Genomic DNA, 67336 nt, shown 5'->3' with positions numbered 1-67336 from the left:
CAGTTGTATTTGTTTTGAGAAAAAAAGCTTCCTTGATTTGATGGTTTCTGCCTACGCCAAGCCCTTTGAGTGTGCTTTCTGAATGAAGGGTGATGTCAATAAATGCGCCTTGCTCATAATGTATAAAAGGCAAGATATACCAACACCCCTACAGATTTGATCTCTTTACTTATTTTTGCCGGCGCTTTAACCCAAAGCTACAGTTGGAGATACATGACCTTCATGGGCAAGTAGGGGTTATGTATCACGGATGCCGGCAGGTAAACTGCAGTCTTTGTGTTTTCCGAGCCCAGAACCTTTCTGTGAGTCAACCCCCTTCGCCACTAGACCCGCCCGCCCCCTCACGCAGAGCTGTTAGATTAAATTCAGAAGCCGTTGAGTTCTTCCCGTGCTGTTCACCCCTAGAGTGCACAGAGTCAGTCGGACATGATGGACCCCGTAGGAGGGATGGTTAGGGCTAATTGACCGGCCCCTGATCTGGGGCCGCTAACAGCTTCCAGTGTAAGCAGCTAATGGCTCCTCATTTGGCCCCTTGGCCCCTACCGCTCAGGTGTCGGGATACACACAGATAATCACACACAACAAACACGGCCACACACTTATAGACACACAAACACAAAATTATCAACACATGCACGCACAAACATAAGCGCGTGTGCACACACACACACACACACACACTCAGGCATACACATATGCACACATACAGACATATGCACGCACACACACACAGACACGCTAACATACATCCTCACATACACACACATATCCACACCTGCTCACATACACACACATATGCATACAGCCACGCACACACACACAAACGAACACACACACACACACACTCAAATACAAACACTCATAAACACAAAGACACGCTCAAAAACAAACACACACAGGAATGTCCATGCCATTGATATAATTGTGGGTCTTTGACTAAACCAGATTTTCTTCAACTGGATTTAAATAACATTTAAATAAAATGAAACGTCATAAATAAAACAAGAAGTTACGTACATCGACCTGTAAATCCTTAGTAACTTTATTACCAGCTCTGAGTTGCTGTGCCAAGAGGTTTCTAATGGTGAGTGAATAAGTCTTCATTTGCGTGGGTTGGTGGGTTAGTTGGCATAAAGGGCAAGATGCATCTCTAGTAATATTTAACCAATGGTTTAACCAGAAAGCACGAGTTTGTGTGACCAGTTTATGTAACACCCAGACATATCCCCCCAGAGTCCTGATTCTCTATTGTCATCATGTATACATAACAACTTCTTCTTCTTCTTTTTCTTCTTCACCATCATCTCCTCATTTTCTTTCCCCTTCAACCTAATTGTGGTGATTTAACATTTTTGATCCTCATCCTAATTCGGTGAATTCATTAATATTTCACTAAATCACTGCATCACTCCATATATGTCCCTCTTCCTGCATCGCCTTCCAGTGTTACTCGTTGAGTTCTCCCTCCTCCTCCTCCTCCTCCTCCACCCTCTACTCGGTGAGTAGTGCTACCTGGAGGATGTCTCCAGCCGGTACACGTCGTCGGCCAGTGTGCGCCCGTGACTGATGACACATCCACCGCCAACAATACATCTCGCGCACTAAACGCTCACTAAACGCTCCAGCAAGGAGTTCCACACCGGGGGGGGGGGGGGGGGGGGGACATGAGGTGACGTATGCAGGGAATGTAACGCCTGATAAGGGATGGCACGGTGAGGAGAGGGGACGGGGGAGGATAAAGGATAAAGACGGAGAGCTGGTCACAGATGTCCATGTCCCTAACACTCCTGTCAGCCATGTTCTGTCACCCCCCTGTCGGGAGGATTCGTTTTTATCTGAAGGACATTGCAGAGAGAAGATAGCGCTATAGTGTTGAGCTGTCCTCATCGTCTTTCTGTTCAATTGGCCGAACGGATAACTAAGTGAATTATTTGAGCTTTCTTCTGTTGATTTGTTTCAATCGTTTCATTTGAACCAGTATCTATTCTTTTTATGAACACAGTTGGTCATCCACACGTGTCTAAACTTTGCCAATTATTGATTGACGGACTAAAACCATCTTTGTGAGTCACTCTTGAAACAATTAAGCCCACTTGGTGACCAGTTAGCAGACAACTGTTTCTGTTTGTGACAAATCTTTTTCATATTGGAGATAATTTAGTCTGATAGATAGATGTTTTATGCATTATGGGTATGTTTGAATGAAAGAGAAGACAGCACAAATCCCTCATACTGTCACGTCAAACATGATATCACGTCTGATGTCATATTGGGTATGACCCTACAAACCTAGAAAGCTCCCAGGTAGGGTTAGGGTTAGGTATGGTCAATTGAAATGTGTTTTGGTGTGCCTGTTTTTTGTGGCATTCTTCATTGGTTTTGGGACGTCATGGCTTCATGCTGTCAACATTAACATAGGTCCTTACCTCCTCCTCTTCCTTCCATTTATCTTATCCCCTGGTATCTTGGCTGTTTATCATCTTTCAGCACAATGTATCAAATTATTTTGCAAAAAAAACATTGAATTCCTGTGTCACAATTCATTTTAAAATCTCTTCTCTATGGACCATTATGCCAATTATTATTATTAACATTATTATATGATTCTTATTGTGATTATGCCTATATCTTTTACAACTATAGATTTAATTCAACCTTTAATTAGACAGGTTAAGAGGTCACGGCTCATTGAGGCTTATCTCTTTACCAAGAGACCAGATGAGCAGCAGTACACACATATAAAACCGCACACACAATACAGCCGAATAACATTACAGTAGACACACACAATGACGCACAGGGAAGTGAGACCGGGGTCGGCTTAGCTCAGGAGGTAGAGCAGTTGTCTTGTAACCGAAAGGTTCGATCCCCTGCTCCTCCTAGCTGAGTATTGACGTGTCCCTGAGCAAGACCCTAACTGCTCCTGACGAGCTGGCTGTCGCCTTGCATGGTTGACTCTGCCGTCGGTGTGTCAATGTGTGTATATTAACCGATGTGAGTCGCTTTGGATAGAAGCGTCTGCTAAACGCCCTAATTGTAATTGTAATCCAAGAGCCATGCTTCTGGATGTGTCTCAGCCTCCTCCAATAACCTTGGCCTGGATACACAGGGCTGCTACCTGACAGTGATACAGCGATGCTACGCTACAGGGCCTTAGGTCTGTGCAGGGAAGGGCCCCACACAAGGCTCTCCGGGGACAGACTCTATCTGGAAACAGAGCAGTTATGCACAGCGAGTGCACTTGTGCGTCCTGTGCAGTGGTCGACCAAAGGGTATTTTAAACTGTGTGCAAGTAAACGAAAAAAAGAAAATGTGTATAAAACACATTACGTCACACCTCCATTCAACTCAACAGCGAATGGAGTCGTAGGCCTTGCATTGCTTTGTCTACCGTCGTCTGACTTGTTTGAATGGATGGACCATCACCCATGTCATCAGCACACCTATTATAGATGATATGGTCCCAATATATAAAGGTTATTATATAGTATTTCAGGTATGACATCAGAATGAAGTTATTGCCTTTTCTCTTTTTACAAACTCTTACAAAATTAATCCAGCAGAAAATGTGTAAGCAGACATTTAATTGTTTTATGCTCCAGCGGTAGGAATCCTAAAGCAAAAGCTCATCCCAAACATTACCACGGTTGACGATAAGCAGTTCTCCATTCCAACGTAAACCAGGCCTCGACGGTATTATCGTCCGTCGGAATTCCATCTCTGCGTCGTATGCCGGGAAGACGGCAGGAACCAGAACCGGAACCCCTTATTTGGTCATCAACGGAGGGGGGAGGGACCCTGCGTGTTGCCCTGGGAGGCACCCAGGGGTCCAGACCTCACTCAGCCTCGCTAACTGAGGTTCCCACGCCGTGGTGTTGGGGGGGTCATGTCTTCCTGCGGCCCTGTGGAAACGCATCGGAGGGAGCGCGTTCTAAATGTAACCCTCTCCAGTCGCCACCTTCACCTGATAAGACCCTTTTTACTCATTCAGGGACACGGCCGCATATATTTAGCCTGAGGTAATGCTATTTTTAACAGGGGACACTGAAATAGACCCCTGCAAGTATGGGAGCATGAGGCACTTGTGTCATCCTCGAGGCATTGCGAGGAAAGTCCTAGGAAATGTATTTAGTGTCATTATAAGTAAGAGTGCTATGTTATTAGTAATACTTATGGAAGAAACTTAGCACTGTCCACCCTATGTTGGGGGAATTAAACAGTATTTGGATCATTTGTTAAATATCATTTCCCATCTATGGAATGAAATCCTTCATACTCTCAACATGACATCACTCGGTTGTTAAATGTCATGAACATAATGCATGACCCTACGCGCACGCACACACGCATACACACACACACACCCACATGCACACACGCAGTACGATAACACAACTTTTATGTCTTCGTTGTTTAGTAGTTATCAATAAGCGCAAGGAATAGGGTATACATTACCACTATTTCCGTCAAATTATAGTGATCAGGCTCTAGCCTGAGACAAGGCCGTAGAGTTGGTCTTCTTCCAATCCTTCATCATGTGTTTCCATCTCGCTAAGGCCCTTTGAACCCGGGTCAATTCCACTGGTCAGCTTATAATGTAAATTAATCCATAACAATTTAAAGAATCATGTGAGCAATTCCCGTCTTTAAGGCACAAAGCACCTCATGTTTCATATGATTTCAAATCCTGATGATTCATATTTTCTTTGACAGGGTAGGACTATTATCAAAAGAAGCCCGCAACCAAACAAAATCCTACGCCTCAGCACACACCTCTAATTATGCCTCTGAGCCGTAATGATGGCAGAAATTGAAACGGCCATTTAGTGTGTCATTAAAACCTCTTTAGTGCCCGCCTCCCCCTCCCCCACACCTCCCGTTGAGCCCTGACGGATATCAATGGCGGGACCGCGGGCCAACGACACCCCGTCGTCCCCGGCGACACCGCCTCTAACGTCACACAGCTAATCTCTCAAGTTATTATTGTTTTGAGCAGGCTTTGACGGCAGGCTCCGAACAAAAGCAAAACAACATTTCTTTTTTTCTCTTTTGTTTCAACGTTTCTTTAAAGAAAGCTGTAATGCGCTCGTCATTCACACTGTTTTTCGGGCGGCAGGGGGCAGACATTCGGGGCAACTAAACGCCAGCGACAGCATAGCAACGCTTTTGGCGGCTTGTTGTTGCCACATTGTATCAGGTATGAGGTTTCTTACCTGATACAGCTAGGCCTTGCAATATGGTCATTATGCCCTGTATTCCTCAAACCGTGTAACAACAAAAAGGCTGGTCTCTACTTCTGCTTGCTGCAGTGGATTGAAGGTATACTCCCGGCTTGTGTTTGGGGTACTATGCTCACCCTCTAATGCCTTATTGTTCATTGGGGGTACACTTTATACGAGTGACCTGTTGGTGTATTTACACAAATAAGGAGTAGTGTGACAACAAATATGTAATAACGTTATCGAACCGCATGTAATGACACAGTCATCATCGTAAAGGCTCAGTTATGGTACTACGTTGACGCAACGTAATGACCACGCAGACAATTCAAGGCAGTCGTGAACCTGTTTTGGTTCTGACGCAAGGTTAAAATTTTGGGAAGCGCACGTCAGGCCCTTGCGGTGGACGCAAGGAGGGACCGCAAGGACGTAATGGGTCCGTAAACCCCCTTCCGTTAAGTCGACATTGAACCATAACTAAGCCTTAAGAGTGAGGGGATGAGTTTAGGAGTGGGTGAGTTGGCCATGAGGGTAGGGTGAGGCTGTTCCATCGCTAATGAATGCTCATGAATTCGTCCACATTCCTCATTTTTTGTCCTCCCTCCACTGGCTTCCAATAACTGCCCCGCCAGATCTTCCGGTGCTACTGCAGACAGATTTGAGTACACCCTGCATGGTTTAGCACCTTTCTACCTGAAGGGCCGAATCATTCCCTAGTGTCCCTTAGTTCTCGGCCCTGTCAGTCTTCAGAAGCTGGCCTTCTTTAAATTACCGAAAGTGAAAAAATAACTCAACAGGGAGCAGAGTGTTCTCTTGTCGAGCTCCCTCTCTGTGGAAGAGTCTGCCACCTTTAACCAGGGGAGCGGACTCTGCTGGGTAACTCAAACCCAACCTTAAAACAAACCTCTCTACTCTCTTATTATGCTCCGTCAGCTCTCAGTACAGTAACTGTGATTAAGGGCTCTACAATGTGTTAATCGATACCTCATTATCTGACCGTAGTCTTATTGAATAGAAGCTATATTAGCGGGAGTACAAGCAAATGTTGTAGCACTAGTATGAGAGAAGCAACATGCTACATTGTACTTCTCCTCTACAAGTATATAGATCATCCAAACTGCACAGAGAATCATAGGTGCAGAGCTCCCCTCCATGGACACCCTGTACACAATTCTCTGTAGGAACAATATAAAATCACCCCAGTCACACCCTGATCAGATGGAGACGCTCCGGGCGGGCGGTGGTTTCTCAGCATCCGACCGGAGCTTCTCCATCTGAACAGGGTGTGGCTGGGGTGATGTGTGTCCTGCAGAATGGATTTTTATATTTATATTGTATATTATATTTCATAGAGTATTACAGCAAAGAGGAGGCGGTTTCATAACAGTTTTTACCCAGCAGCCATCAGACTGCTGGCAGAGGACATTCAAGCTGGATGGACAAACCATACCCCGTCTCAGACTCTGACCTATTGAGACGCGCACATGCAAACGCACATACACGCACACACACAGACATACACACACACCTATCTCACCTTCTCACACATTGTCTTTTATTGCACTTTTTGCACTACATATTTATCGTATTAGTATTTTTATTAGAATGTGGACCATTTTACTCTGTCTATTTTAATATGTGTCTAATATTATCTTCTATTTTTATTTTAAACTGAATATAGATATGAGATCAGGTGGAGATTCAGGAAGACACGAGTGTAGGAGAGGGAGGAAGATAGAGGAGAGTGACACAGAGGGAGAAAGGGAGACAGAGGGAAATAGGTGAGCCAGAGGAAGAGAGATAGAGGGAATGAGAGGCAGAGAGAGGGAGAGAGAGTGACAAGGCAATGGAGGAGGGACCGACGGAGGGAGAGAGACATGGGAAAGAGAACGAGACAGGAAGTAAGAAATAGATAGAGAAAGAGACTTAATATATTAATATATATCCTCTGTAATATCCTGCATCCATACGTAATTAACTGTATTTATTTATGTATTATATTATCCACCACCCCCAGTTCTCATGGCAATCTCTTAACTTTGTACATCTGACTACTTTTACTGAAAAACGAATGTAATATATTCATATAACATGGACAGCTAGCAGTTTGTGGAGGTGATCTACCGTAGTGCTCATTACAACAATATAGCTAATGGAGCTATGTATTTCTTCTGCTGTTCCTCCATTTCAGAATAAGTCAGAGCTTTTCATCCTGTGCAATTCTGACAATGGTCTTCCTTATTGTTGTTTATTCCCAACAGTACCATTTTTATTAAAGTGTTGGATGAGAGGGTAGCTATGATCCTACGTCCTACATTGTCATGTCTATTAAAGTGTTTCATGAGAGAATATTCTTATCCTATATCCAGCATGTTTATTGAGCTGTCTTCTCCATGAAACATATGGTATTACTCCATGATAACGAGGATATCCCCTGCATCATCCAATCATTTATCAAATACTTTTATTGTGAAGATGCTAATTTGATCCAGAGATTCATCTCGGATGCCCAGTCAAGCGTTGTGCAGGAGGGGGTGTTTCTATTAGCTTGGGGTCAAAGGTGACCGCTGCGTGACGTAGGCGGGGGGGACTTTAATTGTGGTAAATAACACAAGTCCCAGGTCATGTGACCAGGCCCTCTGTTAAATGCCACCCCTCATCATGTGGTTAAACTGGCGGGCCATTGAGAACATCAAGTACCATCATCCCCGGCTCTGCCGAGGAGCGCAGCTTGTTGGTTTGAAGGGAAGTAAACACACTCTGAGTCGATGCTGTGTCTGAGGCTGACATTTCAGGGGTAGGGGATGGCTACGAGGGGGAAGCCCTCGTAGCCAAGATGACCGGGGCTGGAAAGCTACAATACACATGTCTTTACTTCGAAAAGAAAAAAATCACTGAAATTCATACACAATGCACCCTGACACAAACAAACACACACAAAAAGACACAACCTGGTTAATACACTTAAGCATGTGTGATGCATGCACACACACACACACGCGCACACACAGACACGCGCGCACGCGTGCACACACACGCACACACACGCACACACGCACACACACACACACACACACACACACACACACACACACACACACACACACACACACACACACACACACACACACACACACACGCTCACAAACCTATGCATGACTCTGCATGCATTGGCTGCATCCAGAAACTGGCTATAGGCGGTTAGTCAGGAGTGTGTGTTGAAAGGGTCTTGCTTGAAGACCACTTCCTGATGTTCTGATATGAGAGTGACAGCAGCCCAGCTCCAGGAATCTGAGGAATGTTCTCTGTCTCCCTCTTGTCTGTCCGACCCCCCCTGACCCCCCTAGACGTCACCGACTGCCTGATAACATATTGTTCATATTCGTCATCTCCGGCTCTGAATGTGGAGCTGTTGGTTCATGCAAGAGTGGGAAAAATATATGGAAACGCATGATGATTTATTTTGTGGCTATGTAAATTATTATTATTTGGAGTGTGTGTGTGTGTGTGTGTGTGTGTGTGTGTGTGTGTGTGTGTGTGTGTGTGTGTGTGTGTGTGTGTGTGTGTGTGTGTGTGTGTGTGTGTCTGTTTGTGTGTATGTGCCAAATCGATAGTCTGATTACAGTACATGGTTAAGGAAACATCATCACGTACGCGGGGTGAACTTTACATTTATCTGTAGAATTCAAATGATTTGCCCCATCACTCTCTGATAAACAGAGTGTTTCAAACCAATGACCCCACCCCAACTAACGGGCAACACAACATCCTAAGCTAAGGGATGTACTCTATAATTAATTCAATTAAAAGTGGGTGGGATTAAATCTTAAATGAATTATACTGGCATAGATGACTCACAGGCAATAAGTTTGCAAGAGTGATGCATCTTATATTCTTACGTCCATAGAATGAAATTGAATGCAATTGTATGTATGTATGCATTTAAGTATATCAATGAAATAATACATCTTGTGAAATAAAACAATACATAATGTGACATTGAAAGTAATAGATAATACACAAAAACAAAAACATATATATAGAAATATAATCAATATTTTCATCATGGATTTTATTTACCAATAGATTTACCCAATGACTGATGATGAAATACAGAATACATATCAGTTAGCTGATAATGAAACCTCACAATCATATATATATATATAAATACTAGTATATATACAATTTATTGAAAGTAACAATAAAGAAAAGACTACAGCTAATATTTGTAAGATTAAATGTTCCTGTAAATATGTAATGAAATGATTAAATAAATATGATTTATTTTTTGTAATGTATAGATAGCTACTTTTCTACTTGACATAAGGACAAACTGCTAAATCTGAAGGGAATATGTGTTACTCAATTCTATATGGTGTCGATATCATGGGAATATCAAATTTGTATTGAATACTGTAAGTAAGTAAATCGAATAGATATTTAATTTCAATGCAGTTCAATCATTGTGTCTTATTTGGTGCTATATAAACCAGTCAGAGAAGTTGTTCTGTTTAAATTATCTGAGAATTTCATTTAGGAAACTGTACACAAAAAAACTAACATAGAGAACGACACTGGAAGTGACCGCCTTGAAATCATTGCTTGACAACCACATCGCGTAATCAGTGAACAACAATAAACAGGGATCTAGCGCCATCTTCTGGCCGCGTTCAGCACCTGCAGTCACAGGTGTGGAATGGAGCCAGGCAGCAGGTCGGGCTTGTCCCTCCCACGGGCCCTGGCCTCGCTCAGTGCCGGGCTCTCGTCTCCCCCCTGGAGCCCGCCAACCATGGAGCCCAGGGTGTTGTAGCTGGCTCCTCTGCCCCCGCTGCCGCAGTGCTCCACCTGGGCCGAGACGCAGAGGCCAGGCCCGTCCTGGGGCGGCTGTGGGGGGGTGTGGGGGGTGGTGGAGGAGAGGACGGACTTGGGGCTGGAGGGGTTCTCACTCGGGCTGTTGACCGTCACCGCAGACTGGGGGTAGGAGGAGGAGGGGGTCCAGGGGTTGGATCGTGAGTGGGAGGGGGTAAGAAGAGGCACGTTGGACATGGTTGGTTGAGCGGCGCTTTCAAATTTATGTTTGTTTGTTGGCATATCCTTCAGTTGTAGTTAACTTTGGATTAATTGAAAAAGACTAAAAATATAAAACTAAACAAAATAGAAATGTACATGAATTGTACAACGGTGAATTCCACATCGATTCAACGTGAGCTGTTATTATGAGTTCTGTTATTGTGTTAGTGTAAGTGTGTGTCAGTGTTATCACACCTACATTGGCCACAGAGCCCCGGCTGTTAGCGACTGGTTTCTTCTTGCGGGCCAGGTTGGGGTTCCAGTGGCAGACCAGGCTGTCGTTCTGCACGCTGTAGTTCTTGTGACCCACCAGCCAGTAGGTGTTCATCTTACCTTTCCCCTGAACGGAGCAGGCGTGAGTTAAGGGGAGGCTAACGATTGTTTGAATGAAGCAAGACACAGTCTATCACGTAAACATGTAGAGCAGAGTATGGCTCATCGACCGGATCGTAGCCTGAAGGCTAATGAATTGCTGTGAGCACGTTCGAGTCCTTTTTCAAAATGCACTTTCAATATGCGCTTCAAAATTGCACCCCTGGTCGGGCCCGGTGAGGCCGCTTAAACCAGCCCTCGTCCACACACCCTACCACACCACAGTGCCATACAAGCTAAGCTGAGTATCATGGTTGTGTGTCGAGTGAAGTCTCAAGTAAGGTGAACAACGGGAACCTTTTCGTCGTCAGCCCTGAAAGCCGACACGACCCGCACCAGAACGGAGGTGTTACGTGAAGCGTCTAGGGGGAGCGGGGAAGCCGCCGGGAGCCCCCTCACCTTGACCTCGATCTCCCCTCGGAGCTGCAGCTCGTAGGCGTTGTCCTTCATCAGGGCCAGGTAGGTGGCGGAGCTGGCGTGGATCTTCTGGGCTGGTGATCAGGAGCCACACAAAACACACGGCATGTTATCCTCTGTCATTTCCATTGTATTCTACACATTTGTTTTCTTGTAGGTTATGTTTTTCCTCAGACATTTCCCATCTCCTCCCTGGAGCTTAATCATTCAGGACAATGGTTGGAACCAGTCCAAATAAACTTTTCGAATGGGCAGTTTTATATGTTATAATACAATAGAGTTTACCTGAATGGATAAATACAGATGTTTTTATGTTTTTTTTTTACAGTGTGTGTGTGTGTGTGTGTGTGTGTGTGTGTGTGTGTGTGTGTGTGTGTGTGTGTGTGTGTGTGTGTGTGTGTGTGTGTGTGTGTGTGTGTGTGTGTGTTCACACATACGCAGGCTGGTGGACTCCATCCTCGAGGCTGTGTTGACCGTATCACCGAACAGACAGTAGCGTGGCATCTTGTAGCCCACGATACCTGCCACGCATGGACCTGAACACGCACACACACACACACACACACACACACACACACACACACACACACACACACACACACACACACACACACACACACACACACACACACACACACACACACACACACACACACACACACACACACACACACACACACACACACACAAACAGTGAACAAACACAGAGAGGCCAGCATTTATCTAATTAAATAGAGAGAGAAACTGAGAGAAGGAGAGAGAGATGCTCTCTTACACTGTGTGTGGGTGTTTGTGGGTGCGTGTGTGTGTGTGTGTGTGTGTGTGTGTGTGTGTGTGTGTGTGTGTGTGTGTGTGTATGTGTGTGTAATTGTCACACATAAACACGTATTTGCGGAGATTGTCATATCGATTCTCATTATGAAAGACCCCTCCTTCAACATAGAAAGACCATTTACAATACATCCTTACATCCTTCAAGTATGAAATACTATCAGGCAGAAGATTGGATGTGGGTTTTATTAATCATCAAATCATCAAGTTTTGTTCGTTATCAAAATACCAGAAAAGAGCCTGTATTTAGCTCCTAAACAATGAGTCATTTATGTTCATTATCAACATATATATATGTAATAATAACACATTGAGCCATCAAAGAAATGTAGAATATCTATTAGGGCTTGGTAAGGGTGGCAGAAGAGTGTAGCGGCTACGATGCGGTGTTACCCAGTCCAAGGCACTGGGTTCTCCAACGTCCTCTGCCTTCCTGTAGCCGTCTTTGAGCATGTCACCTGACCCCTCCCTGCTCCTAAGCCCCACGTATCTATCACTGAGTCAGAATGAAGCAGATGTTGGATGAATGAATAGTAGTGATGACGGCAGGGAGTAGCTCACCTGTGTGGATCCCGGCGCGGAGCTGCAGTCTCTGGTTGGGCATGTGAGGGATGGTGACCTGCCGGACCGCAGCCAGCAGGTCTAGAGACATCTTGGCTATCTCATCCGCATGCTTGTCTCCGTTCCTCTCCGGCAGCCCGCTGACCACCATGTAGGCGTCTCCGATGGTCTCCACCTTAGGTCGACCAAACAGTACCGACCGTAGAATTATCACCTCATTACAGCGTCATCCAACTCACCGTTATCCCCTGAGGTGAACCACAGCAATATCCACAATGTCATAAACAACTTAGGTGAACCGCATTAACATCCTCCATATCCTTATCACCTGAGGTTCACCACCACATTATCATCATCCTGATGGTCTCCACTTGGGGTCGACCACAACATTGTCCTACTGATCATCCCCAGGTCGACGCTGTACCTTGTAGACGTCGTAGGAGTTGATGCGCGTGTCGAAGCACATGTACAGGCTGTTGAGCATCTCCACCACCTGCAGGGGGTTGCAGGACGCCGAGATGGTGGTGAAGCCCACGATGTCGGAGAAGAAAATGGTAACCTGTAAAAAGACAAAGACGTAGACCACAAAATACATAGAGCGCCAATGAGACGGACCAAGACAGTCTGGTTAAAATAGCATTACTCATCAGTATTCTGATTGAACCAACATTAACAAATGGTCTGTTTCCACTAGTATCCCTTCGTTAGTAGTGGTATACCGTAAGTAAACGCTAACTAGTAAGCATTTTCTTTATAAAATCATAATTGCATTCTTACTTCTAAGCATTGAAATATATATTTTTACAGACTAAATATCAAAATATAATTGATAAATCTGTCAAGGAACCTTGACAACCTTGACAATGACATTGCATTTGTGTAACTACTGGTGCCTCTGAGGCCAGTACAAGCCACCGCAGCATCTCCTATGTCTTTGGAAACAGAGGGTTGGCTTATTTGGTTCAGTCGCAATCGGTATCTCGCTGTTAAATGCCAAATGCCAGCTTTAAACAAACGTGAAAAAACTGCCTATTGCAAATTGCACTATTCAGCATTTTCTGTCCTCCTTCTGAAACATGTTAGCCCACACTTCGTTTGCTGAAGCGGTTACTGCTTTGGGTTTTCTTGCAAGAACTCCAAATATGTTACATCTGTGTATCCAGAAAAAAATATCAGGGTGAAATGTGGTCACAAAGAGAGCTTGGAACAGCTGCTTGAAACCCCTTCAATGAGCAAACGCAATTTTCACCCATATATCCTGTTTTATCTCCTGATGAATATGGAATAGGATAATTACGGGCAATTACACAGACAATGGCAACAAAGCTAGCAAATAAGGATCGGGCTAATTCAGTATGTTGCCCAGATCTTGCAAGATAAGCTTTTCACTTCAACATTAACAAGCATTTTTTACATGGAAATGTTTAGATCCAGACAACATTGTTATATTTTTCTCAAGGTGAAATCCCACACCTGGGGATCACTTCAAACTGTCTGCGGTCGCAATCCCTTCATTCTACCCATCCTTCCATTCAATGTGTGTGTTTGTGTGTGTGTGTGTGTGTGTGTGTGTGTGTGTGTGTGTGTGTGTGTGTGTGTGTGTGTGTGTGTGTGTGTGTGTGTGTGTGTGTGTGTGTGTGTGTGTGTGTGTGTGTGTGTGTGTGTGTGTGTGTGTGTGTCTGTGTCTTTGTCGCTTTGTGTTTATCTTTTGTTCATTTCACATGATGCTGGTTCACTCACAGTCTTCAAAAACTAGAAATGCTGAAATTAAAACTGAATTCACAAATCGAAATGTTTTTTTTTCATCTACCCCATCATACCAAAGCCTTACCATCATCAAGCAAAGCTTCCTAACCAAGGATGTCATCAACACCATTTCATTTCCCCCCACCACACATCCGAGTTTGACTGTAGGCTACAAGTCTACAACGGCGTGATGGCGCTTGACTCCCAGCCGTAATGTCCCGGGTTCGAACACCCTATGTCTGCAGTCTAAGGCCCAATCCCATTTCTACCCCTTAGGGGTAGAAATGGAGGAGATGTAGGCATCCTTGAGAAAGATGCCCTAAACCCTCCCCCCCCCCCCCCCCCCTCCATCCATCCCCACCCCACAAACCCACCCGCTCATTAATGCATCGACCATGGTGTGGGAGTGTGTGGGGGTAATGACTTGTTTGAGCAGCCTCACCTGACCCGAGTCTGATTGGACTCTCTGTGGGCTGGGTGGGGCTGCACACCTGTTGCCCATTGAGCCATCCATGTGCAACATGTTAAAACCAGCCATCATCTCACACACACACACTCCCACACATTGTGTGGACCCAGCCAGCGCCCACACATGAGTTCTACCCAGCAAGCACGCACATTGTCGTAGCTCTCCGCCTCCACGTGCTTCTGCTGGCGGAGCTGCTTGGCCACCGACTTGGGCAGCATCTGGTGGAGCAGGTCCTCGGCCAGCTGCCGCTGGCGCCGCAGGTCCTCCGTCTTCTCCCGCAGGCTGCGCGCGTAGTTCTGGATCCACTCGGTCATCTGCTTGAAGGACACCAGCGCCACGGGGTAGATGAGGCAGGCCATGGCCAGCAAGCACACCCGCATGCTCAGCCCCGAGAACAGCTCGCGGGACGCCCGGCGCAAGGCCGGCACCGACCCCTCCAGGAGGCACTCCTGGGCGTCCCTCAGGGCGTGCAGCCCCGCGGCGGGGGGGAGCAGGGGGGGGGAGGCGGGATCGCCGCTGGGGGGTCCGGACGTCTCCCAGGGGTCCTCGAGGAGGTCCGTCAGGTTGGGCCTGAGGTCGACGTTCTGGAGCCAGCAGTCGCTCAGCGTCTCGGACATGACCCTGGCGAAACCAAGGCGGCTGAGTGTGGTGGTCCACTTGCGGCGGAAGCCCCCCGTCCGGGTGTCGGCGGGCGGGAGGTGGACCGCCTGGTCGGTGAGCTCTATGATCGCCTGCAGGAGCCTGGAGGAGAGCACGTCTCTCCAGGCCGAGTATCGTTTGGCCATGAGTACGCTCTGCTCGGCCGTGCCCCACATGTCGAGGAGTCTGGCGATCACCAGGGAAAAGGCCAAGGTGCCGTTTCCCTGCATGTTGTCCTCCTTCCATGTGGAGTTCCGGAGCTCTTGCACGTCGTTATAAACGTCTGTACAAAAAGGCGCTAGTTCCTCATCGCAGGGAAGACCGTGGCTGTCAGTGAGACCGGGCGCGTCATGATCGCAGAGTCCGTCAAACACGGGTACGATAACTTCAGAGAAGGTCATTGCTTCCCACGTGTCGTTGCTTAGGTTTTGCGTCCAAAGACTTCTCATCGTTTGGAGTTTAGCCACGAGTTGCAGTATAGCCATCGTCCTGCACGAGGTAAGTTCATCGTAGGCTGCTTCTGTGGCGCGCAACAGATCAAAGCTGGAGTTGAGGTCCACGGAGACGGCTCCTAGCAGGGCAGCGAAGGAGAGAAGGCAGGCTGCCAGGATGCGACGGACCGAGCGACTGCTGCCACCACCGGTGATTATGGAGCACCTGCGATGGGATAGATACACGGTTTACAATTACTAAGGATACTTAGTAGCCGCCCTATAAAACAGTATAATTTGATATTTATACAAAAAACAAGCTTGCATATTTGTTTTTATTATTACTGTAGGGCTATAGCCCTTTTATGACTAGTATTAATGGATTTGGAACTGAACTCAAAATAAATACACTTTTTGCCTCGATGAGATAACACCGTTTACCTATATGGCCTATATATAAAATGTATGTAACCTCTTTTGCTATTTTAAAATACATAAAAACGTCTTATTTTTTAATGTTTTGACTGTTTTTAGATCATATAAACACACCTGCAGAGTTCACACTCGCCTTCGCCCTCCGTCCCTGGGCCGACTCGCCGCCTCTTGGTCCGCCTGCTCTGGATCTTGGAGAGCGTTCCTTTTAAAGAGGCCGAGGACAAAGTCCCAGATGCGAAACATTCTTTTTTCATGAACTTCAACGATGACATGGGCCTGTTGATCTACAGGGCAGGTTCAGGTCTCGTGTCGGGGCTCCCGGGTACGAGCAGCACCGATCAACATGTATTCCCATTAGAGAGCAGCGGTCCTGACCAGATGCGCGCACCGGAGCGGGTTTGGCTCGATGTGGTTCCTTTCGGCTGGGGGTGGTGGGTTGTGTCAGGGAGGCGTGTTTCAGGGCTGTATTGTTTTGAAGACAATAGTAGCGCAGGCCTTTTATCTCATATGGAAAAAATGTATGGAGCCAATTTCATTATGCTTGTCGCTGTTATATTGTAATATTGTTTATTTGTCTACGTTCATAAGTAGTTTTTTTAACCGATCATTTTAATGAGGATATTTAGAGATGTATTTTTTTGAGATATGAATGTTGTAGGCTGGCAGAAGGCCCTGACCAGGCCCACTTATATGTGTTCCTCTGGCACGGATCGGGTCCACGTGCGCACTCAACCACACATCATGCCTGCAATTGCGAACTTAACACAAAAAACAATCATTAATTTCTAAAATTGTTATGATTCATAATGAACACTATATGTAATACAGGTCATAATTATAGCTATAGCTATTAATAGCTAGTTTCGATTTGTGCATCAATCTCAGTGTTTTACTACGCGTAAAAGTCAGGGGTGTTCATTATTATAAGAGTTGCTATTCTATCAATGATTCACTTTATTTTAGGGGATACAAACGATGTCCGACATTTTCTTTTCCTGATTTTGCCACTTCCAGCAGCAATTAATCAGACAGCTTCAGAGAAGAAACAGATGTAGCCTCACTACTCTTAGTTAGTGTTTGGCACAAAGCGAATGTGGTTGGGTTAGGTGTTGGATAACATCTGAGGAGTATCGACGCCAGGAGTAGGCTACATCACATTCAAAATCAGATCTTTATTGCTTCAACACCACTGCATATGATCAGATTCAGATTTCGACACACGAAAATGCAGAAACATCAGAAAAGGCCTAGCATTAATTAAATATTTACACATTTTAACGGAACATTTCAATGTTCATTAACTTGGTGTAGTTGGAAAACGTACTTTAGTATCACATTATGCTATATCAGAGCAGTGTGGTCTGACTGCAGATATGATCAAAATAAATTACATAAGGCACATTCAGTAGTAAAAAACAAAGGAATAGATTTAAGCCCTTAATAGCCTACAAAAGAAACAATGTGAATGTGGTGAAATCTGTAAGCAAACATAAATCATAAAACCACTCAAAAACTCAATCCAGGAAAGGTGAATATTGATGTGAAAAGTTAACATGGAAACCTCAACAAAAACACTACACACACTTAATGAGACACACATGCAAGCACAAACATTCAACCCCCACAAAATAAGGGTTGTCAATTTAACTTTTCCCAAATCAACCTGGCTACATGAGCTTCATATAGACAGAATTTAAATTACTATGGATTTTGGACGAGACATTCACAAAGAGAGGGCAGTTACCTACCCGGACCCTTTCTAGGTATTGTGGCCTTTCATATCAACACATGATACAATAAACAACAGTTAATATTTTAACTGTCCAACTGAACGGATGACCGTGCAAATGTTTAAAGAACATTCCCAGAAAAAGTTAACATTTTTAAAACGAATTCTTCATGTTCACTGGCTACCCACCTACACCAGTCCCAACAATTTTTCCATTACCATTACAACAATCAAGTAATTATGAAACCATTCACTGGTTTTGTTTTAATATAGGCCATGCACCACCGCCCCTTGGATATCAAAGTATTGATTCTGAACGTCCTCTGCCTCCATATTGACTGAAGCCCACTAGTAACACTCACTATCCCGATGGTGGCCAGCGTCCTTCACACGGATGGGTCGTCCTGCGGAAACCAATAGAATCACGTGAACACCGGCACGCCAACGCCCATTTTGATGCCACAAAATGGCCAATTGCTCTGCAGGCTTTGTTACTCCCGCCGCCCCCCCCTCCGAATTCCCCCAACAAGGGCCAGAGGAGAGCATATCAATCATCGCTGCTTTAAAGGATCCATGACCCACAGCTTGACCAGCAACCACCGATCTAAAATGTATTCCCAGAGATACAGCGTTGGCGGGGAGGCCATCTGCAGTACCTGGGGACCCACGAGCTAGGGTCTCCGGCTAAGCGGCAACCTCCTCATTAATGCTGGCGTCCTGGTGAGGGAGGGAGGGAGGGAGGGAGGGAGGGAGGGAGGGAGGGAGGGCGGAGGGTCAGTACAAGCCACTCATGCAAGGCAAAGCAACGTGGCCGGACTCCCACGCCGTTTACAGTTGTTATTGGAAGCAGAAGAAGAAGCATGCAGAGACATTGAAGAACGGGCCTTCTCCGACCGTGAGCTGGTTATGTGCGTGGGTAAGCATAGCAACAGATCTGTTCAGGGCAGTGGTTCCCAACCTTGTGGGTCGGGACTCGCCACAGGGTCGCCTGATAGATATATTTCATGTAGTAATAATAATTTCATTAGGCTATAAGAGATGTTATAAACGTCACGTATACAAACAGTGTGATGCAATGCCATGGTACGTTCACAGTGACAATGCTACCTCGTTTGAAATTTAAACAGCCTAAAAACTTGGTCAAAGCGCAAAAAAAAAAAGGTTGAGAACCACAGGTTTGGGGGAAGAAGGAGAGAAGCAAAGCTGTGTGTTGTGTCAGTTTAATCAGGAGTGAATAGAAAACACCAGCCAAACAAGGACAAGAAAATAGCACAGAAAAAACATTGCAGATGAAGGGTAGCAGATAGTCCTTTCAAAAACATTTAAGATTGTTCCCCCAAATTATGTGTTTTACACAGACATTTAGAGGAAATGCATGACTTTACATTGACAAAAAAATAAGTATTTGTTTAATTTGTTTTCTTTGTGTCACCATCAACAGACAAAAAGGTATTTTCAATTCAAGCTGCTCGCTAAAAGAAATTTATGAAATAAATAGAAAGAAATAGCACACAAATATTGGACAAACTGCTTTACAATTGAAGGCACCAGGAAATGTTTAAATAAAACTTAAACTTGGCCCGCCTAGTTCTAGGAAAGGGTTATTTAGGTATGCATTAGTTTGAAATGCATCAAGAAAAACGCTACATATACATTAAAGTTTGATTCATTTTGATCAGCTGTGTCAACACAAATTCGAGGGAAAAATGGTTTCCACTGTATGCAAATCTTACACGAAGGACGGTCAACTCCTGGTACTTTCAATGCAAACTAAGAAATATGTTCGCAGAGACGAATACACATCTTAAAAGATAGTGGTTTCAGTGATCTCTTACTGTAGCCTCTTTTGCACACAGAATCCCTCCATCCTCTCGACTGAGGGGGGGGACGAGAAAATGACGAGGGTGGGGGCAGTGGAGTTGCGCCAAACTCGAAACCAACCAAACAAAACAGCAGGGGAACGTCCACAGATGGGGAGAACCCGATAGCAGGAGAGAGCCCACACCGTGATCAAGGGGAAAACAGGAGCACCAGCAGGACTGGTAGAGGGGGGAAATAGAAAAGTCTTGGCCACCACAAGCAGGACATAGGAGGCGATCGAGCGGCCGGCAGGGCTTCCCCAGCAGAGGGCGCTGTGTGGCTGTGTGTTTGCGGGCCTATACCTTGCTCCGGAACAGGGGCTTGGCGCCCGGGCCGCAGTACTCGTTGTAGATGAGCTTGAAGAGGAAGAGGTGGAAGAGGGTGATGAGCGACGCCACGCTGAACCAGAAGAGGAAGGGCAGCCCCGGGTAGCGGTTGGCCATGTGCTCCTCGTGGGCCAGGATGGCCTTGAGGTGCAGCGTCTGCCGCAGGTCCTGCAGGTGCCGGAGGTCCGTGGAGATGTAGAGCAGCGGCGTGATGGGCTGCGTCACCATCACGGGGAACACGTGCCCCTTGACCTCCGAGGTCAGCTCCACGGGCTCGTTCAGGCAGCCCGCCTCGCAGGCGTACAGCTTCACCGGCTTCTCCTGGGGCTTCACCGACACGTGCAGGAAGGGCTTGCCCACGGCGTCCAGCAGCACCGCCAGGTTGATCAGGTCCTGGTTGTAGTGGATGCCCCGCAGCGCGTAGCTGTTGTGCAGCACGTCGGGGTCCGCCTGGAACTGCAGGTGGTTCTCGGTGAACTGCAGGCCGCCGAAGCTCAGCACCATGCCCTGCATGACGCCGTGGGCGCCCGCCGCCACCAGCACCTTGCAGCCGCGCTTCTGCAGCGTGAGGGTCCACAGCGTGGCCAGCTGCAGGATCTGCGCCGCGCTGCCCAGGTGCTCGGGCCACAGGTTCTCGGCGTGCATGGTGGCGTGCCCGCTGAAGCAGTGGTCGGCGTAGTTGAGGCTGGACTCCAGGGCGGCGCGCTCCTCCTCCGGCAGACGCCGGTCCAGCAGGGGCGCGGCCGTGCTGGAGAGGATGTAGAAGAGGGTGGTGTTGACCGTTCGGCTCGAGGGGGTGTGGGCGTCCGTGATCTTCCTCATCTCCACCCCTGGAGGAGGAACAGAGGGGATATGGTTATGTCAACATCGGACCAGGAGGCCTGTTGAGCCTTTAGCAAAGAAACAAGAGCGCAGTTTGCACCACCGTATTACCAGGCAATGGTCGAGTTCAATTGAGACTAGACAAATGGGATTTCTGAAAATCATTATAATAGAAAATAGAATCGCTTTATTTCTATACAATGGATTCCCTCACAGCTCAAATCCACACAAAGCAATAATTACCACAATATTTCCACAGTTTATGGTGATAAAAACAACATAATATCTATTATGTTTATGTTTATCTTTTTATTATGTTTATTATGATATTGTCGGAGAGTGGTTTCCCTACTGACCGGAGATGAAGAGCTCCAGCCAGGCCTGCCGGTGGTCCAGGACCAGCTTGTCCACGTCGGCCCGGAGCAGCTCCGCCAGCTCCTTCCGGGCCCCGTCCCGCAGCCGGCCGAAGGTCTCCTCCGCCTTGGACGCCTCCACAGGCTCCGAGGTCCACACCACCGACAGCACGCTCTCCCGGGCGTCCGACTTCGCCGCCACCTGGATGCGGCCGGACAGGTTTGTGGTCGCCACGACGACCAGCACCACCTGGTTCTTCTGGACCGGCACGCGTCCCGACGAGATGATCACCTCCTTGTCCTCCATCTTCTCCACGGAGGAGGAGAACCGGCTGCCGAAGGGGGGCGGCTCCACCGCCACCTCCAGCGTGGCACTACGCTCAGACGGGTTGCTGACGTGGATGCGCTGCAGGTAGACGTTGGGCCGGCTGCGGTGGGCGATGAACTCCTCCCGGACGGTGAGGCAGTCCCGGGCCAACTGCGAGGTGGCGGGCAGGAGGCAGCGAACCGAGAGGACCGAGCCCTTCCGGAACCATAGCATGGTGGCCCGCGCCTCTGCCCGCTTCCCCGGCAGGCTGACGGCTACCACCGGGGAGTACTCCGTCTGGTGGACAGGAGCCGAGCCAGGCAGGGGGGAAGAGGCCACCCACAGTTTGTTAGAGTCAATGTCGACCAGAATGTGGCCGTTACCTGATACGAAGGGTGTGTCCACACTCTCCTGAGCGGTGCTGTAGATCCCCTCTCCTCGCTCGACCAGCGACTTCCACCTGTGGATCTCGTTCTGTAGGCACTGGCCCGCCACTCCGCCGGACTTAACCGAACTACTGAAAAACCTCAAGCCGCGGTCTTCGCCCAGGTACCAGTAGAAGATCAGAAACAGCAAAAGTCCTATGAGGAGTCGTCTTGCCCAGCTGCTCGACAGCAAGCCCGGCAGACCCTTTAACCTTTGCTGGAGCCACATTGTGCGTTAGAAGGTTTGACTCCTCGGAACTTCCTCACTTTGCAATCGGTTTGCAAATACCGTCCTTACAATACGTTGCGCCTACACTTCTACACCGACTATGCAAATCGCTAACGAAGCTTTGATATCAAACGTGAACCATGCTAACCGTGATAGGCTGCCACCTGCGGTAATAATGAGCACGTAGTCATGGTCTAATGCAAGCTGTGCATTCAGCAAACCTGTCAGACAGGCTTTGTTATGTAAAGGTTAGCTTACGTTAGCTGGCAAAGTGAAGTAGCTCCCGATTAAACTTGCGACTTTTTTCTTACATCGTGACTTCCTTAACTCGCTGTCAATGTCGATCCCATTCATGAACAGGTCACCCTATGCTCGAACCTCCACGAATATACATGTTTCGTTGCTGAAATATAGTTTTTTTTCTTCCCGGGACATGAACTGTTTGCAAACATCCAATATTTCGTCGACACTTCTGGTTAGACTGCCGTAAAGGGGGTTGGGGTCGACATGGCAACGACCGTAAATGCCGTAAAATACTTTTACGGCAGCGTTATGTATCTTGCTCATGTGCTTTATATAGACCTTCTTTAATAGGTCCATGATATAGACGCACGGTCACGCTGTGGTACATGTCATCCTGTACAGTTTATGAAGGTCGAATGATTTTGTTTAATAGCTCTAGTTATTAGGGCAGACCTTTATAAAAACAGAGTCATATTTATCGAATCACCAAACGTTCTCTTGAATCGGGGTTATTTTATTAACCGTCATTAGCGGTCATTATTAAAATAATTTCACTGTTCCCTGTACAAGTTTCACATTTGGTGTGTGTGTGTGTGTGTGTGTGTGTGTGTGTGTGTGTGTGTGTGTGTGTGTGTGTGTGTGTGTGTGTGTGTGTGTGTGTGTGTGTGTGTGTGTGTGTGTGTGTGCGTGCGCTTGCGCTTGCGCGAGAGAGGGAGCGAGACACTCTTCTTGCCGTACGTGACCTTTAATAGGTCCATGTACGAGAGAGAGAGAGAGAGAGAGAGAGAGAGAGAGAGAGAGAGAGAGAGAGAGAGAGAGAGAGAGAGAGAGAGAGAGAGAGAGAGAGAGAGAGAGAGAGAGAGAGAGAGAGAGAGAGAGAGAGAGAGAGAGAGAGAGAGAGAGAGAGAGAGAGAGAGAGAGAGAGAGAGAGAGAGAGAGAGAGGGGGAGAGAGAGAAGGGGGAGCGACGAGAGAAGGGGGAGCGAGAGGAAACGGGGCTGGGTCTGTGGGACGGGGGGAACATTGGTTCAACACGCAACTTCTGAGTCGTACACATCTCTTCTCCCCACAGACGCGGACACTACTGTCTACAACAGGCTAATATCCATTACACCAACTAGTGGGACAATATCGGTCTCGATTACAATGAAAATAGTATTCCTCTTGGCGTTTAGTGCATTTTTCAGCTTTGCCCAATTGCCTCTGACAAGCTCCGAAGAGCAGAAAACTCCAGAAGGTATGCGTAACATATCTTGTACTACAGATGTCATATAACTAGATGCATTTTTTTTGTACCGCTGTATTAGACGTGTGCGGACTTGTGCTTAATTCAGTAGTAGATAGAGTAGAGTTAGGTTCTGTCGGGAAGGTTCACTGTCCAGTCGAGAAGGTTCCTCCGAGTCCGAACACGCCGCTGACGTGGACGGTATTGCCTGTCCCAATGCTGTATTCAACAAGTTGGTGGATAGCGGTGGTCGGATGATATCACAGCCGTAATAACTTAAACGGAGAATTATGCAAAAGCAAGTCGGCTTCGGAGAACTGATACTGTTCGCATGAAATCGGATTAAATGTATTATGCAGCCTACCCATGTAAACTATTTCATGAAGTGATTTGGCAGTAGCAATTTTGTCCAGGCATTCATGCTCCTCGTTTAGTTCACCATTCTCAAACCATGACTTTGACTACGTTGAATCCAAATAAAATTGAACTTAGTCAGTTCAAATGTGCTCATATGGTTGACTTTCAATTAATAATTATTTCGAACCAACGTTTGTGTTTATACCCTTTAAATAATGATAGTCGTTTAGAGTTAGCTGCCTTATTTATGTTCTTACCATATTCAAAACAACTTCAAACGAAATGCATTGTCTATTCGTCCACACAATTTAACAGCTATTACTTATTGACCTATTGCACGTTGATGAGTCTCTGATAGGGGAAGAAAAGATTATCCTAATTCAGCACAAAACCGTTGTCTTTCTTTCCCTTTACTATCTCACACACTGCTCGTCTTCCTACAGACCTCCTAGTATTGACAGTTGCCACCGCAGAGACAGATGGCTTCAGCCGTTTCCTGAGGTCTGCAAAGCTCTTCAACTACACTGTCAAGGTAGGGGCAAATACCTGCAAGTAGATTGACGTTGATCTGAAAGCTTAATTCCTCCTCTAATCGCTCTGGCCACAGGGCAAAATAAAAAGTCTGATGATAAACCACTGATGAAAATCTGCTAGTCCTTCAGGCCAAGGTTTAAAGTCAACCTGAAGAAAAGTGGTGGTGTTAAGTTGTCTTCTGTGCTCCATGGGGATAAAAGGTGCTGGGGCGCGGGGAGAAATGGCAAGGGGGGGACTACATGGCCCCCGGAGGAGGCCAGAGGATACGCCTCCTCAAGACGGCTCTGGAGGAGATGAAGGAGGAGCAGGAGAAGACCATCCTATTCATAGACAGGTAGGTCACCTCGTTTTCCTGGTGCTGCAGGATGGATCATTATATGGTTATTTAGCCGCAGAGAAACCTTTTAGATACACGTCATTAATATGCAGGTAGGAGTGGGACACCTTCTAAATGAAGCTGCAGTCATTGGTGTTTGAACCCAGCACATTTTGGCCGGGAGTCAAACTCTAACCACTATACTGTCCTTCTCATCCAGTGGAAGCAGTGGAAAATACTATTTACACACTACAAAATAGATGCCTCTCTCCCAAAAGACACTGAGCATGAACAAAGACGTTACTGACACTGAACGCAGAGCTAGTAGGGGTTAGAGCATGTTGCTTAAGAATGCTTACGGGAAGTCTGTAGACATTTGTGTTCAAACCCGGGACTAGTCGACTCGAGGTCATCCCCCCTAGCCACTAGACTAGACTATCCTGCCCACCTGCTTGTTTCTCTGTCGCTACTGATTCATGCTTATTATGATCAGGGAATAGATAACTGAAAAACGTCTCTCCCTTTTACTGCCATTGCCTATGAGTGAAGCCAGCCAGTGCTGGCTAAACACTCCACTCATTAACTGTGGCTCCTCATAATATGCAGCCACCTTCTCTCCTCTCATATTGTGATTGGCTTGCCACGGCCGAGCCCTGCAGTGGCTCTGTGCAGTGTCCCGTAGTCATCGCTGCTCCTCGTTTCCCCTCAGCTATGATGTGGTGTTTGCCTCTGGGCCCAAGGAGCTGCTGAAGAAGTTCCAGCAGAGCGGGCACAGGGTGGTCTTCTCCTCAGAGACCCTCATCTGGCCCGACAGACACCTGGAGGACAAGTACCCGCATGTCCGCGAGGGAAACCGCTTCCTGGGGGCGGGAGGTAGGTCCACTGGTGGGGGTGGGGACGGAGGTGGTGGTGGTGGAGGTGGTGGTGGTGGTGGCGTTCGGAGGTAGGTCCACTGGTGGGGATGGGGACGGAGGTGGTGGTGGTGGGGTTCGGAGGTAGGTCCACTGGTGGGGATGGGGACGGAGGTGGTGGTGGTGGGGTTCGGAGGTAGGTCCACTGGTGGGGATGGGGACGGAGGTGGTGGTGGTGGGGTTCGGAGGTAGGTCCACTGGTGGGGGTTGAAGTGGTGCCGGTGATGGGGTTGATGATGGTTTGGTTGGGGATGGTGGTGGTGGGGTCGGTAGGTAGGTCCGTTGGTGGTGGTGGTGGTGGTGGTGGTGGTGGTGGTGGTGGTGGTGGTCATATAGAAATATACTGGGACATTACAAGAATCTGAACCAGAATAGCATCAAGTATTTGTGTTACACCAATGATTGTGCTTTATCTTATGCTTGATGTTCAGTGCACGTTATAAATGTGCTGTACATTGTCTTTTAATGCACCAACCCCTTTGTTGGTCAGTGTGTGTTTGTCAGTAGGTTTACCTTTCAGTTTGTTTTGGTCAATGTGTTTGTGTGTGTCAGTGTTTGTAAGCATAGAGGGATAAAAATAATGTGGAATTTTTAATGATATGCTGCATGTTCCCTTGAAGGAGTTTATAGTGTATTTTTATAGGCTGAAAATAGCAGGCTTTCTGCTGTGCAGGAAGACGGCACTGAAGGCACAGAGACCTGCTTTTCATTACCTGACAGGGTCCAGCTTAATAAATATCAGATTGTTTTAGTTTTTCTTATTACATAATAAGCGGATGACGATGAGGATGATGAGTAATCTGTTAATGTGGTTTGAATAAGGTTATCTCTGTTCACACCGTCACTATGTCATGTGCATGTCCAGATCAAGAAAAAAAAAGAAAGAAAGGTTTTTGAACATACATTGTGTTCAGTAATTCCCATTAAAGATGGCCAGTGTAACCTCTGGTTTGGCTACTGTTATCTGTCCAAGGTAGAGGAATGTGTTGCCATGGTAGCTTGTTCAACTATTTGATATCGGCTGCTGCCGATTTTGTCTGTGACTTTACAAAGCAGCATTACAATGTCTCTTGTCCCTTCTCTGTCCTCAGGCTTCATTGGCTACCTCCCTAATGTCAAGACGATGGTCGCTGATTGGACAGGAGAAGACCACGACAGTGACCAGTTGTTCTTCACTAACATCTATATCAACCCAGAAAAAAGGGTATGCATACTTATTAGACTTATTAATATGGTTATAACCAACTGTATAAATATTAAAAACTGTTTTTGTGATTTGTCCATGTGTAAGTATCTCACAACATTGTTTTACCTTCCCCATTTCAGAAATCCATAAATATCACACTGGACAGCAGATGCAGATTGTTCCAAAACCTCAATGGAGCCCTTGGTAAGTGCCTTTACACACAGAAGCCAGAAACACACGTTATCACACGCAAAAAGATCTGCTTTGACTGTTATTTTCCACTTACAATAGAACTTGGCTGCATCGCTAATGAATGCAAAACACTATTTACTAACAGTGTTGCAACCTCATCTAAAATATATTGACCGGAACACTTACTGCTTACAACTATGAGCATCAATAGCATCTGACTGCAGTTTAAAAAGCTCAAGGCAAGACATTCGCTTTCAGAATCACAGCTAACATATTTACATAGAGGTTAACATTTGCAGCTGACATATTTACTTAGTCTTAAGCAATTAAAGCTAACGTGTGAGAAACAAATAAAGTTTGTTACAATGTAATTAATACTAGCCCGAAGCCACCTTGCTGTAATTGTTCTGCTGAGATAGGCTACTTTCCCTGGCTGGGTAAACCCATGTTGTTATCTATTATTTATTACCCAGGTGGTAGGGAACAGTTAATAGCTGTTGTGTAGAGATGAAGGGATACTCCCCCCCCCCCTGCCACTTCCTTCAAAGGATTGCCATTGGTTGGTTGCCCCCAAGCCGAGATATGGAGGCAAACATTGCAGGATCATATTTTGAAAAAAGAAAAAGTGTGAAGAACACAGGGGTGATTGTCATTTTTAATGAGCACTGCAAGTTTAGACATGATCATCCTCCGAGAGCCCTTTCGCTCCGTCTCTCTCTTTGCATCTTGTCTTACTCCCCTTCACTCTGTTTGTTTTACTGCTTCCCCCCCCTTGCAGTCCTGTGCCGCCTTGGTCAGGAATGTATAGTTTGCAAGAGAAAGAGAGTGAGAGAGAGAGTGACCGAAGGATCTCTTTTATACAGAGATCCCGCAACATTTTACTGTACAGAAGACCCAGCCTTATGCCGGATTTGCTTTCTACTCAGAACCAAATAGAGCTGGCGTATTGCCCCCCCCCCCCCCCCCATTCCATGTTCGTACCTTTCACACAGAAGGCGAGGAGGAATAATGTTCCCGGCTTGAACAGACTGTAAAATAATCTAGGCAGTTACAAGGTAAAAGAGGGGGGGCTGGAGACTGAGAGACAAACTGAGAGAAGGAGGGAGAGAGAAGGAGGGAGAGAGAAGGAGGGAGCGAGAAGGAGGGAGAGAGAAAAGGAGGGAGCGAGTGGGACAGTTAGGGGGGGGGCACTGAGGTACAAGAAGAAAGAGGGGGACATAGAGCCAGAGAGACGTGCTGATAAGGAGGGAGAGAGGGAGAGGAGGGGGGAACAGAAAGAGGGAGACGGATATGTGCTTGAGGTCACGTAGCCCGATGAATGAACAAAAAAGGGGGAGGAGTTACGGGAGGACGGTGGGGAGGAAGCAGGAAGGCTGGCCAACTACCCATTTTCCATGCCTCCCCCAGATGTGCTTGAGAGAGCCCAGCTTTGCTGCAAAGAACAGCTGTATTGTGTGAGGGGGCGTCGCTTAAACCTAAAGGAACACTCTGCTGGAGACTTCTTTGGACTTTAATACACAGGATTACCATGAGTTTCTTTGTCTTTAACATAGCTTGTCACTTTTAGTTTTCCAGTACTACATTACACCAGCATAGATGGTTTTAGGTATAAAAATGAAAAAAATTAGATGAAGTGAATAACGGCAGTTTTGAGTTTGATATTAACTTTATGTTTTGGATTATTAATTAATATAAAGTATGTGTGTATGTGTGTTTTTTTTGTGTATGTGTGTGTGCTCGTGTTTGTGTGTGCTTGCTGTTGCACGTGTTTGCGTGTGTGCTTGGCTGTCGCGTGCATGTGTATGTAGATGAGGTGGTGCTGAAGTTTGAGGACAGCCGGGTACGGGCCAGGAATGTGCTGTATGACACACTTCCGGTCATCGTCCATGGCAACGGCCCCACCAAGGTAGCCCGCAAAGAAAGACATTATAGTAGAGTTAGGAATTAACCAGTAGAAACGTATGAAATTGTATGAATACCACAATGACCTAAATAGTAAAAGGGATGGATTTGGTTAAAAACAAACTACTTTGACTGAACTAAACTAAACTTTAACTTTGGTCTAGAACTTTGTACCATTGTAAAGCTTAATGGTATTTACATGTTTTCAATGTATCTTATTAACAGCCATCGAAGAGCTTTGAATCTTTCATAGCAATTGAATCAGTCCTATTCCCATTCAAAAGTCTATTGGTTTTGATCCCAAAGGTTGGATAAAAGCATCTGCTAAACAGTGTCATTGTGTCCCCAGTTGCAGGTCAACTACCTTGGCAACTACATTCCCAAGGTGTGGACCTTTGAAACCGGCTGCACTGAATGTCACCAGAACCTCAGACCTCTCACTGGGATCCAGGTGAGCCGTCCGCCCCCCCTCCCTCTCTGAACCACGTGTGACGCGCACTCTCACTTTCTTAGCGAGTGCACAGCATGCTCAACAGCTGCCACCAGCCTCATTACCCACGTAACTACAGGTGAGGTCATACTTAATGAGCCCCTCTCTGAGGTCATAGCGTTGTAAATAGCCAGCCTGACCCACCCTAGATAGTGTCCTCAAATGAGAGCATCACTTAGTGACGCTCTCTGGAAAGATGCGCGGATGGAAAGTCTCCTGGATGTTTCTATCCGTGCTGTCCTTGTTCCGCTTGTGTTTGAACAGGACCGTGTTTATTACACGACCCATCGTCACGGCACCTTTCACGACTTTGCTTAGATGCCAGCTGCATCTTCTTGTATAGTAACTGTTCAACAACGAAATGGAAAATTAAACCAACACAGATTGAGGTTTATGAGATGTAAAGTGGACCTGCTTAAATGGCAGAACCTAAATGGCAACCACAAATTGATGTAGAACATTGCTTTGTTTGTCTCTGGTTGTGTTTGTTTCTCCAGGAGAGTGAATTTCCTCAGGTGACGATCGGGGTCTTCATTCAGCAGCCCACCCCCTTCCTCACCGTCTTTTTTGAACGCCTACTGAATCTTCAGTACCCCAAGAACAGACTGAAACTCTTCATATACAACCAGGTGAGGGTTGATTGCCTGAGTTAACTCCACTGAAGCGATGCTAATGCTTTATGACATTTACAAGATGTTTAGTAGCATAATGAGATCTTTGCTGACGTGGAAAATAATACGCTGTTCAAAGTTAGTATTTTGCTGTGCAGTGTGAGTGATCGAGGTACACTACACTAAACTACTCTTCACTACATTACTCCTCACTACACTACACTACATTACACTAGACTCCACCTCACTGCACTACTCTGCACTCCACCTCACTACACGACACTACACTACACTACACCTCACTACACCTCTCTACACCTCACTACACCACACTTGACTACACAATGCTACACTACACTGCACTACACTGTACACTACACTACACAAAAAGTATTGCATATCAAATCAAACTTGAGATAGCCATCAGTGTGATACCATCGGTCCCCCCTATCCTCCGCCATCATCCTTCTCGTTCGTATGACACTGGGTGTGATGGCATTGCACTGCATGGTTGGATGATCGCAACAGTGGCTCGGGTGGGAATCAACCACACCAGGAATGGGACCACTTCCCTTCTTGATCAAACGTGTGCTAGCTTGCGCTGTTTACATTCACCGTGGGCCAGGAATGTGCCAGCTAATAGCGAAGCTACTCGGGGCCTGGGATTTACACTACACTGATGATAGTGAGTAGCCGCTAAGTTCAGGATATTTTCTGCAAAATGGTGAACTAAAATGAGAAATTATTCATAATAAAGTGACTTGGGTTACGTGGAGAAAGGCTGGCCAGTCAATGAGCATCCATACAGCTTGTCGGTTATCTAAAAACAAACCTACTGTTCCCAGATGCTGTTGTGTTGTAGTGGTAGTGTAATTATCCCTAATGAAGGTATCCTTACCGGGTGTATACAACTCAAATATAAACCGGTCACTGGGGACAGCCTGGCTGGTGGTTAGTCTGTGGGTGTGGGTGTAGCTGGTATAGCTGACCTGGGTTAGAGGGGGCAGGTTAGGCAGACAGCTGGGGGGGGGGGGGGGGGGGGTTAAAGGGACAGCCTGGTGCCAAGCAGCAGACAGGCCCAGAGGAATGCAGGGTCACAGACCGTTTTATTCTTAGGACCTATTTTAGGCTAGCTTCAGGATACCTGGTTGAGTGGGGCATACAAAGTCTTTATAAAGTTTATATTGATGCATTAAAACCTTATTTCGAAATCCAAAAATGGAAAGTGGCGGAGTTAGGCGTTGTTTCCTGTTTCAATACGGAATTGGAGAGAGGAGATTTTAGGGGAATTGACCAATTAGGCAATTTCAGATCCCTGTTATTGGTCAAAATAAATATGAAACGAAAGAAAGTGAAACGCTGCTTTCAACCTGTTTTGGACTTGTCTGCATTTATACTAAAGTCGTATTTGTGACGTATTTGAGACCCAATAGACAGCCCTCAGTATGTGATCTCACAGAGAACTATGGAGACTATGGAACTGTTGGTCAAGCAAGCTGAGATAATTATTCACAAGGGTTGAGGATATTATACATAACCCAGCCAAGTAAGCTATTTAATTTGGGCATTTGTGTAAGCCATTTAGTTTTGCACATCGAGACCACAATCCCTTCACAGGTCCTACCATATGCACATGTGATAGTATTAAGTCACTGAGGTCACGCAGATGTTTCTGAGACCCTTAATACACACAGCAGCAAGACCTTTCGAGATGAGGTCAAACTGTGAGTTGACGGGTTAAAGGGCAGAGCTGGGTTTTTATGCATTAAAAAACACAGCTCTGTGGTACAACACTTGGTAAAGCACATCACACACAGCACTTCTCAGAGCTTAGAGCCTGGTTTGTTTTAATGGTCTACATTTTGCCCACACAGCAGTTCCTACTTCCTCTAGCTTTTCATCGTAAATTTAGAATTTGCTAAGGTTCATAAAATAAATCATAAAATCAATCGTTAAATTAATTTTAATTTAGGGCATTCAACAGACGCTCTTATCCAAAGACACACATTCACCCACCAACGGTGGGTTCAACCATGCAAGGCAGCAGGTTATTAATATACATTTAAATTATACTATCATCGTTTTAGCAGAGGATTTCATCCAAAGACACGCACAGTGCATTCACATGCATGTCATGAAGCCTTTAGCAGGATGACCTCACCCTATTCCTGGTAGAGGGATAGGGCATCTTGCCGGAGTCCTCCTACAGGTTGGACTGCTTAACAAAGGCTAACATAACAGGCATGATAACAAACATGACCTCTTCCTCCCCCAGGAGAGCCACCACAAGAAGCAGGTGGACTCCTTCCTGGAGAGCCATGGCGGTCTGTACCAGGACGTCAAGGTGGTGGGCCCAGAGGGAGCCGACACAGACAGCATCTCCTCACGCAACCTTGGCCTGTGAGTGGGGTTTATATATTTTTTATCATTTCTGGCCGTTTCGTGCCTTTGGATGGCACAGTGGAGACAGACAGCAGAGTGGGGCTGAAGAAGACAGGATACGACATGTAGCAAAGGACTGAAGGTAGGAATCAAACTTGTGGTTATGTGGTAGGCGCACTTGTGGGAAGAGCCACTGAAGCCTCCTATCCTCCAGGCTTCTTTTAAAGTCAGGGCGGACTTCGGCAGGACACACTAATGACCGGTCTTGACGATCAGTCTTGGGTCTGTCCACACTAGGCGCCTGGGGCCATGCAGTGGTCCACACATGAAGACTGTACTCTCAGGTTCTCCGTGAAAAGTCGCCAAATATAATGTATATTTGTTTAGCTTGGAATGCACTGCAAAGATGTCAGGTATATTCTTCAAAAGTCAAAGTAAAAACAGATAAATAGTATAAACTACAAATGGAATTTGGATTTATCGACGCGTCTATCCCCTCAATGACTTGTTGCTATTTTTTCAGTTGTACAGCCGTTTAATCTATTTAAAATTACAAGGAAGAAAATCATGGGTTTATGTCTGATTGTCAACATTTAAATCCACATATCTGAGTCATCAGCTCCAAGGAACGGGGCATTTGTTTCTTTCAAATGGCGGTTGACACCGTATCGCCCATTTTAGTCTCAATCCCCCCCTCATTATGCGAGCCCGATAAAATCAAACCCGTTTGAAAACAACATTGCCCTTCCAACTCTACTGGGGCGCAGCCCCCCCACACTACCCAGCATTAAGATGACGCCAGCCCCCTCTCCCCTAATAATAACACCCTGTGCATTACCATTACCTACTATACTGAAGTGTGGTCAAGTGGTAAGGGCTGCTCTGGTGCTGTTGCTTTGGTCTGAGATCACAACTCCCCACTCTTTTGAATAATGCAGATGTAAATGAACCCTGATCACCCTAAATATACACTCATGCTAGTCTGAGTTACACACTGGGTGTGTAAGTGGATGACTTGGCCCGGTTTAGTTTTAAGGCTCAAGGGACATCTGAGTGCCTCTTGCAATTAAGCTGATGTCTGATTGAATGTATGCCAAATCAATGTGGCTTGAAAGGGTTTTTCGTGACTCGTCTGTATTCTGTCCTTATTTCAGAGATTTGTGTCGACAAGACAAACAGTGTAAATATTTCTTCAGCGTGGACAGCGAGGTGGTCCTGAAGAACAAGGACACGCTCAAAATACTCATCGAGCGAAACCTGTGAGTATATACCAACATATATATATATATATATGTATATATATATATATATCCCCATGGCATGAAAATTTCACTTTATGAGAGGGCCAATGAGACAATAAGCTACGACCGTGAGAGCGCCATGTGTTTGTGTGTGTGTGTGTGTGTGTGTGTGAATACACACAAACACGTGTGTGTGTGTGTACGCACCCGAAGTGTTCTAGAATATTTACAGAACATGGCCAAAAGCTGTGTGCGCCTCACCATTGCGATACATCCACTGAAACACGAGCGTTCAATTCTGCACAAAGGCTATCGCCTTCATGTATCGCATAAGGGGCCCATTAGCCACTATATAAAAGCATCCATAAAGTAGCATGCCATGGGACCTTTAACATCTTTCAATCATATTTCTTAATTTTGTTCTGAAGGAAGGTATTTGTGTCAAATGCAAGTTTGAGTAAATTGTTCTTACTGGAACTAATAAAAAAAATAAAATCTATTATGTATATATTTATACAGCATTCCACAAGAAATCAGGACTAAATTGTAAGGGTCCTTTAGCACTGAATACAATTTTATCCCACACAAATGTTTAACACAATTAGCAAGAATTTAAATATGTTATTTTTAATTTACTAATATATAAATTTTTTACTTACTTCAGATACTAACTTGAAATGGCATTTCATTTTTCCCATTGGGAACATGGAAGAGGAAGTATTGAGGTGATGCCACCGACCCTCCATGCTGCTGCTTCCTGTCCCTGAGCTCTGCTGGCTGTTGTCTCTCCCCAGGCCCATCGTGGCTCCCATGATCACTAGGCCCGGGCGGCTGTGGAGCAACTTCTGGGGCGCGCTCAGCGCTGACGGCTTCTACGCCCGCTCCGAGGACTACGTCGACATCGTCCAGGGACGCCGGGTGTAGGTTCATCCTTTTGACATCCTAGCTGAGGGAACTGTGTATATTTGTGTTATCCCGAAGGTATACAGCGTTTTACTGTACTGTGTAAAGACTGCGTGTTTACTAAGTAAAGTAAACAGGTAAGCTAAATGTACCGGTCGCCGTGAAGCACCGTTTGTGAAGTGCGAGGACAGTCCCCTTAAGTTATGGCCCGAGCAGTCATGGTCACGGTTTGGCCCAAACATTGGTGAGGATAAACGCAGTTCGTGCACTCTGTTTGCAACGCTTAAAGGTGTCATATTATACCACCTGGTGTGTGAGTGTGATTAGCCGTTACAAGCCCTTTTGAAAATCAACCTTTTCTGACATATCAAGTGGGCCTTTCCACCTAGACGTATGACGGATAGATGAGCAACGTTTGCTACAGTCCACTGGGTAGGCTGGTAGACTGATCCTTCCACACATCTAGGTGGACACGCCTACTTGTGGTGTCAGAAGAGGCTTTATAATAGCTAATTACACACACACACCTGGTGGTATTATATGTAGCCCTTAAGATCTCAGAGGTGAACGGCATGCAAAAAATTACCTTACGAGACGTGATGTCGTCAGTTTTGTTCGGCGCTGGCTCGCACAGTTCACGCAATGCGACTATACATGTTGTTTAAGTTGTGTATCGTTCGCGTATGGTGAATATTCAGTGTAACCAGGTCACCTGTACTGTGAACATGTGCAGCGCTGCAGTGTGTGTGTGTGTGTGTGTGTGTGTGTGTGTGGGTGCGTGGTGTAAGCCCGGTGTAAACACTGTGCTATGGCTGTAGGGGGGTGTGGAACGTGCCCTACATCTCCAGCGTGTACCTGGTGAAGGGGGACGTGCTTCGCTCCGGTATCCCTGACTACGACCTCTTCAGCTCCGACACGCAGGATGCGGACATGGCCTTCTGCACCAGTGTTCGCAGCAAGGTTGGACAGCAATCCCTTCCGTCCTCGGGTGGTTAATTGGACTTTAATACACCTGATTTTTGAAGTCATATTCAAGTTGTATTGTCCAATGTGCAGCATACTACAGCAGGCAAAGGCAGGAACAGGGGGGTCCAGTTATACAATAGACTACATAATAATAATTGTATGAAAATGTGCAGGTACAGACATATTAGACATATTATTCAACAAAATATTCCATTGCTAATTCCAAAAATATGCATGCTATAACATATCATATGTTAGCGGAATCATTTATGCATTTAAAATCGTAACATTTTGAATTAACTGAATATTCGCCCATTCAACTTTACTAACCCTTGCATCTGATGTGTCGTCCTCCGCTGAATCTCAGGGGGTGTTCCTGTACGTTACCAACATGCACACGTTTGGGCGCATCCTGTCTGTGGAAAACTACCAGACGAAGCACCTCCACAATGACCTCTGGCAGATCTTCGAGAACCCTGTGGTAAGAATCATCTCATTATCTCAAAGATTACCTCCTCTCTGTGTGTACTTGTCTGTACTTGTTTGTGTCTTTTTACACGAATCTCACATACGTGTAAACGTATGTGAGATTCCATACGTTGAAATGAGCTAATTGAACCTTCATTTCCTCAGGACTTCGAAGAGCGCTACATCCATCCAAATTACTCCCTCATCATGAAAAACAAGCTGATTGAAACGGTGAGTCACTTTGAATTAAGACTAACTCCAAATAAGGGTTACTGAAATATTAACACTTTGCTTGCATTGTTCAGTCATTCGTCTCGTGCAGCGGTTGCCAGCCTTTGACTTAAGGTGTACCATTAAATTGTAATTTAGACCTTTATCGCACCAACTCATGTGCAAATAGTAAAAATTAGATAATTACACATGCAGTGGTTGAGCAAAGAGTGCCAGCGTCCCCTTCATACACAAGTATGACTGCAAACTGCAAGGCTGCGTCTACTTCCCACTGTGTTTATACAGCAAACACAAATGAACAAAAAACATATGATGGAATGCACAAAGGGACACTATTTTTGAAGTAATAGCAAACCATAATTGTGTATTTACTGAGATATATTTATGATATGTTCATTCATTATTTATATTTTGTCTTTTGTCTATTTGTTGGATTCCCAGTGAAAGTTCTTCTCAATAATGACATTAATGTATTCAAAACAAAATGCACTGCTATCATGTTGGATACAAATCTGTGAAATTACTAAATGTTAGATGTTGCCAAATAATCTCAAGCTTCTCAAAATGACAGTTGGGCAAACATGACCTGTTGTGCAGCTGCATAACCAATATTGAAGGTTTTGATGAAGGTGTTTTATGTGTGTTTCTTCCAGCCCTGCCCTGATGTGTACTGGTTCCCCATGTTCTCGGAGGTGGCCTGCGACCACTTTGTGCAGGAGATGGAACACTTTGGGCAGTGGTCTGGGGGTGGTGCCGTGGTACGTATTAATACACCTCCAGGAACAGACACCGGTCATCGGGTTCACCGTGGATACCAGACTAGTAGCAGTATTAGAAGGCTTTTTTTTTGTTAAGCCAGCGGGTTCATACCTTAAAACAAGGGGATGTAGTAGAGGTTATATCTATGCTGATGGGGACATTTTCAATCAGCCATATATGGTTGACAATTCTGAAACCCTCAGTGGAAAAGCTGGTAAAGACCCACAACTACAAAAAGAAGAAGAAGATAGGGAAAAAAAGAAAGGAAATATGACTATGACTATTACACATTGCCATAAATATCAGAGATATATTCATTTCCATAGCACCAAACTTACTCCTTATTTACTGGGGCTTTAAAGGGACCCTTTTGCTCTGAACACATGTCATTATGTGTAATCGGTAATTTGGTGTTTTGCTGTCAACTCGGTCCACTCTGTGACCGACCCACATAGCAGCTTCACATTTTATAGCAGCCACATGGGCACTGATTTATTCACAGTTTGCTACACATACCAAGAAGATTTATTTTGGTGAGAGCAACCCATACCTTTTCTAATGTGCATGGAATGCTTTTGTCCTAAAGAAGTGCAGCCGCTGAATGCATCGGTTTCAATCAGGGCCACAGAACCGATGATTTAACCCAAGATTGCTGGTTATATCAAAGCAGAAGCTCATTTTTAAAGTGACTCTTACTTTAATTTAAATTGATTGGAATGTTTTTTGACCATCATTTTTGTCCTTAATTTAGCCACTTAGCCACTAACTATTCTTAGTTTCTGCCTTGTTTTTGGGATTAGTTATGATATTTCCTTACATGTTTGCACGATTGGCAGTGTTAGGGTTATAGCTAAACCTGGACAGAGGGATCCCTGTTCTGTGATCATTGGGGGGGGGGGGGGGGGGTTGTTTAACACGGGGCTGTGAAGCATTTGAGGCTGTTACTGTGATAAAGGGCTATACATTTAAATTCACTTGACTTGATCAGCTGAATTCATCATTTTGAATTCACCCGTTTTTGGTCACGTAAGTTGTAACAAAGTAAAATACTAAGACAAAACACAATTATTCATGCTTGATCATTCATATTCAAAGAAAACTACAAACAGGTGAAAACTTACCCTGACAAAGTTCAGCATCTGAACCCATCTTTCGTCTGTCTGCATCTTACAGGATAAGAGAATCCAGGGGGGCTATGAGAACGTGCCCACCATCGACATCCACATGAACCAGGTGGGCTACGAGAAGGAGTGGCACAAGCTGCTGCTGGACTATGTGGCTCCCATCACAGAGAAGCTGTTCCCTGGGTACTACACCAAGGTAAGGATGAAGGCGCCATTTCTGATTTTGCAAGGACAATGGTTGCTTGTTTGTTTAGAATGTCGGAAAACTTTATTAATTGAAACACATGTTTTTCGTTTTTTGAATGATGCATTTAAATAACAAGATTTTTTATTAATTTAAAATCTAAATCTAAACCTAATCTCAATGATATTTTGGTTAAATTTAAATACATTTCTAACCCATTATGAAATGCCATATTCATACTTGTATGCCGTCATTCTGTTTTGTGTAGTCAGAAATGTCCACAGCCTACACCGACAGGTGACAGCACATCCCATACCGATTTTTTATATCTTCGCTAGTATTCCACAATATTCAAACAATAGTTTGAATGAGCAAACAATTGGGTTGCACTTTATTATCAGATTGCTCTGGAAGTTGCTCTGACAATGTTAATATTACTCTGGTCTATTGCTTTACATGAACATTTTTTGATAAATTGGATCTAAACTATTGACAGCAGAAAAGCAGTCAATCGATATTTGGATACACTCTATATATTATTCATTCCTAACTGGTGTATGATTGATGATATTATACCATATTACGTAGCCAGATGTGTTACTCTGTGCTGCTCCTCCTCCTCCTTCTCCTCATGTCTCCCCTCATCAGTGTGAGTCCAACCTGAACTTTGTGGTGAGGTACAAACCTGACGAGCAGCCCCTGCTGCGGCCTCACCACGACGCCTCCACTTTCACTATAAACGTAGCGCTCAACACCAAAGACGTTGACTACCAGGTAAAAGGTGGTTTCCGGCCCGTAGCGCTAGCCGGCCTCCACCTGACGGGACCTTTGTAGCCCAACAACCCGTAGTCCGTCCTGTCCCCTTTGTCCCCTTCTCTTCTTTCTTGTCTTCCCGGGGAGAGTGAATGCTGGCGTGAGGGGGCCCAGAAAGAGGTGGCGTTGAGGCTGACCTAAGAGGCGGAGACGCACACAGACAAACAAACAACACACCTCTCCCCGGCCCCTGAACGGTTCCTTCGATGCACTCGCATGACTGTGTTCTTCCCCTCCCCTGTATTTGTGTTTGTCTTTGCAGGCTGAATTTGACTTGGCTTTCGTAGTTAGATATAAGCCAGACGAGCAACCTTCTTTAAGGCCGCACCACGATGCCTCGACATTCACTGTAAATGTTGCACTCAATCAAGTGGGCCTTGATTACCAGGTGAGTGGTTGTGTGTGGGTGCAGGGATCCCCTGACAAACAGTTTGATCTTATAGGAGAACAATCGACCTGCGGTGCTGGTTTTGGTAGGATAAAGTAGCTACAGATTAAACACAAGGAAAAATAAAAAATCGTAAGATAAGGTGAGAGGACATTTATAACCTTTGGACTTTTCTAATGCATAACAGCATTCAAGAGTTCTACACACTACTTCTATTACTTTAAAGTTTGCTGCCATCTATTGATTAAAAATAGTTCCCACTGGTACACTCAATTGGCTAACCCCGATTCCTATTTCATTTTATGGCTAAAACATAATGAATATTGAGTTTTATATAATACCTAGAGTTTTAGTCAGTTCATAGTTTCAGCTTCTCCTCTTTAATGTAGATAAGGGTGTTTGTATCTTGAAGATGGAAGATGCTTAACATTTGTACAATATCTGTGTAAATAATAACAAGACAGTTGTATGACCGTGACACCATTATTAATGTGCAGAATAAATATAAATGAATAAATATAATGATACCACAAATATATGAAGTACAGAATATGCATAATAATAAAGCTATAAATATTTTATATCAAGGTAATTTTATATTAGATACTGAAGCAGTATGCAACGCATGGTGCTCAGATGGGATTCACAAATATTGAATAGCAAAATATAACTTAATAGCATGTTATGTGTCTTTGGTGACATCTCATATACATTCATTCAGTCAACTCTGTGTTTGTCATTCTAATCTGCATGTCAAAGACATTCCATTCCAGAGGTGTTTCATCTGGATGTGTCATTTCTGTCTCCATCTTGTAAAAATATCAATTGTAGCATTTTTATTATTACTTAAGAAATGTATTATATAAATGTAATTATCTACGATCATTGTCTCCATGCTACCGTTATCTTTGCTTGAATATATTATCAAAATTCTTGAACCAGAGTTATTTAGTAAATCAATGATATGAGATCTAGCTCTAAATATTTAAAGGAAATATAATTTATAATAGGGATCCTTTATCCAGCATTGTGTACTGAAACGTTATGTAAATTATAATATGAATTTTAACAACACAATTTCAAAAATTGTAACTGAAGCCATCACATTTTGTTTGATTTCTGTCTAATTCTGTGGAGTAAAATCTGCTATTGAACAGAAACGATGGCTACAGTATACCAAAGCCATATTTATGGTTCTGATTCCAACAGTATCGCCTGATCTAAACTTATTTTGTTTGTGTTTCCGTGTCATTCTGCTGCCGGCAGGGTGGAGGCTGTCGATTCATCCGCTACAACTGTTCAGTTGAGGCGCCCCGAAAAGGCTGGTCTCTCATGCACCCTGGCCGGCTCACCCACTACCATGAGGGGCTCCCCACTACCGGGGGTGTCCGATACATCGCCGTCTCCTTTATTGACCCCTGATCTGACCAGTTAGCAGAACACATGCGGTGCAACTCTGCAGAATTCTCCCTTTGGTGCTAATTCCCATGATGAAGTTTAGAAGTAGATACACAACAAGATACTGTATGATTAAATTAGACATACTTTGAAATGGTTACCTTAAGTTCAGTTCAGGTGTAAAGTTTGAAATGGTTACCTTTAAGTTCAAGTGTAAAGCATATAATATTTAAGTTTAGTAATTAGCTTAGAGGTAGCTTTGGTAATGGTCATGGTCTAGGGAGAAGCATCATGGGAGATCCCACAGGAGAACTCTGTATCGTTACACCCAGAAGATGTCAGTGGAGGCAAAGGTTACACCACTTTTGCCTTAAATTTGCTTTGAATTGTCCCCTCTAGTAGTGGCTGTGAATATGTATTTGTGAGCGACAAAAACTGCAGTTGTGCAGTTGGGATGAGCCCGGAGTATGTATATGTGTTTAGTATCGTAGAAATCCGGAAGTTTCCAAGACCAAAGTGTGCTGAGTGAGACCTCTGGCTGAATTTCTCTCAGGAAAAAGGCAGTTCAGCTTAATAATTTAATAATACAACCCCCTAATAATTATCCTGAAGCTTTGAGTTTGATAATAAGTTAACAGTGGCTTTCAGTATTATAGTCAATCATTTCTGTAATTCAGGGTCCTCATTTCAGCACATGTCCTACAAAGGTCCTGAGCGAGTTATTCTGTCATGGTATCTTTATTTATTTTTTATACGTGTGACGATATGCCAGATATCCGTGTTACAGTCATGTGCAATATCCAGGACCTTTCTGTAAATTTGAATGTGGAAATCAGGTGACCTATTTCTCCTTTTATCAAAGACTCAGACCTCCACTGAGTTGTCAAAAGTCCTTAAGCCTTTTTAAATTGTTCTGACTGTTCTTACATAAAGTCTACCCCCCCCCCCCCTCATGTCCTGAATTGTTAATAAAAATGTCACCTTATGAATGGTGCATTCTTATTAGCTTCTACATAAGCTTCTACAGGTGCATATGTCAGTAATGGTGAAAAGCAATAATTCCATTGTTGACACTCTGAATTGATAATAAAGAAGCTAATTGAGGATATCATGGTGAGTCTCATTCTTAATATGTAAAACAGTCCATCCTAATCAGAAAGTACATGGAGATTCGAACCAAGACTCTTTTTGATACTTGCATTGGATAAAAACATTAATACTTTAGAATAGATTATATGTAATTGTCACATCTTTAAATCCTATAATTTGATCACAGACTTTGATATGAACTACTGTATTATTATTTGATTCAATATTATGTTGCATAATAAACAATGGCAGTGTTGCATTTGGTCTCAGGTCCCCCACACTGAGCAAGTTTGGCCTGATAATAAAAATAATGTCGCTACACTAACTGTCCAATAGGTGGCAGACATACACAGCTCTAGACCTGTCAGTGCGTCTCCTGCACGAAGAAGACGCAGCGCCAGCCAGGCAGAAGACCAAAGTCTGTGCAGAAGACATAATACCGCGACTTCCTAAATTAATTAGCTATTGTCATTCACATAATATATTTCTTTACTTGCGTATCGAGGAACTGTCGTAGACTTAAACGTAACTTCAACGTATGCCAGCGTGTTGTGAGCAATCTTGCGAATGCCCGCTCCAACTGTGATATGTAACATACGTGTTGGGAAACCAGTGAACTGAACCCATAACGTCCCACCAAGGACAGAGTTTGAAGGACCATCATGCGAGCACGCTGTGTGTGAACCAGTTCGTCCATCCACGGTAAGCCTAGGTCTTGAATGACTGGTGAAGGATGAGCTAGTCACGATCAGGATAACAGGAAGTAGCTTAGGGGTGGGCGGCTAGCCGGTTAGCTTAGCCGTTAGCTCGCTGTGTGGCTTAACGTTAGTGCCTGCCTGTCATGCCCCTTCTGCTGGACACTACTTTGTCTACTCGCTTACATAACAACCGCGAATCCCGTTTTTTCTCTCACGTCGTAGATGAACCGTGAACTAGCCCGTGACAAAAGGATATCTGTAATCGTTTTTGGGAGAAGACAGTTCAGTTACTTTCTGACAGTACTAGGCATGCCCTTCATACCGGTTTATGTTGATCTCCAGCGGATTTTATTTAGTTGACGTTTCGGTTGTTCTTATTTCAGTTCTTCACTTGTGTTCTCTTTTGAACGTGGACTATCTGAAGTTCTACTGTGGTTTGATTTAAGAAGGACTTCAGTCCGGTGTCAAGCTACAAACTGGATGAACTTAGAATTGTGTGAAAGGTCATAGTGCGAACGAGGGGCTACACGCAATGTCTGCATTGTGTTAGACATCCCGGCCACACTCTGTCCTACCTACGGATCACACCTCTTTTCTGTGTAAGGGCTGACCGTAAAAAGAAAAGGTAAGCTTTGATACAAAGATCATAACCTTCGTAGCATTCGTTGTTTGATTATATATGCTGACTGAATGGATATGTTGCGGATGATCCGATGACTAATGTACCTGTGTACTGTACACCTCAGAAAGATTATTTTAAACTTGCGTCGTCAGTCACATAATTTCAACCTGCATTTGTTCTTCATATCTGACAATACATACACAGATTTGTTAGTAAAAGTTGATTGACCTTGTATAAGATCTTATCCTTGCTTACCTTTTTAAAATGATCTCTTTGGCAATATTCTTCAGCCAATAAAGTATTTTATTATAGGAATTGCACTGCTTCATTGACATTACTTTTGACATGTTATGTCATAGCTATGAGATCATGAAGACTGGATATTTTTATTTATTACTTTATTATTCTTTTCCCTTTGTATTGTATATGGCATACGTTTCAGTGGTGCTACTACATGCATACCACTAACTAGAAACTGCCAGTGAACAGTGAGTGGGACAACTGGCTGTTTAGTGTAACCTGAGGTTGTATAAGCAGCCGTCTCTTGGTGGTTCTGATGATAGAAAAACACATTTTGGATCCAGAGCTTTATACCTTCATGGTTTCGTGATGACTAAATGTTAGAGAGGGACACCGGACACTTTGTCACACAGCCATGAGCCGACAGAGATCCCGGTATGCTAGTCATTTGGCAGGGCTTTGAGGTAGTACTGCACGTACGACCGTGGGTCTCTGGCCTGTCTACAGTGAAACATGGCTGAGGACCAGTGGGTGACATTTCAGCCCGGGTTGACACACTGTGCACTTATCTTCAGGTCACTGTTTTTCTTCTCACCCTAGCCTGACCTCGTAATATAGCATGAGCAGTTATGAATACTCAACTTTGAAACTTAAACTGACTAATTATATTGCAGTTAATTCAATTTATGTTGTTTTATGGAGCAGAATTATGAGCCAAATTATTTTAGATGTTAACTAATTGTCCAGTCACAGATCTTCTAACCTTACAACAACCATAGGCAGCTGTAAAACTTAAAACGGTACACAATATAATATAAAGCCCACACGACTCTTTGAAGGTTTTCCGAATACTGTGACGCGACACAGATGTGCCTAGTTTGCTGGCCAACAAGAGCAAGAGCCCACCACCTCTCTCTCTTTCCTGGGGCTTTAACAAAGACACGCTCTCCTTGTACGCGTGCAGGCTCTCTCTGGCAGGCTGTTTGTTTGAACCGGGGATCCAGAATCATCCCTGGGGGGCTTGTGATGCATTGTCCACCTCCACTCATGACTGCTGCTGCTGGTCCTGCCACCTTGCTTTTCAAGCAGACACATTCCTAACTTTCAGAATGGATCGCTACTCGCCCTATCAGGTTGATTCATAGGGCGAAAGGTACTAGTTGACGAACAGTAGAAATGTACCTTGGAATTGGAACCTCTGGATTTGGTATAACTGCCCCCCACTCTGGGATGATGTCATCAACACTGTCTTTCAACATCTCGTCGTCATATACCTCCATTTTCATTTTGTAATGACCTTTTTATTTTTTTGAATCAAAATGTCGATTCAAGACCATTCCACTGTGCTACTGTTGGCTCACTTCAGACTATATTTTTCACTTTAAAAGCTTTTCCTTTAATGACTGACCAATTGGGTTCTGAGTCATCCTGGTCGTATTCTCTCACTCATATCTTATGCTAATTTCAGGAAGGTTTCCAGTATGGCCAGTATGCCTTCATTCTGTGTTCCTCTGGGAAAACTAGTTCCTACATCCCCTTCCACTCACTCATATTGTGTTCAGTATTCAGTTGGAGGGACAAGGCTGCTGTGTTGATGTTTATTTTAGTCTCTCTCTCTCTGTCTCTGTCTCTCTGGCTCTGTCTCCACCTGCAGTGTCATGTCTCTGGTGTTCCCGAGGCCCAACTCCAACTCCATCCACGGTAAGAAGGACAAGCGACTGATGGCTGAGGTGAACGCATCCCCGCTCAAGCACTTTGTGACGGCCAAGAAGAAGATCAATGGCATCTTCGAGCAGCTGGGAGCCTACATCAAGGAGAGCTCCTCCTTCTTGGAAGGTACCTCACACTTCACCGACTCACTCGCTCTCTGTCTGTTTCCCCCTTTCGCCCCCTCTCTCTTTCTTCGGTTTCTCTTTCTCTCTCTGTCTCCCTCTCTCTCTGTCTGTCTATTGCTCTCTGCCTCTGTCTGTCTATCTCTGTCTCTGTTTGTCTCGCTCACTCTCTTGATATCTCGCTTATCTAATCCATCATCGCCATTGTTTGTGCTCTGTAGACATTTCCCAACTTTATAGATTGCGTCTGTCCTAACATTACTCCTATCGTTATGTGTTACTTGCCCATCCACTCTGACTTAAATTACAGCTGAAGGCACTGATGCTCTGCTGCGCTAACATACCAATAGAATGTTGGTATGTTAGCGTACCAGTTGTCCACTAATGACTCACATTCCAGCAAGTTATTACGCTACCTTCTGTAACCTGTGTGTAAGTAAAGATAATGTATGATAAAGTTTGTTGTTTTTAAACAGTTTGACACATTCCTTTTCGAGGTGAAAGTGCACGCTCTGCATGCACACGCCTGTTTGTCTGCATTACCTTTGGCTAAAATGCAAGTCATGTGTTCGGCCCCAGTGGCGTGTGGGTTAGGTTATGCAGACGTGACCAACATGTGGCTCCTGGTTACCGAGACCATTGGTGACGTTGCTCCTCTACCTTTATCAGTAACCAGTAGCACTGTTCGCTTCAGGTTGCATGGTAGTTTGCAGATTGACGTTGGCCCCGAGATTCAACAGTTGATTTCTATTGGAGTTTAACGACACAACTGTCGTGGCAAGTGTCCCATCTCGTTCATGTCAGGGTTATGTTACGGTCAAGCTAAGTTCATGTTGCGTTCATGTTGCGTTCATGTCGTCTCAATGTCATCATCCCGGTCTTTTCAAGTCATGTGATCGCTCTAAGTCACTTCAGAAAGCACTGCCACCAATGGGAGGCCATGTCAGTTAATTGTAGCTATGAATCAATGTTTTATTAATTTGTGTGTTTTTCGTTGGTTCCTCAGAAACGTATAAGAGCGATGAGCTGGACCCGGTCACCACGGAGGAGCAGGTGCAGGAGGTACGGGGTTACCTGGCCAAGGTCGCAGGGATCGGGGAGGTGCTGGCCCGCAGGCACATGAAGGTGGTCTTCTTCGGCAGGTACGTCCCCGATTGTTGGCGCTCGGTTCCTACTAACCACATCTAGCACGTGCTGGATTTGCAGACTTTACCCTTTATGTTCCCTATCAAACGCACTACACGCGATGGCTTAAGGCAACTTTATTTGTACTGCACCTTACAAACACAAAGTCCATTCAGAGTGCTGTACATAGGCAGGAATCACCTTCTGAAGGGAATCAATGAAATACAGCAATTAATGAGAGAATCATCTAACAGAAAATGTAGTATCAGAAGCATTTGAAGGTAAAATGAATCTGTAGTATGTTGTTTTGTTGTATTTTAGGACACGAGGAACAGGAACTGTCCTCTTACTGATTATACACGGGTTAAATAAATACTTTCAAAAACCGATTACATTCTGATATTTCAAAGTAGGAAGTGTTGAGGGAGACCTCCAGTGGTGTGAAGGTTGGTTCCAGATACGCGTCAGCCTAACCCCACCACTGTCTGCTGCCCCCCCCTAGGACGAGCAACGGTAAGAGCTCGGTGATCAACGCCATGCTGTGTGACAAGGTGCTCCCCTCGGGGATCGGTCACACCACCAACTGCTTCCTGAGGGTTGAGGGCACGGACGGCAACGAGTCGTTCCTGCTCACAGAGGGCTCCGAGGAGAGGAAGAGCATCAAGGTGAGACACCCGGGGGGTAGGAGGCACACGCAACACGGAACAGTAACAACGTTGAGCAACGCCTTGAGTTGAGGGGTTGAGGTGACTTGAGTTTTGAGGGGAGTTTTTAGTAAATGTTAAAGGTTGGGTATGGGATTTGTTAACCGCCAGCAGATTTTGAAAATACACAACTCAAATGGTACTACCCCCTCTCTTTCAACGCTGACTCTGACTCCACCCATTCCTAGTACATGGACGCGCAATCATGCACGAGCGAACACAGATGCGCAAGAGCGAGCCATTAGCTAGTTAGCTAGCTCCAGTAGCTACCGCAGGATAACAACAAACAGAAGCTTGCTCTGGGTCACGAGCTTTGAGTACGTGCACGAAGGGGTCGCGTGGGGAGGGGGAGTGCAGTACGACCGTTTGATCGACGTACTTACTGTCCAATGCCACTCGGTGGGTCTGGAAATCATTGGCTGGAGTTTTTCGAGCCCTGCCCGTTCCACAGATGATTGACTTTTTTAATTTTCATGTCAGTATTTTTAACTCAGTGGCTGTAAGTGGTTTATGATAAGGATTTCAAGTAATTTTGCAAAAATGGCCAAAAAATAGAATTCCATACCCAACCTTTAAGGTAACAATCTATAAGATCTCTCTCTGAGTGTAGTGTAGTGTCATTTTCACCTATGGCAAAAATGACACTACACCACTGCACACAAGAGAGTTTAAGAGCGAGTCTGTTGCGGTTTGCTGTGCCGTACCCTCTGTGGACAAACGGCCATTGAAAATATGTCACTTACTGAGCCGTTTGGGGTTTGATTGCGTGGTTTGTGACATACATCGATGTCGTAGAACCTTTTAGTACCCGTTCCGTGTCTGTATGTCTAGATCTCTATATGCCTCTTCCTTGCCTTCCAGACGGTGAACCAGCTGGCCCACGCGCTGCACCAGGACGAGCTCCTGGACGCAGGCAGCCTGGTGTGTGTCATGTGGCCCAAGGCCAAGTGTGCTCTGCTGAGGGACGACCTGGTCCTGGTGGACAGGTGAGGACGCACTCGCATGTCACGGCAGGACTGGTGCTATTTACCCGGGGATTAATCACCAAGGCGCTGTTGGGGACAGCTCGCCATCAAAAGAAAAAAATGTCTGGCTGTTCTATTCATGTTTACTAAATAACCAACCCCTTATTATTAGTAGATAGAACTGTTGGGTGTCTTTTGGACTTGTTCGAACAACGTTCATATTGAAACCCTTCTAAAGCGATTAACACCCCCTGATGACCGGGAGGGTTAGTGGCCGGGGGGGCTTGCGTATCCCCCCACAGGACGGCAGCTGTCAAAGTACTACCGCAATTTCAAATAATGTTTGAATATCCAAAACGAATGAATGATAATTCGGTTATCCAAACCCTTGTATGCTTCCTTCAAATAGCTTTAGTAGTAGCTAGTGCTAACCACCAAGGTGTCCTTCACACTTCCTTAATGTATCTGTAGCTGTAGCTAGTGCTAACCTCCCTGGTCTCCTGTAGGCTTCACTCCTGTAGCTTTATCTCTAGCTAATGCTTCCCTCTTTGGTATCCTCTGCGTGTACAGCCCGGGCATTGACGTGACCACAGAGCTCGACAGCTGGATTGATAAGTTCTGTCTGGACGCTGACGTCTTCGTACTGGTGGCCAACTCGGAGTCCACCCTCATGCAAACGGTGAGCCAAGACAGTGACTCCTTAATGGGGAAACATATCACCATCACCAAAACCTAGTGTAAGGAAAAAAATTCATATATATATATATTCAATAATTATTGTGATTAATATTGTTTATATTATTATAATTATGATAATTAATATGGCCCTCCTCAACCTCTGTTTATACCCTCCCTCCCACCTATTACACTCAGCATCTGGTTGCATACAGACCTGTCTACAACCTATACCGCCCTGTGTGTGTGTCCTTCTGTAGGAGAAGTTCTTCTTCCACAAGGTGAACGAGCGTCTGTCCAGCCCCAACATCTTCATCCTCAACAACCGCTGGGACGCCTCCGCCTCAGAGCCTGAGTACATGGAGGAGGTGGGTACCACGGCCATCCACGTCTAGTTCAGGACCAGACTAACCAATGACCCAAAAGCTGGTTTTATTTATTAACGTGATTGTAAAATCACGTGATTACTTTTATAAAAAGTAACCACGTGAAGCACCTGTCCCATCAGGGCCGCTCTGATCACGTTGAAGCCTGGGTACTTTAGAGATCAAGATAAACCTGTCTGGCTTCAGTTCAGGTGTCAACTATTGTTTAGTAAGCCTTGTCCCCTGCTGTCGCTTTTCATGCTGCACTGCATGGCTACCTCATTGCTTCGGTTGATGAACGAGTCACTTTCCCACATACACCTTTCCCTTTCTCACAACTTGTCAATCTGGAATCTGTAACGCGTCAGAGCGTGTTGGGTCACACCTCGTTGACACCCATGATCACTCTTATTTGTTATTATTGATTTATAAGTTTTTTTTACCTTGTTAAAATGAATGCACTTAGTTTGACTGCCGCCCCCTTACCTGCTGCGACAAGCCAGGCTTAGAACCAATGGGATAAGGTGTGTGGGTTGACAGCAGTGTTAATAGGATCGACTAATGATCGGATCAGCAGAACACTTTGACGGGCAGGAAGTGCCCAGAATGTGGGGACTTCTGGGCTGTTGAACTTGAGCTGGTATCAGTCAAGGTGTTTTATATATCTTGTCATGTTCAAGCATTTATTGTGTTCTGCTGAGTATACTTATAAACTGAACAATTTTTTTTAGCTTGCACATGTTTAAATGCATCAACACCGTACCATTTAGATTTTATTTAGATGTTTTTTAACGGGTAAACATAGTGTTTACACAGTATGATATAATCATGGATGGTTTTCCCAGCTAATAATATTGTGTATCAGTGACAGAAAGACAAAATTGATGTTTTTGTCTAAAGCCAGAGACAAAACACAAAACAAATGAGCTATTGTCATCACTATATGTATATCTCCACCGTGGGCTACAATGAGAAGGTGCTGGTTGACCTGTTGACCTGATGACCTCCGACCCTTGCCCCCTCCAGGTGCGGCGGCAGCACATGGACCGCTGCAGCAGCTTCCTGGTGGACGAGCTGGGTGTGGTGGACCGCGCCCAGGCCAGCGACCGCATCTTCTTCGTGTCCGCCAAAGAGGTCCTGCAGGCCCGCATCCAGAAGGCCCAGGGCATGCCCGAAGCAGGTCAGACTAGGCCGCCTTCCCATCAGCTCAGGGGGGAGGGGGGGGGTCAACATCGCCTGATAACAAAAGCAACCGCTTCTTGCACGTTCCAAAATAATATAAATGCTAAATTGGGGCTGTGCTGCATCTCAGATGGTGGCTGCACTGGGGCATATAGACATGTTGTTTGGAGACGCCCCCCTTGAACGTGCAGGTATAATACGTGGATGCAGGTAACGCACACGGCCGGTCAACAGGTGTCCTTCGTGTTCTCAGGTGGCGCCCTAGCCGAGGGGTTCCAGGCCCGCATGTTTGAGTTCCAGAACTTTGAGAGACGCTTTGAGGTGAGGCCTAGACACATCCTGAGGTTATCCTTCTTCTGTGTTCCTTCAGTAGCTTACAGGATTTACAGTTAAATTGTGTGTGTGTGTGTGTGTGTGTGTGTGTGTGTTTGCGCATTACACAGGAGTGCATCTCCCAGTCGGCGGTGAAGACCAAGTTCGAGCAGCACACCGTGCGGGCCAAGCAGATCTCCGAGGCCCTGCGGCTCATCATGGACTCTGTGCACGTGGCCACACAGGAGCAGAGGTAGCGCACGCCACTCTGTTGCCATGGCGGCGACGACAGTGTCGGGTCTCATGACTTTAGCATGTATAATAATTATATAATGTACGTGAATAGATATGCTCCTTAAGATATACAGGAGGATGCTGGTAAAGGATGGACAGAATCTCAATCAGACTTTCTCGAAGGTTGGATTAAAATGAAATAATGTAACGTGTTTCAGGATCCACTGCATGGAGACCCGGGAGGACCGGCAGGACCGCATGGAGTTCATAGACAAACAGCTGGACCTGCTGAGCATGGACTGTAAGGCCAAGATCAAGAAGATCACAGAGGAGGTGGAGAGACAGGTGAGCATGACACCCATGCTTTATACACCCCGAAAACCTTTAGAGTAAAACTGTTTGTTCAAGGTGTCTGTAGTACATTCGCCACACAGTACACAATACAGCCCGTCAACGAGCAAACAACATACAGAATAATGCGCTAAACTGTGTTCAACAATGGGACAGCTAGATGGATACACTTCAACCAGTAACAAACTCAACCTTCCACCAGTATCTGCCGGGCTAATAATAATAATAAACTTTATTTGTATAGCACTTTTCGAAACAGGAATACAAAGTGCTTCACAGAGCAGAAAAAAAAAAGAAAGAAAAAGAAATAAACACCATAAAATAGAGCAAAAGGCAGAAAGTAATGTGTTAAAATAATACAAATACTGTAGAAAGCTTTTGCATACAAATGAGTTTTGAGACTTGTTAGATGATTAGACTGATTTAGCTTATCTGAGATTCGCAGGCAGGGGCACGAATGTGGCACACCCTGCACCCAGTGGCACCAGGGCTGTGTCTCACGCCGGGGCCCTGCACCCAGTGGCACCAGGGCTGTGTCTCACGCCGGGGCCCTGCACCCAGTGGCACCAGGGCTGTGTCTCACGCCGGAGCCCTGCACCCAGTGGCACCAGGGCTGTGTCTCACGCCAGGGCCCTGCACCTAGTGGCACCAGGGTTGAGTCTCACACCGGGGCCCTGCACCCAGTGGCACCAGGGTTGAGTCTCACACCGGGGCCCTGCACCCAGTGGCACCAGGGTTGAGTCTCACACCGGGGCCCTGCACCCAGTGGCACCAGGGTTGAGTCTCACACCGGGGCCCTGCACCTAGTGGCACCAGGGTTGAGTCTCACACCGGGGCCCTGCACCCAGTAGCACCAGGGTTGAGTCTCACAATACCCAGTAGCACCAGGCCCTGGTGCTACTGGGCCCTGTACCCAGTAGCACCAGGGTAATGTCTCACACCGGGGCCCTGTACCCAGTAGCACCAGGGCTGTGTCTCACACCGGGGCCCTGTACCCAGTAGCACCAGGGCTGTGTCTCACACCGGGGCCCTGTACCCAGTAGCACCAGGGCTGTGTCTCACACCAGGGCCCTGTACCCAGTAGCACCAGGGCTGTGTCTCACACCGGGGCCCTGTACCCAGTAGCACCAGGGCTGTGTCTCACACCGGGGCCCTGTATCTGTGTCTCGACGGGGCTAGGTGTCCAACGCCATGGCAGAGGAGATCCGGAGGCTGTATGTTCTGGTGGACGACTTCCACATGGACTTCCACCCCTCCCCCGTGGTGCTGAAGGTCTACAAGAACGTAAGGACACACACACACACGCTTATACACACGCACACATGCGCATACACACGCGGGCGCGTCTGTTAAACCACTCCAACAACGATGGGACTAGTCGTGTATTTTAGTTCAGTTTAATTACTTCACCAGCAAGACTTCATCACAAGGCTTCATCACAAAACAGCTCCAACTACAACCTGAAACTTCTTTTAACAACAATTCGCTACTCATGTAGCCATCTACTGGTGTGATGACGGAATTACTAAATTGTTATAAATCTATATTCTTCAATGCATTACTAAACAGAAAACAAATTAAATTGTTTTTTTTTGTGTAAACTGTGGTAACCCGGTGCTCGGTTGGGCCGGGTTCCACGGACAAAACACGCTTGGCATTGGGGTTTTAGCCATTGCAGGCATTTATTTAACAATTAACTTAAACAATCAAACCATGAAGGAGACGCGGTCTCTAGGGCCTCCGTGGGCCTCTAGGCTCTCTCGCTGCCACGAGCACTTCCTTCCTGCTCCCGTGCCGTGCTGTGCTGTCCTGGACCTCCTCTTAAGATGGCTCCTCTGCCACCGGCCAGGTGTCCACCAATCACCCTGATTGGGGAGGCGACAGGGATGCTCTCTGTCGCCGGCTGGTGGGTGGGGGTGGTATATCCCGTCCCTCACGGTCCCTCGGGCCCGTCCAGGCCGAGGTTTATGTGGCGGGATGCCACAAAACAAACCAAAATACTTTTAAAGGGGTATTTCCAGGTGCTACACGTCTGTGTGTGTGTGTATATATATGCACGAGATTATTTAGGAAATGTCATTGACCACATAATGAATGGATACAGTGTAGGGAATGGCTGCAGCCCTAATTCTCTTGACAGGCGTATAAGGGAAAAGGCTGTTTCGCCTATTAGGAACTAGTTTGTTGGCCGTACCCAGTATGGAAGAATGAACACAACTGTGTTGACCTCAGCCTGTGGGTACATGAAGCTCACACACCCAGCTGTCTCAAACCTCTCTACTTATCTCTTTAGATGTCTAGACGATGACTCAACTCTGAGGCCGCATAGTCCTTATACCAACGCCCTGAAACAGTCTGCTAAAACACCCCAGACACTGCTAACATTGTACCTCAGTGTAATGACGTTGTAAACAATCATTAGAAACAATGACTGTTTTTATTCTTTCATGGCAATTTATTCATGACGCATTGGAACCAAGGACTGATAAGGCTTCTAAAGGGGCATACAATATGTAGATGGATTTGGATTTAATGGATGCATTCTCGAGTACAGACCAGATCATTTTGTTATAGTGATTTAAGACGGTTTCACACCGTTGCATGAAAGCTGCATCATTATTCAAAGAGAGCAGATGTACCCTTTAAAGGAAGCCAAATGATTAGGAATTTTGCTGGGCAAAAGGAAGCCTTTGCTGGGCAATAGGTTACAGGGATTTTCCCAGATAATTCAGAGATGGACTAGACTAAGATCTGAACAGAAAGAGGGAAACATTTATTGTCTTTGGTATTACGAAAATTAAACAATATTTTTTCCCATTGACCTTGTTTGCAGTCGTGTCCTTCTGCATCCAGCTAGAGCGAACAACCTATAGGCCTTTACAGGACCTAGATGTTAGTCTCTTCCGCAAGGGCTTCACAGACAGGAAGTCATGCCTGCCTCTTGGTTTAGAACCAAGATGGCCATTGGTGAAGAGGGCGCATTCCTTTTCAAACCAGTTAAATCAGGAATTTTGAAAATTCATGGTTCTCTGTGCTAAAACCACAGCAGCTTAAATCTGCCTTGTGCAGACATAGATCACAGATCCACTATCCAGCCGCCAGCCAAGTCCCCCTGGGCTTCATCCAAGGCCTAGCACTCAGACCCTGAACCCTGTTGGTGACGGGTTATGTAAGACCTGGCTCTCTGTTAAAGAGGAGCATAGCACTGGAATCACACTGTGAGGATCCAACCAAACACAGGCTTATTGCTCTCTGTTTCCGATTGGATAGGTGGGTCGCTGTTTCTGTTTGACTCGTTGCATCAATGTTTCTGATTGGCTAGGTGATTTGCTGTTTCGGATAATAATCACATTTTGGAAGAGATGAATAACACCATTTTGATTTTGATCCAACTAGGTCACGAAAAGACTGTGATTCAATTAATCTTCAAAGGCTCTACCCTATGCTCAGTGAGTCCGGTGGTTTGATGTGTGGTGTCTGATGTGGTGGTGCTGTGTTGCAGGAGCTCCACAGACACATCGAGGAGGGTCTGGGGAGGAACATGTCAGAGAGATGCTCCGCAGGCATCACCAACGCCCTGCAGAACACCCAGACTGAGATGAACGGTACGGACAGCTCCGTGTAATCAGCAAACACTCACCAGTACACTTTTTATTAGCGGCAGGGAGGAGGATGCTGTCAACATCTGTGATTAAATAATTAATCCATTCTTTCATCATTTCTATCCTAATTATCTTTTTCAGAGCAATATTTGCTGCTTTATAGAAATCGAAATGAAAATGCTATTTTTTCCCCATCTGTCCATTACCTTCCAAAGAGGATAACCAACCCCCCCTTGTCCCCCCCCCCCCCTCCCCAGAGGGTCTGAAGCCCCTGCTGCCAGCCCCGGTCAGGGAGCAGGTGGATAAGCTGGTCCCCCGCCAGTGCTTCAGCCTCAGCTACGACCTGGCCTGCGACAAGCTCTGCAGCGACTTCCAGGAGGACATCGGCTTCCACTTCTCCATGGGCTGGACCATGCTGGTCAACCGCTTCCTGGGGCCCAAGAACACGCGGCGCGCCCTCATGGGGTACAACGACCAGGTAGGAGGCCCGGGGTCCCAGGAGCCTGGATTATACTCAAATTTGTCTTTTGTTAACTTTGTATTTTAAATGTAATTTTGTATTGTTTTGAAATTTTTTCTTAATAGTGCATGTGAAGGATTCAGTGCCGTCAAGTGGTGAGGTTGCAGATTGCAACCAACTGAACGCCCCCTACGTACATATGTCTACATACGAACATTTACAGATTTTCTATGATAAACAAGTCCTTTCTTGACCTCTATAATTATTTAGTTAATTTAACTACTTTAACTCAAAATCTGGAAGCAGGGCAGCTGACGCCATGGCATCAACAGAAACAACCCCCCCTTCCCGACCTCTAACAGTGGCCTGTGATTGGCTAAAGTATGCGATGTCATAGTGATGTCGTCTCTCTCTCGCTCCGCCAGGTGCCCCGCCCCCTGGCTCTGACGCCCGTCAGCACCAGCATGCCTCCCTTCCCCCAGGGCTCCATGACCCAGGAGGAGCTGATGGTCTCCATGGTGACCGGCCTGGCCTCCCTCACCTCCCGTACCTCCATGGGCATCATCGTGGTCGGGGGCGTGGTAAGCAGCAGCCATCATTACTCAAACACTGAGCTTCAGTTATCAATGCCAATGGATCACTTGAGTCTCGTGCTTGGAATTCGCCGTTCTTCCTTGTGCTTCTATCCATGTGTGTTTATTAGGGCTGAACGATTAATTGAATTCATTCTTTTTATTTTTTTGTAACTGACGAGATCAGTAAGATGCGTATTTATTTTTCTCGTACAACTCAATAATTAAATAAAGATGTTATATCAATTCATCTCCACACATAGACCTGGCCTAACGGAAATGTTGACTGCTTCCAATGTTGTGTTGGTCAGACTATACAATGATTTATTGCTTGTGTTCAGTGAATAATACAGAACAAAAGGAACTTCAAGAAAGAAAAATCCCATACTCTACAATAGGGCTGCTCGATTATGGGAAAAATCATAATCACGATTATTTTGGTCAATATTGAAATCACGATTATTCAAACGATTATCTTTGAGTCTGAAAACGTGTTGTATTTATTCACCATGTCTCTCCCAAAAAAAACGTTGTAACTGAGAACTTTGAAATCACGCCTTAAAAAAATACACAAAATGGTCAAAAAGAAAATGTTCCAATCTAAAATGATATACAGATATGTGTCCAGCTGTTCTGACCTTTCTATAAATCATTAAAAAAGAAAAAATAATAATTAACAAAAAATCGGATAACTCGATTATGTTAATTTTCTGATCGTTTGACGCTAAAATCGTAATCGCGATCAAAATTCGATTAATCGCCCAGCCCTACTCTACAATCACAATCAGATTATTTCCCAAATAACCACGTGGCTGGGAGTGTCCGCTGCCCTCAGCCTCTCTCATCCAAGCAGCCTGCAGGCCTCTCGTCTGTCCTCACCCTAACCCCCCGACCCCTCCTCCGCTTCCCCCCCCCCCCCCCCCCCCCCCCCCACCAGATCTGGAAGGCGGTGGGCTGGCGTCTGATCGCCCTGTCGGTGGGCATGTACGGCCTGATGTACGTGTACGAGCGTCTCACCTGGACCACCAAGGCCAAGGAGCGGGCCTTCAAGAGGCAGTTTGTGGAGTACGCCAGCGAGAAGCTGCAGCTCATCGTCAGCTACACCGGATCCAACTGCAGCCACCAAGTGCAGCAGTGAGTTTGTCTTAAGGCGTTAAGTGACGTACGAACTCTGTGCAATGTTTGAAGAATCGGGTTCGGATGTGCAGGAAAAGCCCAAAAAGCATGACGTGGGAATCGCAGTGTTTGGTCTAAACCCTTCCAAGATGGCGGAAGGCACTAGCGACTCATCCGTAATGAGGATTTATTTTGTGTTGACTATATATGAATGTATTTTGACTTAAAAAAATCATATTCTTCCAGTTTTGTGCTCATCGCGTGATAGAAACAGCATCAACGCTTGCTTTGAATTCTTCTTGTTCTCACCTACCGTAGGCTGTGACCAATCAGTATATGCCGATGATTTAGCTATTTTCTATCGTGAGGAGTTCTACAAGGTGGATGATGGTTGGAATTGATTTGAGGTCATTGTTTTCCGGATGATGATTAACGGTGGTGTGTCCTGCAGGGAGCTGGCGGGGTCATTCGCCGGGCTGTGTCAGCAGGTGGACGTGACGCGGCAGAACCTGGAGGAGGAGATCAGCGACATGAACAACAAGATAGAACTGCTGGACACGCTGCAGAGCAAGGCCAAGTTGTTACGGTAACATCCCCAACGGCGCTGACCTGTTAGGGCTTTGTACATCAGAGTGCATCATAGGATTTTTTTGTCAGGCTTACTCCGACATTTTGAGAGGACTGAGAGTTTGGTTAATTTTTAAGTTACGTAAATATATTGTAAACTAGGCTAATGCCATGTCTCATGAGAAATGCTGTCACTGTTTCAAACACAGCAATATCTTCCCGTAATGACCAATCATTTCGCGATTAATTACAAAATGATGACCTCATATACAACGATCACAATATGTAGCATTCCAATGCTTCCAAAAAGGCAGCGATCATTAGGTTGTGACGATGTGATGCAAAAGGAACTATAACCACGGCCCCCTGAACTGAACATCTTCTAGGAGGTCTTTAGATCTGAGCTTTTTACCCATAAAACATCTACTAATATGAGAGTGGGTAGAGAGTTTAGAACGGAAGAAAGCCCTTTTAAAGTGTCAAACAAAGCTGTAATCGATTGGACGCACCCCTCGCGTTAACTCTAGGTGGGCCTTCAATGCTGAACTCCATAGGAAAACTTTCTAATAATGTTCACAGCTTTAGGTGTAGGACTAAGGGAATGAACCCAGCACCTTTCAGCTGGGAGTCCAAAACGGTAATACCGTACCACCAGGAAGGCTGTGAACAACATTTGGTTCTGCTCAGTGTGTGGGCCCGAAAAAAAAGAAATGGACAAATTCATGCAGTTAAAACTGTTGCTGGTCTATGGAGATCGATGCAATTTTCTGATTATGATCGTTAGCGAAACACATCGACAAGATGGTTGCATCTAGTGAATTACTCTACAGCTACAGGTAAGAAGAACTGATCATTTTGATTGAGACAGAGAATATTATGTTCCGCTGCTCGGTGGAATGCACAACATGCACTGTTCGGTTTGGGAAAGAAAAGTTCACGCGACATCAATCACATTACCAAAGTGCTATTGAACGTTGACCTAGTCGCATTAGAGCGAGTTGTTTTCCAATCAAATCATGAATACATAAAAATTGGGTATTCTGAAGGACTCAAGTTAAAATGGGGTGACCTTTGGGCTTTAAAGCTTACTCAGTTAATGTAGGCAAGCAGGTCATGTTGTTTGCTCCGTTGTTTTTCGTGGTTCTGCCTATTGTAATAATTCCGTAGTCGATAGAATTCTGTGAGAACGTTCGTCCGACCACGTTGGTGAGCTGCTTGGTGCTAACCTCCGGCTCTTCTGTTTCCCTCTGACAGGAACAAGGCTGGCTGGCTGGACAGTGAACTGAACATGTTCACACAGCAGTACCTGCACCAAGGCCGGTAAAACACACTACACCGCAGCCGCCTCCACCGCCGTCTTGGGAACAAGACAGACTCCAGCACCAGACCAAAGGAGGAGGAAGCGGCAGTGTATCGTGGGAAGACCCCTGTAACGTTGTGATTACACTAGAGATTGTGTTGGTTCTTGTTCACCTCGCTACCACGCCTCTCCCTCACGCCATCATTTTTAATTCAAACTCGAGTTTAGAAAGAATTGTCTAATGTGATGCCATTTTGCAATCTGATCGGCTTCCTTTTGGTTTAGAGAGCCAGCTATCCCTAGTGCTCGAATCAGACGGAAATTAACTGCCACCTCCTGCTGTCTTTCACTTGTTTTCTTGAATTGTAGAATGTTTAATTTATGTTTTTGTACATTTTGATTTAATGCATTATTTTGTACACACATTATGTGCCGGCAGTTACTAATAAGAGTTATTTTTGTTGGGAAAATGCAGGTAAATGTTTTGGTTTGCTCTGCTTTTTAAAAGCAACACATGCATATGTCGTATTTATTCATTTGGGTCGTGTACTGGCTGTATGGAAAGTCAAGGTACAAATGAGAAAGTTTGTGGAGGTAAATATATAGCATATAATTGTCTGAAATGTTGGCACTTGATTAGCAACCACTATCAATTTGTCTTTTTACCTCATTTACCATTTGTACCCAAGATGAGGTGCTTGCTTAAAAATAATTCTGCACTAAGACAGTCCAATGTTGGTGATGGAAAATGGGTTGTTATTCTTGTTTCCGATTGGCTCAAACTGGTGACAAATTCACAACGCCCTGTGTCAGCTCCATGGTGTTATCTGGCGTTTGGGAAAATCTAGGGACGGATTCACGTTGAACTCGTGCTCCTTGACTGAATGTGAGGAAGCCAGGCAATATGATGCTGTCTTTGAGCCTGACTGTGGGCCTATCAATGCTTTGGTCTGTTTAGGTAGAAGTAGTCCTTCCGGAAGCCCTCAAGCCAAAGTTTTAAAGAGTCAGAGTTTGCGATTTAGAACAATGAGAGGTATTGGTTCACCCAGAATCCCGAGCTCAAGTGTCCACATATTTAAACAATCGATCGAAGCCTTTTGATCACTCGCAATATGATGTGTTAATATTTAAAATATGTTTTACTCGAAAGTTTTGGGCCAGTTCTATTGTACCTTTGATCGCACCAATAACTAAATTGGCTCTGGGACTTTCTTTGATTGCTACTATGTGATAGAAACACTTTATTTGATACTACTTTTCCTGTTTAAAAGATGTATGGAAAACGCCTTGAAAGGTTTGGTTCGGAGGTGCACATAACTTTAGGATTTGGTTTGTGCCTAGCAGCGTTGATGTTAGACTTTTCCTGAGTGAAGACTTGCACTTTATACATTTTGCTGCTTTTGTTTTGTTGGTGTTTAGTTTTTTTTCTTTTCTTTTTTTCTCCAAAATGTAAAACGGATGAAATGCAACTAAGAGACAACTGGTTTTAGATTGGTTGTCTAGACCAGCATGCTTGTTCTTCATATAAGTGTCAGTGCAAAAAGAAATATTAAATATGCTGGAGCAACTACAATGTTTTTGTATATTGTGTGTGTGTGTGTGTGTGTGTGTGTGTGTGTGTGTGTGTGTGTGTGTGTGTGTGTGTGTGTGTGTGTGTGTGTGTGTGTGTGTGTGTGTGTGTGTGTGTGTGTGTGTGTGTGTGCAAGCAATGTTGGTGAAAACACAACCAAAATCATCAACACAATTAAAGAACTGTAAATTAAAGTATATCAAACAATGTTTAACACACCAGTCGCAAATACGAGAAAATAAAATACATGATATGTTATGTATGAAATGTTGCATGTAATGAATGAAGTGTTCTGCAGGTTGGCAACACAGCCACTAGATGACGACACTATACCAACAATCATTTAAATAGTGAACGCGTTACTATTTGCGTTTAACATTTTCTGCTCATTGTTTTTTCGTGAAGCTGAAATCAACTTCACGCAATGTGATGGGCTTCGGAGGGGAATGAAGGAGATTAAGGCTCGACAAAATAAATAATAAATGTTTATCGATTATTCTGACTTGGTTCGAAAATCAGCGATATTGGGATGCTGCTTGTTTGAAAGGTTCTCGCCTCGCTGAGATGAGAAGATCCCAAAAACGTTTTTGCTTTAGTCAGATGTTAGTAGCCTATTGGTATGATTTATATTTAAAATAAGTAGGCCTAACACATTCTTGCGTTGTTGGTGGAATGAATGAGGGACATTTAAAATGACTGAAGCATGGTAGGCTTGATTAAAATAACAGAGTATAACAATGAAGCCTAAAGGTCCCATTCATTCCAGGTTTTTTTTTCCCGTGTTCACTGTTTTAGCTCGTATGAAGATTCACAGACATAGACTAAAAAGGATGGATTCAATATCAGTGACGTCGCCCATTGGTTTACACACTACCGTTATCGCACTGGCAGATCGCGTCTTTCCCTGCTCTAGGCTATACATTACCCTTTCGATTATAGGCCAGAAAATGAAAAAAGCTGAAGAACGTGTAGGCCTATTGAAGTTCTTAAATTTCAATCAACCGCCAATGCAAGCCGTCTACATAGTGACCGCAGCAATGGGCGGTGAGCACAGCGTGGGTCAAATGCAGTCGAACAAAAATACTTACAATGAAACATACTGTATATGGTAGGAAAACAGTAAAATTCAACACATAGACGAGGATTTCATACACCGTGGGCGGGGTTATTAAGCGACGCACTTACAAGGAGAGTCTAGTTGGACACAAACCGGCCACTTGGGAGCTCCACAAAATTGATACAAAGGCCTTCTTTCAGTGACAAGACAGATCGAAGGCGTCTGTCCAGATGATAATGTGTTAAAAAAGCGAAGATACACTGTGGTGATTTGGATCTGTGGATATTATCATTGGCGAACCCTTTATGACTGGCACTAAGTGTTCATGCGTTGATGGCCCATGCATTCCGGGGGTCTCCCGTCCACTTTCTATTAAACAACTCTCACCCCAAGTTGACATTGGCCTTTAAAAGCCTACATTTGTCTTCACTATGGACTGCTCGGGAATGGTATAAAGAAATATATATAAAGTAACTTTTTTGAATGCGTCTGACATAAATAGGTGTATTGGTGTGTCTGAACTTCCGATCTCTGAAAGGCCTTCTTTATTTTAGGCTGGTCTGCCTTTTATGTCTGTTGCCCTTTAGTGTATATTACATCGGCTTCCTATTGTCTTTAACCTTTGAGCTGTGTCTAGACTAAATACAGTTATGACGGTAATACTCCAGGCCCCTCATTGAGACTTATTACTTTCAGTTGGACGGAGGAACAGTGCTTGGCTGTGGTGTCTGGCATAAGAACCCCACTTGAGCCACAGCATGTTAAATCGGGCTGTTACTCGGCCCCAGTTAGTATGTTCTGTCTCTGTTTGTATTTTCCCTGACCCATCTCTAAAGACATGCATTTCAGCGGACTGAACATGGGGCATGCTATTGTAAATAGCATTTTAGGATGCTGGGGGAACTTAGCAAGTTAGGGCACCCAATGAATATTCAACATATTATTTAACTGAACATTTCAACATCATCACACATTTCTGTTTTCAGTTTTAGTAGAATAAGACCTTGTTTTGTTCCCCCAGACCTAATGGCCCCAAATTACCAGAACATCCCATTAATATTGTCTGCATATGTAATGATGATGGACTTCATCACATGTCATCCCTTACGTCCAAGAGGACATCCAACCAAATAAGAGGGATCCTATTTTTACTCTCTTCTTACCCCAGGCCCTCTAATGCTCAGTGGCGTTAGTGCCACCCGCGTCAACAAGGTTGCTAGCCAGCTGTGGTGGACAGCCTTAAATTGCACTTTTTTAGATGTTTCATATAATACAAACATTGTGCCAAATGCATCGCAAGCTGAAGCCACCATCACGCTGTCCACTTTTACTCCTGTGAAAAATCGGCCGATGAATAGGCGCTTCAGATCACCACGTAGCAAACAAAATGCATCTTGCATGGTTGATCTGTGATGCTCGATCGACAAAATGGCGACATTGATCCGAGAGGTGTCCCATGGAGGTCCCATGCTCTGTGGGCGTGTGAGACTGTCTGTTCTCGCAGTAATCGTCTGTGAAAAACAAGTTAGCGATGCTTTGATTGCCCATAGCACGCCAGAGAAAAGCACAAAAATACCCCAGCATAAGAAATTCGCTATGATTAGAAGGCTGGCCTTTTGATCAAAATCATGGACTTGTTTTCGTGGTTTGGTTGCGTGGGATTCTTGTGTGGAAAATGTGTTTTTTTCAAAATCACGTCTATGTTAAGTAACCGTCCAATGTTACAAAGTACATACAGAACTAGAAAAGACACATGTACTTTTATATAAAAAAATATACCGCAGTATTGTATGGGCATCGGCCATTTTTACATGCACTGGGTCAAAATGGCCGATGCCCTACACTACTGCACTACACTACTGCATATAGGAATTATAATATTTTGCCTAATCTTACCACCGAAATATACTAAGAACTTTAAAGATCTCACATTGTTTTTCATGTATTACTGAAACTAACCCTGGCTTTAAGGTGGATGGTGCATCAACATTAAGCGATTCAAGCTGCTTCCGTAGCTCCACAAGTTATTTGTCATCAATAATGTTCGGTGTACAGCGCAATTAGCTAAAAAGCATCGGAAAGAAGCTGAATTTATGCACCATCTCTGTATCCAATGCTGACTCATAATCTTGATTACTGGGGTTGGGCCATGGTGGCCAAATCCCCAACTGCCCCCCACTTCTCTCCAGCGGCCATTTAAATGTATGAGAATCTTTCTCTTCAACGGAGATTAGCGTTTGAGCAAACGTTTATGTTTCACTTGCTTTCGGAGGGAGAAGCGTAAAAACGAAACACTGGACAATGTTGCACTATAATTCACTCTGACCAAGTATGAAATATCCCAGTCAACATGTTAAATAAATGAATAGATGGGATTGAAGTCATTGCTAACACTGTTAACCAGTATGGTTTCTCAATGAGCCAAGGTTGATTCTCTGGGTTTTAGGGTCATTAAGGCCAGTTTATTAATCAGCCAAGTGTTATGTGCTTGGCAAGCGATATGAAATAGATTTATTACTCAAGTAAGCAAAGGTTTATCAGGAACAAAATGCATCTACAACCAGTGCGAAAAGGTGGCAGCGAATGGCCAGGAATCGATCGTTGACACGATAAAGTGATGGTTAGGGAGTTCTACTCCCAATCAATATATACTGGGTTCCATACCCAATGTAGGTACCCTTAAGAAAGCTGTTGGCCTCCAACCCCTAATGACCCCAATCTGAATCAGAAATGTAAGTCTCTTTAGTTATAGGCATCTAAGAAACGACTAACTAGGGAACAGTAAACGCCACACCAATATGTGAAATCTTCCTGACTGTAATTCCTGGGCTGTTCCACGTTCTGGCTTTTCTCTTGTGCCACTACAAGCTACGTGGAAGCACGTCTTTTTGTGTCAGCGATTAGACCCATCGACCCCCACAGGACTGGCTGTATACTGACTGCCAGAGGGGGCGGGGTTGGGGTCGAGGGGGGAGGGGGGGGGGGTGGATAGGGCCAACAGGGGCCATCAGATCTGCAGTCTTCATGGGTCTGGTCATTCACATTGATTAAGTGAAACCAATGGTCGCGGCATGTGTAAAGTGGCGGTGCTACTTTGATAAGAAGCCTTTCTCTTTGGCCTTTTCAAAGATGAGTTTGCTTGAGGAAGGGGGGGGTCATGTCAATTGGGTGGTAGAGGGACTAGGAATGGGGTGGGTGAGGTAGCTGCGGTGTACAACTCGAGTGTGTTTAAAGTCACATCATATCTTATGGTTATTAAGAATTTAACACAACATTATCTTCTTGATTGTGAAATAGCTTCTCCACACCTGTTATCTTTTTGAATCTGAGGTTCTATCTCTTTTGTGTTTGGTTTATTGAGTGGAAAAGCAGATGTTTTTTTTATTCTTAGAGATGGAAGATGCTGGTCTAATAATTAATATGACACCCTTGAAATCATGATAATCTGCTGCTAAATAATAACTGGCGATAATTTGAGGAATGTTCAAATGATACATGAATGGTTTTCTGTAGAAGTCACTGTACAAGCTGCATTTTTCATAAATCGTACATTGTATTATGAGTTTACAAGGGGCCTAATTAGCATGAGAGAAAATAATTAAACTTGATTCTCAGATTGGTCGAAGCTTGTTTGCTTCTTGTGTGCAATTCAAAGAGACACTTATGTTTTGTAAAACCTCTATCAATTCTTCCCATGTGGTAAATTTCAAATTACATGTCAATTATATGTTATTAGTTTAATTTTGATAGGCTGGGAATTGTGTAAATGGGTTCAAAACATAAGAATCTCAATCGCCCTTTTTCACTCTTTTCACAGCATTTATAATTGAGATATAACGTGTGACATCTTTTTACACTCAAGTGCCCTTCTTCGCTATAACCTACTCATTTCGACAAGCTTTGGTGCAGGTTGAATCTGGTTTGAACATAAGAATCCCCTTTCTTCCGTGCAACGACACAATTCAATTTGTATAATCTACCTAACAATTTTTTTTTGTAGTGTACCTATTTATCAAGAAATTATCATTAACACCTAAATAGTTGTTCAATTAAAAAGTCTTAAAATAGTTCAAGTAACACTTTTAAGTAAGCTGTGAATGTAATTATTTTTTCTACGGGAAATAACAGATGGAAGGTCACACAGATTGTTCATCGTCAACATCCGATCTGGGGAGATGAGGATGATGATGATGATCTGCCTCATCATTCTGTTCAACTCAAGATCTGGTCACCAGCAGATGAGAATGAGCGCTGGCCCATTCTCACTACCCTTCCACTCCTCCTCAGGGGAGAAGGGGAGGAGAGGAGGGGGAGAGAGAAGAGAAGAAGAAGAGAAGGGGGAGGAGAGGGCGTTGGATGGAGAGGGAGGAGGAGGAGGAGGAGGAGAGAAGAGAAGGAGAAGAAGGAGAAGAACAGAAGGGGGAGGAGAGGTTCTGGGATGGAGGTGGAGGAGGAGGAGATATAAGAGAAGGAGAAGAAAAAGAGAAGGGGGAGAGGGTGTGGGGATTTAGGAGGAGGAGGAGGGAATGAGGAGAGGAGGAGAGAAGAAGAAGATAAGGCAGAGAGGGGTGAGGGGGAGGAGAGAGTGTGGGATGGATGAAGAGGAGGAGGATGAGGAGAGAGAATGAGGAGAGGTGAAGGATAAGGAGGTGGTTTATGAATAAAATGATATAATGGGTTGAAGGAGGAGAAGGGAGGAGGAAGAAAAGGATGTTAAACAGAGGACAGAGAGGAGAGGAGGATGAGGAGAATAAGTGGTGGAGATGGAGGTGATTAGGATAAGAGGGAAGAGGAGGAGGAGGAGGAGGAGGGTGAGTAAGGAAGATGTTAGGAAGACGATTTTCAGCGCAGAAACATTCACACAGATACCGCTATATACAAACCTAGATACAATCATCCTAAAATGCCCTAGACCAGTGTTTAAAGATCTTTATCTAAGCAGCAACTCGTATTGTACAGTCCTGTTTCCAGCATTTATAAACGGTGGTTTAGTGTGGATTTCACAACAGAAGAACGAGGCTCTGCATTGATTCAACCCCATCTTAACCAATCTGGATTTCAAAAGGCTCCCAAATGGACCCATGACCAACTCATCCACTTGTACAGAAAATGCAAATTACAACTAAACGTCTCCTATTGAGGAGCTATTCAGTTCAAAGGGAAGTGCAGCTACTTGTTACAAATATTGAGATTTTGGTAAGTTGTTCATCATCTCATAGGGTCCTAGATTCTGACACTCAATTTGGCCTATGATATATTAGGCATCTTTTCCCATCGAGGGTTGAAGATCGAGTCTTGCTTCGGCACCCCTAAATCATAAACATAAATAAATAATAAAATAACCTTTCCTCCATAAGTCCCTATGTTCCTTCCTTGTATTCGACTCTCATCCGTCATGTATATCGGAGCACTTATAATGGGTAGGCCAGGCCTTACACTCCGTCGGGTGGAGAGGGGAGACAGCGTGGACGCACAGGTGGATAACAAAGTGATTTAGCGGAGGTCGTGGTGGTTTTCACATCACAAACATTCCAACCTCTGGCTGGGTGTGATGAATGGCGGCGCGGTGTCAACGAGACGCCGCGGTGATTTAGCGCCACTAACCGCTTCCAGCTGTAGCGCCGCCGCGCC

At 45.0% G+C, this 67336-nt stretch overlaps 4 protein-coding genes across 8 annotated transcripts; 2 read left to right on the top strand and 2 right to left on the bottom strand.

The window, feature by feature from the left end:
• Positions 1–9333: 9333 nt before the first annotated feature.
• On the bottom strand, positions 9334–16436 carry LOC132460545 (uncharacterized). Its single transcript, XM_060055342.1, has 8 exons — positions 16327–16436; positions 14838–15984; positions 12898–13032; positions 12474–12648; positions 11519–11617; positions 11064–11155; positions 10492–10632; positions 9334–10193 (listed from the first exon to the last, which is right to left on the bottom strand). Exons 1-8 carry the CDS (start codon positions 16434–16436, stop codon positions 9906–9908), a joined length of 2187 nt encoding a protein of 728 aa, XP_059911325.1. The 3' UTR covers positions 9334–9905.
• A 909-nt stretch (positions 16437–17345) lies between these two features.
• kiaa2013 (KIAA2013 ortholog) lies at positions 17346–22749 on the bottom strand. Of its 2 annotated transcripts, none has more exons than XM_060057206.1 (3): positions 21287–22749; positions 20085–20938; positions 17346–18639 (listed from the first exon to the last, which is right to left on the bottom strand). In XM_060057206.1, the coding sequence occupies exons 1-3, from the start codon at positions 22242–22244 to the stop codon at positions 18607–18609; spliced, it is 1845 nt and encodes a 614-aa protein (XP_059913189.1). In that variant the 5' UTR covers positions 22245–22749; the 3' UTR covers positions 17346–18606. The 2 variants fall into 2 exon arrangements, with proteins under 2 accessions (XP_059913189.1, XP_059913198.1); XM_060057215.1 differs by having other exon boundaries at positions 17346–18326.
• A 735-nt stretch (positions 22750–23484) lies between these two features.
• On the top strand, positions 23485–42173 carry plod1a (procollagen-lysine, 2-oxoglutarate 5-dioxygenase 1a). 2 transcript variants are annotated; one of them, XM_060057091.1, is made up of 19 exons: positions 23485–23723; positions 24512–24600; positions 24803–24936; positions 25628–25791; positions 26921–27033; positions 27156–27219; positions 29016–29113; positions 29459–29560; positions 30097–30228; positions 32486–32610; positions 33747–33851; positions 34628–34753; positions 35555–35696; positions 36070–36183; positions 36336–36401; positions 37055–37159; positions 38334–38480; positions 39117–39242; positions 40936–42173. In XM_060057091.1, exons 1-19 carry the CDS (start codon positions 23633–23635, stop codon positions 41089–41091), a joined length of 2199 nt encoding a protein of 732 aa, XP_059913074.1. In that variant the 5' UTR covers positions 23485–23632; the 3' UTR covers positions 41092–42173. The 2 variants fall into 2 exon arrangements, with proteins under 2 accessions (XP_059913074.1, XP_059913063.1); XM_060057080.1 differs by lacking the exon at positions 39117–39242 and adding an exon at positions 39544–39669 and having other exon boundaries at positions 23487–23723.
• Positions 42174–42517: 344 nt separating this feature from the next.
• Positions 42518–60645, top strand: mfn2 (mitofusin 2). Of its 3 annotated transcripts, none has more exons than XM_060057060.1 (18): positions 42518–42858; positions 45371–45552; positions 46555–46690; positions 47176–47338; positions 48239–48363; positions 48913–49021; positions 49278–49385; positions 50409–50562; positions 50818–50885; positions 51008–51129; positions 51329–51455; positions 52641–52745; positions 54964–55066; positions 55321–55541; positions 55949–56104; positions 57033–57229; positions 57663–57797; positions 59033–60645. In XM_060057060.1, exons 2-18 carry the CDS (start codon positions 45375–45377, stop codon positions 59100–59102), a joined length of 2277 nt encoding a protein of 758 aa, XP_059913043.1. In that variant the 5' UTR covers positions 42518–42858; positions 45371–45374; the 3' UTR covers positions 59103–60645. The 3 variants fall into 3 exon arrangements, with proteins under 3 accessions (XP_059913043.1, XP_059913034.1, XP_059913051.1); XM_060057051.1 differs by lacking the exon at positions 42518–42858 and adding an exon at positions 42937–43479; XM_060057068.1 differs by lacking the exon at positions 42518–42858 and adding an exon at positions 46243–46325 and having other exon boundaries at positions 45423–45552.
• Positions 60646–67336: the final 6691 nt, after the last annotated feature.

This window comes from Gadus macrocephalus, chromosome 1 (assembly GCF_031168955.1).
Source record: "Gadus macrocephalus chromosome 1, ASM3116895v1".
In the NCBI taxonomy this organism is placed as follows: domain Eukaryota; kingdom Metazoa; phylum Chordata; class Actinopteri; order Gadiformes; family Gadidae; genus Gadus; species Gadus macrocephalus.
This window is presented reverse-complemented; position numbering and strand designations above follow the sequence as displayed.

Coding starts and splice junctions, on each gene's coding strand:
- LOC132460545 (XM_060055342.1), bottom strand. CDS start 16,436: ATGTTTCGCATCTGGGACTTTGTCCTCGGCCTCTTTAAAAGGAACGCT. Junction 12,649..12,897: donor ACTCCTACGACGTCTACAAG/GTACAGCGTCGA, acceptor GGTCGACCTAAG/GTGGAGACCATCGGAGACGC. Junction 11,156..11,518: donor GATGGAGTCCACCAGCCTGC/GTATGTGTGAAC, acceptor CCTGATCACCAG/CCCAGAAGATCCACGCCAGC.
- kiaa2013 (XM_060057206.1), bottom strand. CDS start 22,244: ATGTGGCTCCAGCAAAGGTTAAAGGGTCTGCCGGGCTTGCTGTCGAGC. Junction 20,939..21,286: donor GCTGGAGCTCTTCATCTCCG/GTCAGTAGGGAA, acceptor TTCCTCCTCCAG/GGGTGGAGATGAGGAAGATC. Junction 18,640..20,084: donor AGCCCCTGTTCCGGAGCAAG/GTATAGGCCCGC, acceptor CTCCCTCACCAG/GACGCCAGCATTAATGAGGA.
- plod1a (XM_060057091.1), top strand. CDS start 23,633: ATGAAAATAGTATTCCTCTTGGCGTTTAGTGCATTTTTCAGCTTTGCC. Junction 23,724..24,511: donor AGAGCAGAAAACTCCAGAAG/GTATGCGTAACA, acceptor GTCTTCCTACAG/ACCTCCTAGTATTGACAGTT. Junction 36,184..36,335: donor AGATCTTCGAGAACCCTGTG/GTAAGAATCATC, acceptor TCATTTCCTCAG/GACTTCGAAGAGCGCTACAT.
- mfn2 (XM_060057060.1), top strand. CDS start 45,375: ATGTCTCTGGTGTTCCCGAGGCCCAACTCCAACTCCATCCACGGTAAG. Junction 49,386..50,408: donor AGCCTGAGTACATGGAGGAG/GTGGGTACCACG, acceptor TGCCCCCTCCAG/GTGCGGCGGCAGCACATGGA. Junction 57,798..59,032: donor AGCAAGGCCAAGTTGTTACG/GTAACATCCCCA, acceptor TCCCTCTGACAG/GAACAAGGCTGGCTGGCTGG.